The sequence below is a fragment of the Lepeophtheirus salmonis genome, chromosome 7, assembly GCF_016086655.4.
Source record: "Lepeophtheirus salmonis chromosome 7, UVic_Lsal_1.4, whole genome shotgun sequence".
Classification (NCBI taxonomy): Eukaryota; Metazoa; Arthropoda; class Copepoda; order Siphonostomatoida; family Caligidae; genus Lepeophtheirus; species Lepeophtheirus salmonis.
The window spans coordinates 27,651,136-27,723,224 of record NC_052137.2 but is presented as its reverse complement, the minus strand read 5'-3'; the positions used below and the strand labels follow the sequence as shown (position 1 = coordinate 27,723,224).

The following is a 72,089-nucleotide window of genomic DNA, read 5'->3' as shown; positions in this document are numbered from 1 at the left end:
TTTATGAAGGAAATCTTTCTAAAATCTTGATTTGCCTATATATTATGTAGCAAAATTTGTCAACAAATTATGGTAAACATAAAAAAACCTAAATGACTTTAAATTATCTTTATAAAGTTGTATTTTACTTCAAAACAAATTGTTCAATTTTGATATTTTCAGTGCTCATTTTTGAAAAATTTGGGAATCATTTCTTGCTGATTTTGCGGAAAAAAAAAAAAAAAAAAAGATCAAAATCCTATGTCTAGTTGTAAGTCACTTCGTATGTTCAATAATAACTAAAAATTGGGCTTCTGAGCGACAATACTCCACTACATTCAACTTTCCTTCTTGCAATTTTACTTTTCAGACTATATTTACTGAAGGGCAATTTTTTCTAGTACCTCCATTGAAGTCTTTACTCCAATTGAAATAAGGGATGTATGATTTGAAAGCTGAATGCCTGCGACTTTTTTTTATAAAATAGATTGAGAAAAAACTAATTTCATATTTTCCGCCCTTTCTTTAAACCTAGGTATACCTTGTTAACTATTGGTCAAATTGGATAATAAAATAAAGCATTATAAAGGTGTCAGTTAATACTGAAAACTCCTTTCGACCAGGTTTAGTCGTGAATTATCGTGCGTCGAGTATGTAAGTCTTAAATGAAGAAAATTGCAATATCTTACATTTTTACTACATGAATGGAACAAAACAAATTGAAAGTGATCAAAAAACTTTGCAATGTATACGGCGCCGATAATCTTTCAATTTGTGTTACACAACAGTGGTTGGATCATTTTTTTCTGCTCAAATATTCGCATTACTGTGAACAACTCAAACGTTTGAGAAGCTTGCAATCAAATAGAAGCTGCTCAAAATGGTGAATAACAGATAACAAGACATCATAACTGCAAGGCTGCGTAGATATTTGATGACGCAGCAAAAGCTCCGGAAGCTCAGATGGGAAGTTATTGCATATCCAATCTATAGTCCCAGCCTGGCACCAAGTGACAACCATCAAACAGATGGTTGTCACTTGATGGCCAACAAGCTTGTGGGTACAAATTTGGTTTCAATAGAGGACTGTGCAAATTTGTTCCTCGAGTTTTTTGCTAGTAGGGACAGGGGCTTCTACGAAAAGGGTGTTATGAAGTTAGATTCTTGTTGACAATAAGTTATCGATCAGAACAGGGCACACTTGGCCTAAATCGAATTATTCTAACACTTCCCATAAAGCATTGAAATTAAGCGAAAAATAGGAAATAACTGTTCCGAAACTTATTATGTTATTTTAAGGTAATACTTGTTATTACCATTTACATTAAAGTTATCTTTAAATATGTGTATACATAAAGTAGGAATAAGTTTGTTTAAAGGTGCACAATATACAAAGATAATACACTGTATGCGTTAGGAGCTTCAGAAAAGATCCCTCAACTTTGACCTTTGATATATCATAAAAGTTTGATTTGTATTATATATTTATATATATGCCTAGCTCTGTGATATCTATGATGCTTCCATAAAATTAATTTTAAATTATAAATAGAGACACCTATTTATCTAAGTAGGCTATAAAATCTGGTAGTGACATTTCGAGAAGGTTCACAATCAAAAGAATCGTCCAAAGGTTAACTCTACCCATCATATGTAACTGTAGTATAATGGCAACATTATCCTTAATTAGTAGATGGCCATACTCAAAGATGTTGCATCACAGAAAACCGAGTTTGAAAATAAATAGTTTTGTATCAGTCCTGATTTGGTACTGAAGACGCCATTCCCATCCAGTTCAGTCCTACATATCAGTCCTAAAACTTAAAAAGCTCAGTCCTTCACTGAACCTTAGTTATTCTATTTTATAAACAGTTCTAGTACTGACAGTACGGGGAGTCTTAAGTACTGATCCCATGGACTGATAGGACCGGTCCTGTGACTGGACTGGACCTAATAAATAAGCTGAATATAAATGGGCAACGTTTAGTAGGAACAAAATGTACATAAAAAAAAGATAAGAGGCTTTTAGATGGTGGTAACTTTGAAAAACAGTTTCCAGAGATAGTGATCCTAAAGCGTTAAAACCAATTGGTAGAACAAATTAACATATATGTATATACAGGGGTTTCTAGATAAATCCGGACAAAATTCAATTGATAATAGCACTGTATCCTTGCACTGAGTTCATATCAAAGTGACTCAATTAAAAGGTTGCAGTCTTGTGTGTAACATTCTTCCTATTTTTTTCAAAATAAACACTTAGAGTCATGGAGCAAACCAAATGATCCGCTGTCATCGAACTTACACCTACAGACCATGGATCAGTTGCTATCATCAAGCTCACGGGTTACTCCAGGAGCACTGTCTACGATATCTACACCAGGTTCAAAAGAGAGGAAAAAGAGGAAAGATCCCTGCATAGTGCCAGAAGTGATCTTAAAGTGACTCCTAGGTTTCTGACATATCTGAAAAGGATGGTGACCGCTGATCCTTCCTTGATACATACAAACTGGCCAGGAGGTAGGATGTGGCTCGCAGCACCATCCAAAAAGCATTAGGGGAACTTGGTATGACCTCCTACAAGTTGTTTGTGCGTCATTTGTTGACTGAGAAACAGAAAGAGGGCCTCGGGTTAACCCTCTGAAATACTCGGCTCTCTAGGTTCAAAACGTCAAATGTAGGTCAGACCAAAACTTTCTCAGATTAGAAAATATTCACTATTGAACGCAAAAGGAACTCTCAAAATGATGGGTGGCCCTCCATCTGTCATTCAACATGATATTTCTCAATAATTATATAGATGATGAAATCTAAATTACAAAAAACGTGATCCAACCCATTCCAATATTATTCTCATAAAAGTGTTTAACTACTAGTATTTTTTGTTTGTAATTTGGCAAGTGCTCATAGTACACGCCTTTTACAAATGGTTACTAATTAACATGGTAATATGTTTTTTTTCTTCCTCCTCTTAAAATGAGCTATAATACTTTCATAATTAATTACTATTTTGGAATGGTTTGTCTATTGGTAATCATATAGTTGTTTTTTATCAGCTTTTAATACTTATTTTTTGTATTGGTAATGTTTTTGAACAACGATATCTTAAATTTGTATCATTTAATAGATATATCGTTGTTTTAAAAAGGGTTTTGCATCCCCTTAAACACTTTTTAAGCTTACGGCATAAAAATAATTAAAATAGGTTAATACATATGTGTTTACGAGTTTTTTGTTGAATTCAACCATTTTGAGCTCAAGTTGCAAATTTTTTCCTCTTCGAGCCTGAAGTTGCAGTTTAGTGCGAAAGAGTTATCAGTACGAGTCAGTTTTAGGAAAAAATCTCCTCTATACAAAACTTACCACGAAAAAAAAAATTAGGTGAATAAAACAACTCCAATACGAAACCTCTCAATGGACTGAAAAGTAACCAATTCCACACGGGTGTTTCTTCACACTTTTCGTATAATAACTCATACTCAAACTAAATTATTCTAAGTTCTGGTAAAGTATAAACAGGAGAGGCATAATTATGAGCCTGAATTACTACTTACTGAATTTTGTATTATTAATCATAAATGAGTATGAAAGAAAAAAATCAAAATAAAATGAAACAAAAATATAAGGAATCTGATTTGATTTGGAACTTTTGATTTAATAATTATGACTTATAACTGAATTATGCAGTATAATTCAGGTATTGGAGCACCTTCCGGCTAAACCAACATTTTTATTAATTGTAGAACATGAAAATGATCATTAAAACCTTTAACCACAAAAGGTTTGGCCTTTCAAGTCTTACTTTAAAAATCACGTTTTGAAATTATAGATACAATTCAATGCTATATTTTGAAGTTAAACAACTATATAGATGAAGTAATAAATAAAATAATTGATAAAAAATATTATACCATTCAACAAATAAATTATATTTTAAATAATCTTGTATAGAGTCTCTTCAATATGTGTCTAATCAAACAAAAATAAAGTTAAATGAAATATCATTTTTGAAAGCTAATATATTTTATATATATTTTTTTTTCAATTATATACTTGTTTTAGTTTATCTTTTTATTTTATAGATTATTTAGTAACTAAGCAATAAAAAAGGTTGTTTCAAAAGTACCAAAATTTAACATAAATATAATTGATTAAATTAACTCTGTAATAAATACTAAACTGATACATTGGATATGAAACATATGTATATAAATTTGGATTAATGTCCGTGCCTTTTATAATATTAATTACTTATTAAAGTTATTTAAATATTCTACTTGACTCAATCGAGTTATATATTCGACTTGATTATACATATTTAGGGAAATATTTAGCTCAATTATAATAAATTTAGAAATACTTTTCAATTGCAACCTTACATTAATTATTCATTAAATATTATATAAGAAAATAAACTGAAAGAATCAATCAAAATTGAAATTTTGTATTGAAGGTGTAATGTAAGATTTATTTCATAGTTTTAACTAATGTATTGAGGAATTAAAGAGAATATGAACAAAATATTAGTTTCCAAATATGATTGTTCATTTTTGTATGATTAGAGATATTTTGTAGGAACTACTTTGAAGATTGCTTCATAATTAATTCATCTTCTGAATGCTGGAATTTTTTAATCTATTTTTATTATTTTAAACTTTTCTCTAATCTAGAGTATGTTTGCCAGGTGTTGCCGCCTTGGACATAAAGAAAACCTAAATAAATTCTGAACTCTTCTGTTTCAAATAAAACAAAGAATAAATAGAGTAGAATTCCAAAAATTATTCTTGCTGTATTTTGGCATGTATCTTTGCACACTTTTTTGATAGGAGAATATATGGTTGAGAAAAGAAAAAAAATATCAAGTTCAGCTCAACTTTCATACTATTTTCAAAAATCGTTTAAATTCTTATCTCTTAATTTTTTTTCCTACTCTAAAACCTATCATCTCCTTTTAAAAAAGTTGTTTAAAGATACATACAAACATGGAACGAAAATGGTTTTTAGTATTTTACGGTCTTTATTTTTGTTCTTTATGAATTTTTGTTAGTCAAAAAATTTGTTCTTGGAAAAATGCTATTTTAACCATTAAATGCCCAGTTTTTTTCTTGTAGACAATTTATTTATTTTATCACTTTTTCCGTTGTTGAAGGCCATATCAATCTTTTGTGACTCCATTTTGTATTATAAATGCAATTATACCTGAAATAATGAAATGGGACCATAAAGTCAACTCAGACTCATCGCATAAAAAACGTAATCGGACTGAATGGTAAACTTCGATATTGTATGTAACAAGATTAGACTCAATAAATCCTCTTAATGCACTATGTTATATGAACAAATGAAATCTATTGAAATTAATTTTAATATAAACTGTAAAAAACTCACATTTGACTTAATTACTCATATTCTTAATTTAAATGTGTAATTATGACCTATCACAATATATCTATGTATAATAAGAAACTATTGTTGTAATAATACTACAAAAATAACGGCATTTATTTTGTATGGAACCGAAGGAAGCAATTTCGATTTTTTTCACAGTATAAGGGAACTTTACATTTTACGCAAGACACAATAGTTTTGCCCTAACACCCAGTGTATTTGCATAAACCCCTTCTTTGAGCTATTTCTGAAAAGTGACTGATGCCATCTATCTTCACACATTGCTCTGGTGAACACTTTGTTGCAAGCCCAACGAATCCCATTTGAACGATAGAGGCTTATTTGCATCTCTCTGGACTGAATAAACATTTGACTGTTCCCAGATTTTGTTCAGAAGGTCATCAGGAAATAATCCATTGGGGACATATCATCAGTTTTTTCTTCATTCTGATCAAGAAATGGAGGGACTGATGATGGTACAACATCTCTTGAGACTACTTTTTTCTAATTGGGACGGTGAGTTATACTTTTCCTAGGTCAGAACATCCTTACACAGTTTTCAGTAGAGCCAATATCTTTTTTCTTATTTTTCTGGGGTTCAGTCTCTTCAATTTCATTGTCAGAAAATTCTTCATTAGGCAAGAGATAGCCTGGATCCCGAAAATCAAGATTGGTATAATCAAATAACCAATCCAATCCCTAGCTGGACCGTTCATTCCTACTTAGAAAACTGCAATTATTTATTTATTCATAGGAGTAAAATGTAAAAGAAAATCATCGATATACACTCCTAGTACATGTATGGATTATACATTTTTTTAAATATAATAATCTCACTCGGTTTTGATACCATAACACATTAAAAACAGATTCATAAAATATAGGTAGGAAATTCAATCACGCGCTATCAACGAAAAAGTTTAACCAACATAGAAAAGTGAAATCATAATCATAGTACATTTTTTGACATCTCAACTACAAAAGATGTGTTCAGTGAAATAACAGAATTAGATAACGGCTAGTCTTATATTAATAAACATTTTTTGAAGCAGAAACCAACGGTCCAACTCGACGTTAAAGGGTTAAAGCTGCCGAAGCCTTGAAGCCCATTTTTTACCAAAACCCATTTCCTGAGCCTTAAAAACCTATATGGAAAAGTTAAGCAAAATCAATTAGTTGGTTTGGCCCGGATACACCAAAACATATACACACATATAATATGTAGATACTCGTAGTTATTTCACTTCAAAAGATGAAATGAAGGATGTCAGTGAGTTTCAGGCTTCAATTCTTGTTCAAGGTTTAATCTTTAAACTTAGAGTATAATTCTAGTCCTGAGTAATTTTACTTCTAGTCCGAATTGAGTCTTAACTCTTTATCAAGAACTTATAAAATTCGATCAAAAAATAATTTTGATATTTTGTCTAAAATTGCCAAGGTATGAAGACTCCAAAAACAGTCATTTGTTCGAAAGAAGACCATTTGTCTTCCTTTTATATGGGAAGATCACTTCATGAATTGCCTTTTAGGGAATTTAAGGCATATACCTGAAAACTGAATTAAGGAAGCTCAAGAGGTGCCGTATTTCGTAAGAATAATCCATTTTGGAAGCTTGATTGTGGTCACTGAAGTGAATTTTATAAGTATAAATCTTTTTGAAAATATCAGGTTTGTAATTTGAGGGACTCTGGTGTCTGTAGCCTAATAATTTTCAACTGGAGGAAGATTTAGAATACCTATATGTATAAGGATGGCTATAAGGATAGAAATATTTGTTTCATTGCATGTGATTTAATCGAACGAATTTGAACAGACTCCACCACGTTTTTGATGTACTTAATTTTTATATTTGTTCAGATTTCATCCTTGATCTGCAGCTCAAATGATGGGAATAATATTAAATTCAAGGGTTCACTGACTTTCAAAAATATCTTTTGATTAGCAAAATTTGAATCATTTAGCTCGTTTTTTTATATTGTTAAGGGGTTTATGAGCATCTTGATGTTACAAAAAAAAGTCACATGACCGATATAGGGTTAAGTTACAGCTTATTCAGTTGTAAGCAGAACTCGAGTGCAAGTCTCCATCTCTATGTCTGTATGGTTGATTTTCTTATTCTAAATCTTTTCTATTGATTTCGATATTATTTTTGTTGAAAGGGTGTTACATAAATAAATAGTACGACACGCAGTGCAATGAGAAAGAAAAGTGGTTTATTATTATCTTTTTTTCGCATAGAATGAGATTATATCATGGGTAATTATCTATACATCTCATACAATGAGATTACATCATAGGTAATCATCTATATCAAATGACCCAAGGATTCAAATATGTGATCATATTCGTGATTAACCCGGTCTAGATAATGGATTTAAAAGTATTTGACTTGCATGGGAGTTACCTTTTGCATTATTGGAGTGCTTTATGACGATTTGTCTACGGGTTTTAAATGATTGACCATGGCATTTTATTAAAAAAATCAAGTTTGTGAAAGGATAACCTATTGATACCTATTCTATGAATCTGCTAATTGAAGCTCAAACAAAATGCAATTTTGAGTTATTTTTGTAAAACTGGACCTTTTTAATTTTGCAAAATGCACTCGATACTTATAAAGAATATAAGGATAAAATCTTGGGCGAAAGGGAAAATAAATTTCCCTAATACACATTTTATTGAGAAGGGTTTATAATGATACATAACTATTTTTTTGTTGAATGACTCGCCACATGCCCTTATTTCTCTCATTAATGTGCAATATTACTTGATATTTTTTTTAATATGAAACAATATCAGTTAAGTTATATTTTGTAAACACAAGACATCTTACTGAAGCTGCTTTTGCTCGAGTGAGAGCAAATGGAGCACCCAGCTTTCTCATAGACAAATTGTAAGATAATATTCAATGAACCGCACTTTTTGAAATGCCTATAATGTTTTATACGTTGCACACTTATAGTAGACGTTCCACGAGTGCTTTTTGTGGATTTTCTTTAAAATTTTCGGAGTTGTCAACTCATTTGGTCAACCACTGCGATGCTTGTCTTGGCAACTCGTAAGTCCTTGTTTAAACTCAGGTAGCCAATATTTTATTTTTGTAAACGAAAAAGAATAGAACTCTGTTCCACTTCTGTATTGATTGGGCTGAGACCTTTGGAATAAAACTAACGTATCAAAAAACAATGACCAATAATTTCACTTTTCCCAAATTCACAGACAACTTTCAATGTTGATGACTGCCACACAAATACTAAGAAATATAGCGCCTTTAAATTTAAAACTTATGCTTTATAGATTGTTTACTTTTTAATACTGGATTTTTCTAAAAATAACTTTCGCCATCTCTTAGTCAGGAAGGGTACTTTCTGTACAACCCTTGTATTTCACTCACAGGGAAAGAGAAATTGAGTAATTAGGACTCATGAGACCAGCAGGAGATATACCTACTTTCTAAAATTAAATAAGAAAGATATACTGTTAGAAAAAGTTGAAACTCTATAATTGGTTCAAATGCAATTTAAATATTTTCATCATTTAATCGAACAAAATTTGTTTTTGTTAACTAATTATTCTGAGTTATGATACCTATTTTCTCTGATTAGATATTTCGAATCAAAATAAACAAACTAATAAAATATAGAATCAACAGATTTGCATAATAAGGCTAATAAATAATAGGATGTACTTCTAAGTATGTATTATTGAAACAAAACAGTATTGAAATTACTGCATAAATATATATCTTTTAATGTGCACAAACAACTAATCTAGAATAATTCAATGATTAAAATTTCTTCAGATTTGAACTTGTCACATCAATCACATATATACATTCCCTCAATCGGAATACTCGTAAATTACATACATCAAGAAATCAAACACTGGAGAATATACAAAAAAAAAGAAGATATTTTCTCTAATTTTTAATAGGGGTTTCCTATCTTTATAAAGATTTCATTCTTGAAATTTTCTAAAAAAAAAAAACAGTATAAAAACACTATCAGTTTTTGGTTTCCGAAAAATGAAAAAGTACGACATAATGTGGCTTTTTGAAACGATCCTTCATTATTAATTAGAAAGTAATTAATAAACGAAGAGGTATATTTGGAATCCAGGAAAGCAAATAAAATATCATGGGCTCATAATGCCTTCCCAACCAAGTGATTACCTTCCAATAGAATGATACGCCTACTTATACCTTTTTAAGGTTCAATCTTGGTGCAGGAACAACATTAAACCCATATTAGACAGAGGATTAGTCCACTCAAAAAATTCTGAGCACACCCCACTTCCACTCATTTACTAATTTTGCGAGTGCCCTCCCGCTCGTTTTTAAAGTATTTAGGGTACTCCTTCATATTTGAATAATGAATGGTGCACATATTTTAGCTCGTATAGGTGTATTTGAATTGGACAACTCTATGATCAATGATTACAATTAAATTCAATATATTGCAAGTTCATATGTGTTGTACGATTTGTTTCATATGATACGCCTACTTATACCTTATACACAGAAAAAGATCAGTCCGCGGTTTGGACAACAAAAATCGGTATAAAATATCACTTAAGACCGAACCGAAAAAACAATATTCGGTGCTTCACCGAGTCTCAACACCAATTTAAAATTATATACCACTCGTATGTACTGCATTGATGTAAGTATATTTCGAAATATACTTTTTGTCAAAAGAAGGAGCACAGACAAATTAAATTTATTCTAATCACACGCACAAATATGCTATGAATTGTATTCATTTATATCTATGATCAAAAGTAACGCCATAACTGATAATGTTTTTTTAAATTTTATAATAAAAAATTATACACGTCACTTTATTTGCACATTCTTCCTTATAAAATTATTTACGGCAGTCCTAATGAGCTCTTAATTATTTTGCTATTATAATATTTTTTTCTTTTTTATCAAAATAATTACAACATACTATGTAGAAATATTATTGTTGCTCATCCTTTTTAAAAGAGAATAACAATATGTAGTGTGCCATCATAAAAACAATCTTGAACAATAATCTAGAAAAGAGAAAAATCCCGATCTTTTTTAATTGATATACAGGGTGGGATTTTAAATCCCGAGAGTTTATGGAGGATGTATATTTAAATTTGTTTCCCTAAATTAGTTTTACAGCTGACAATTTTTTTGATTTTACATGTAGGGGCCCATTGTGGTGCTTCCAACTGGCCCTGAACTTGGCTCAAGTCATGATGAGGAACCCCTTGTCCATGTAGCCACTGCTTTGAGAACGGAAAAACACAAGTAGTGAATAGTGTTGTGTGCATTTTTATTAGACTCACTCTATAAAAACCTTCAAACATAGTTGTCCTAGGAGTTCCAATCCAGTGAGCTAAGAGGCCACATTTGATATCCCTTTATCTTCAGGAGTCTGCAGTGTGTTTTTTGCTCTCATAACGATGATGAGTCTTCCTTGTAGGTTTTATCGACCAACCAGACTTCTAAAAAGTCTTGGCAACATCGGAAATAGTTATTTTGGCCGACTTTATACACTCAATAATTTCCTTAGGCATGCAGCCGGCAGGGTGTCACACAAGCCTACACGACGTTCGTATTTGGAAGACATTTCAAAGATTTTGTCATTTTTCTTATCAAATTTCGTCAGCTGAATTTGATGAGAACACTTTCATAAACATATATCTGAGGGTTGCCAAGATATTAAGGTCAATTATAGGCATTGTATTCTTATTTGTGGCATTAGTTAAGATACCCGATTATTTTAGTTATTGTTTAAACCTATCTTTGATTTTTAACCTTTATTGGCCCGATATCACCCCTTTCAAATTAAATACGTTAATTTATCATTGTTTTGATTTCATGATCAATTTTGTTTTTTTCAGTGCTATTTACAATGCCTTTAGAATAACTTGTTGATATAAATTGAAGATAATTTGTCAAAGAATACAAACCTAATCCACACTAAATTTGCCCCAAACCAGTGTCTGCCAACTTGATCGAAAGCAAAAAAAAAAAAAAAAGATCTAACCATTTATAGAGATTCAGATTTTTCCAAAAATATTGACATTCATCAATATTTTTCTATATTTCTGAAGCCGAAAATAGGCCAATGACAATGTGTTATAGATTTATTCATAGAAAAATCATGCCAAGGGTCTTTAACATAAAACGAGTGGAAACTTGTCATTGCCAAAAGCTACAAAATTACAAAGTCTGCTGTGTTTGTGAGTTGAGATGATACTACATGCAAACTCTAATTTCCATGTTTATAAAGTGAGGAAAATTGTGGATATTTTAATCGACTGTTAGCTGCAATCGTGAACAATCCTTATTATTAATTTTTAACCAGTGTAATTATAACAATATTTTATTTCAATACCTACATGTACTAGTATAAAACAACGTTTTTAGTAAACTGTATTATCTCTTAATTAAGAAAATAGTGATATATCCTTGAGATGTAAACTTCATTATACAATTTAAACAAGATAGAAGATTTAAGTAGTCAATTTAAGATATTTTGCCTTCAAAAATGTACAATCTGATGTATGTATTTGACAAATTTGGTATTTATAACATGTATAAGTAATTACAAAATTTAAATCTAGTGAAGAGGTGATTTTAATGATAATAGGACAATTTAAATCGCCTAGCTTAAATATTGACAAAGATGTGGTCTCTTAAATATTAAAAGCTAAATACAGCATGCGGTGGTTATTTAACAGCAAACTTTGAGCACCTGCAACAGCTACGCATACACAGGAAAATCTTTATTTTTTGTAAGGTGTTTTGCGTCAGTTAAAAAAACTGGCAGTGATCAATTGAGTATTTATTCAACAATCATCGAAAATGCAGAGTGTCCTCTCTGAGATCCACAACAGACGAGACAGTGTTGCAAACTTTCCAAACCTGAATATGTCCTTTGTCTGGAGAGTTAGGGAAATAGCTGGAAGTGTCTGTAGGTGATTATGTCTCTGTTCCATGTCACACTGCGAAGAAAACACTGTTGGACCTGAGTTTGGTCTCCAACCTCACCGGACACATACCACATTGACTTCTTTGCGTGAAAAGCAGTTGAACCAACACATCCTTCTGCAACACAAAATCTGAGATGATGTCCCAGAATCTAGGAAAAATTCCTGAATCTGCTATAGGAAACTCAAGATCTGCTTCCGTTTTGAGGCCATTATAGACTCCAAAAGCCATTATGTTAAATAATCATAACAATATTACACTTCAATAGCTAGCAATACAAGTAAACAACAACATTTTTAGTAAACGGTATCATATTATAGTAGAATACAATAATTATATATGCTGAATATGTAAACTTTATTTTACAATTTAAACTGGATAGCAGAGACTAGCACGGAATTTAAGATATTTCCCTGTCAATAATGTAGTCTCTGATAAATGTATTTGAAAAAATTGGCATTTATAACAGTCATGAATCATAAAAAAAACTTAATATCTAGTAACATAATTCTGCTAATGATGATTAAAAAAATTGAATTTCCTAAGTTAAATATTGCTAGTATATAAATTCATTTTTTGCTGGAGTAACTGGCAAGTATAACTATGCCTCGTTTCCCTATGGACCCTTCCCAATTTCCCGTATCGTTTGTCGTTGAGTCTTTTGGTCAATTTTTGGTGGAGTATTGGGCAAATAGTCAAATCATAATCCATAAAATCCATGAACAACAATACAGACAAGAGGGAAGGGCCCATAGGCCAATGAGGCATAGTTCTACTTTACCCGTTGTTTCACCAAAAATCGACCTATTGTCACCCAAATATTAAAAATTAAATATCAAGTTTTTTTTTATATATAGTATGATTCCGAACGATATGTCATTATCAAAATTATATTCTTACAATAATTTGTCCTTAACTCATCATTTGTCATGAATCATTATATACCTATGACTGTACTGATGAAAACGTGAGTGGGCTTTTTACATATTAATTATATACGCAGTACATACATACTAAAAACCTTTGATTGAGTCTTCTTAAAATCAATTGAGTTACGTAGGTTTTTACCGCCCTTTTCCGTGTTTTTCATTTAACCTTCCATTAGTCAACATCCTTTTTATGATGCAGTTAATGAACTGGTTAAAAATAAAACGTATTTAAACCATCATAAATATTACACCATTTAAATTTTTGTATCAATTTCCAAACTATTCCACCCCTTTTGCACTCTTTCCAGGGTGGTCTGAAATGTGTACGACTTCAACGTGAGGATGGTAGAACTTGCAAATAAAAGCTTGTCACATCTATCTAACATCTGTTAACAGTTACTCACCAAAGTTTCAGCCATTTTAGATGCACAGTTGCTATATAAATGTCATTTGAGTGGGTTGATGTGAGTGTTTTTGTGAAAATGGGCAAAATCGGGTATCGAGCTCTAATTAAATTTTCGTTTTTGAAAGTTTACCTTTCAATTAATTCAAACAATCGCAGACATATACAGGCTTGTTTTGTTAAAGTTTGACGTGTTTAAGTCAATCCAACATTGAGTAATAGATTCAAAAAGTGTCTCGTGAACAATTATTTGGCAAAAAAAAAAACGTCGAGTACTATTTGGACGGGCTACAGAGATGGGAGTATCCCTGGGAGAAGTGGGTAGATTTGCAAGGAGACTATGTTAAGAAATAAAAATAAAATTCCGAAAAACATCTTGTATCTTTGTTCGGTCAGAAAATTTTCCTTCCACTCACGTAAATATTCAATTAAAATGCTTAAAAATACTACTATTTAGAAGACACCGAGAAAAAATACATTCTTATACAAAAATAATTTTACTATCATGAAGCTTTGGATTTCAACAAGATATAATTTGCTATTCTTATGTCAAAAACATTAAATTTTTGATCAACATTTCTATGATATACTCATTATTTTATGCAAATTTACCGAATCAAATTGGTACTCATCATTTTTGATGAGGTTGCGTATGTTAAACACACTTTTGTAACCACTCTTCAACTCCTCAGTTGTCATGTTGAAAAAAAAAAAAAATAATAATACAAGAAATCAAGAGGAAAACAAAATTTTAATGAAAACATTTAATTAAATTCACTAAACGTCAATTAAAAATTTCGAAATATACAAATAAATAATGGATTTCATACGTTTGTGTGGTACTTCTGATTTTCTTGGGTGATACTCTACCACAAGGAATACGATTTAGTTATATTTGAGTAATGTACTATGTAAGGTGGATGTCATAAGGGAGATATTCAATGGTTATATCCCCTCTTGCACTTTGAAAAACGCTTTTCAAAGTAAATTTAGATCTTAGTGTTACAAATTATATAATTGCCAAAGAAATGCACGCTATACATAAACATCTTATTTGTCCTTTTTTACGAAAAATAATTATTTTAAAAGACATACAAAAATTGTGAAATATTTTATAATTGTTATTATTTACAAATTCCTGTATTTTGACATAAATGAACTATTTTCATGTAGAGGTGCAACTTTTTCCTCTTAATTTTGAAATTTGAAAGACTGTGTGTAACCTCTAATCACTGATCAATATGGTTCATACTTTATGTTTTTACCCAAGGGAATATTGTTCATCCGACAGCAGTTTGTGAAAAAAACAAAATTCTCAGAGGCAGTCTAATGTATATAGTTTCACCTAAAGAGGAGAAAAGATGGTTTAAATAAAAAGTAAACAAAAACTATGTATGTGAATTATGTTCAGGATTCACGTAACCTCTTCAAAAAATATCGAACATTAACACCCTGCGTTGATGATTAGGATTATTGTTTTTTGTTTTAAAATAACTACTATAATTTGGGTAGATCATACTTATGATTAAAATACAAGGAACTATGGTTTAAATTAATAGTTTATATTTCTGGAATATTCTATAAAAAAACATGACCAAATCCTAAACGTCGACTAGTATTAAATTACATTAGAAGAATCTTAGTCAAAAGACGTGGTAACAATGAACTGCGCAATATATGAATATTGCACATATACAGAATTTTAAAGGAATCAGAATTAGAGATAAGAAAAAACATTCTTCATTGATATTCGTGACACCTTTTTCCTTTATAGTATCTTTAGTTTAATTCTGTTATTCTGTTAATAATAAAAATATTTATCGTCATTAAGAACTAAACTCCTGTTTGAGTCTATTTATTGCTCACTGCACTAAAAAAAGGCCTCGAGCCATATGAAATAATGATCATCTTCCTTTTGATAAACAAAGTTAAGTAAATTCACATAAGTAACAAAAGTAAATGAATAGAGGAGCGTGAATGATGATTTAAGAGGATTTAGACGTCTTTTGAAGTGAGGAAGTATACAGGTATGTCCTGTGTTGTTTTAAAATGGGTTGTAAAAGGACTTAGTGAATGGTCATTACGTTCTATTGCACGTGAATTCTTAGTTCTTACACCAACAACTGTCAGCTCTAGGAAGTGATTAAGAGTTTCTATAAATTGATCAATGTCTATTTTTCATTTCATGGATTATGAAGATGCACTTTGATCTGATGAGGGATTATCTAAGAATATAAAGGTTACACACTTTTTGAAGGCTTGGCATGATAGACATTGCTATGCATAGTCTTCTATTGATTTGATTATAAATTTGCACAGTCTCTGCAAACTAGGAATATAGAATATAACTAGGGTTGTAAATCGTAAGGATTTTCGTTATGCAAATAAAAAAAAGACTGCAAATGAAACTGGTAACCCAGAAAATTTCAAGAATGTTTAGACGAGAACAGGCTGTCCTTCATGACGTTTCATTGAATTAGCTGCGAGGAACAATGAGATGAAGGAAATAAATACAAACTCATAGATAATATATAGAGAAACGAGGATTTTATAGTTGAGGTTGCACTCGATTCGAGATGACATCGGCGGTTTTTAGGGTATTTATACTCTAACAATTCAATTATAAATGTTTTTTCTCTTTCTTTCTTCTTGATTTTTAAAGAATATATAAGTTGACATTCTTACTCGAGACTAGCACCCCCAAACAATATATACTTATTTATGCACAAATGCCACTCCGTATCAATGAAGGACATAGGCAAGATGATTAATAATCGATCCTCAATTTTACACTGAGTCCATTGGAAATACACAAGTAATTACCCCAATAAATCCTCTGTGTTGCTCTCCGTCATTCATGAGTACACACTCCTGGTTACCCTTTACACATATATGTTCTCTCCTCTAGATGTAAATTATAATTTTAAATAGAGTTGTAAATGTTTAGCATTTTGGGCATGTAAAAAGAAATGAAACCGAAAAATAACATTGTAACCTGTACAATTTGAAGAAGGTTTTGGAGGACAACAGTTTTGTTATCTTTACCTCCCATTATATTAGGGCTACAAACAGTCATGCTAAGTAGATAATAAACACAAGTTCTACTCAGTATCATGAAAGGACAAAGGCAGAAATTACACCGTTGTCGATACGTGATTCTACTATGACTCCAACAAGGACTTTCTCGTATAACTCCCGTACAAAGCCTCAGCTTTTACTTTCCCTCATAAGTAAACACCCTAGTGATTACACAATATAATTATACGTCACTTAATTATGAAAGAGCAACAATAACAGCTGTTTAGATGATAAAAACAATTCGGTTGCCAACAACAACAACAACAGAAAACTCACAAACTAACAAATACTTTGGATTCAGATCCCTAAATTTAAGTATTATACATTTTTGAAAGTATTTCGAACGACTTGATCCATACACATTGATATTTACAATTATATTACAGTCTTATTTTTTTAAAGATATTTGTAATCTTTGACTTTTCTGACTATGACAAAATTTCGAATAAGTATGTATTATTTACTTAAACAATGAATAAATATTCATTGTATTTCAAGGAGCCGCAGTTTGATGGCATTTAAATACAGGGTCATACCCACCTTTTCAGAGAATTTTCGATTTGGAGCTAACAAATTTACAGACTATGTATTAATATCAACAAAATAAAATGATTGGTTCAATTTTTGATACCTAATAAAAATTATTCAATTTTTTATATGAAGACGTATGTAATTTGACCGAAAATTATGACTTGTACATTATAAAGCTCATTTTATGTTTGTTTATTACCTGTTATATTTCCATCTAATCTCTTTGAGTTTAAAAAGGTAACAAGAAGTGGGCCGACTATTATTATTTACTCATTTATATTATGCAAATTACAGAGATTAAGAGAAATTTATTACAGTTTTCCTATGAGCAATATTGTAGAACACATTATTAGCTGTTTATTGCTAAGAAAAACATTGTCCTAGTCGCCACTCAGTACGAGAAGAGGATTGAGATAGTAGTGCTCCTCTGCACGGGATTGTGGGAAAGTAGACTGGAGCCTTGAAAAAGACTTTACGGATAATTCCTATGGTACCCCCAAGTTCTTACCCATAAAAAACCGTTGTAACACCATCGGCTTTCCCACAATTGTTTATATATATTCGATAAAATACGTAACTGAGTATATTTGTAAGTTATAAAATAATCTACACAACTGTCTTGAACAACATGTCATATCTATGTACAATTAAAAATAGAAAAGTGTTCCAGAACAAATCCCTCTTCGAGTTTCGAGGCACCAGGATATGTATACATAAAAATGTAACCAAAAAGAAACAAGATTAATTCTCAATCATGAAGTGACACGTCTATATTTGTAAATCTACATATAATGAATAGATTGATTGTACCGACGAGATATCTGGCAAACGCCGTTATATTTGATTACCCTTATACAAACAACTTCAACAAATGCTTTTATACCATCAAATACGTCACGACGTTATTCCATTAACATACAAAATTACTAAATATGTTGCCCTTCAACATGAAAGCAAGCTTATATGATTTTTCTGAAGATTGTGGATCCCCTTTGTATTCTTTGACGAATTATAGATAATTTTAATTAACAAACTATTTTTAATAACCCCTGAGAGGACCCAAAAATTACATTTACACTAACCAAAACTGATCATAAAAATGATTCTGCAAAAATTCTAAAAACGATAAGACTTTCCATGTAATAAGTATTACTCTAATATATTGGAATTGACAAATAATCAAATTAGCCTTAATCTCTTTGCCTCTAAAATCTTAATTACTTATTACTTATTCGACATAAATATATTTTATTTCGAAATATTTTTATGATACAATCTTACATTGCTTTTATATTAAATGGTTTATAAAAAAATAAACTGAAAAAATCAATCAAAATAGACCTTTTTGGACAGCAAATCTTTTGAAATAGTATATAAAGTATGTTTTTTAGTTCATAATATAAAGTAATGGAAAAAAAAATATGCCAAACACATTAGCTTCTATATATAATCTTTCATTATACTGGACCTTAGTATGATTCGACATATTTTGTAGGAACTGTATTAAGGACAAACTAATAAATAATGTATTTTTTAATTGATGAAATGTTTTTTATCGCTTTTTATTTCCTTTAACTTTCATTGATCAAGGTTGTGTCCGGTGGTTCAGATTCAGTGGTTCTATTGGTCCCGGTTCTTTCATTTCAAGGGTTTCATTCTAGGTCTCGGTTCAGTTTTATGGGTCTCGTTTCCGGTATTCTGTCTCAGTTCTGGTCTTTGGTCTCGGCTCGTTTTTATACACCCTCAATTTGGGAATAGGCACTTAAAATAAGAGGCATCGCTAAAAAGTTTGGTCTCAGGAAATTATATTAGATACAGACGGGGCCGCAGCTACCTTATACTTAGAGTGCGTCGTCCCCCAAGTTCAAGATGGGGCTCCAAAAACTAATTTTGCCGTAGACAAGAGTTTTCAAAGTAGGTGCCGTGAGGGGAGGCTAGGGGGGGAGCAGGAAGATGGAGAATTGAGGATTGTTTCAGTTTAGATAGTACACATGTTTTGTATAAAAGAAGCCTCAGCCAAAAATGTATTAGTATAAAAGGTTCTTGTCAAAGTTAAGTTTGGAAAACCCTGTCTTAAGAAATATTATGGTTATCATATTATGTGGGGCTGTCAAGCTGAGTAGCAGACCTGGATCCATAATTCACACCACCCCTTGTCTCTTTTATCTACACCGTCTGGTACCTGATACACTTTTTACAGATCCATAAGAAGCCCTAAGCTATTTGGACCTCAGATATAACTGTATCACACTGGCGGCTTAAAAAAAATCATTGGAAAACGTTGTAATTGAACAAAAAAAAAAAAAAAAAAAAAATTAACTTATTGATTTAAGTTAGTTTATTTTCTATAATAGCTATATATTGCATTTTCTTTATATATTTTATGTAGGAACAAAAGCACTAGAACCGAGACCGATAAGCAATATATTGCAGTCTGGGTTCCGGTCTTGGTTGAACTTTGTCAGTTCAGGTTCAAGAAGCAGAACTGCTTGAACCACTAGAAGCGCTACACCGATATAACCTTGTCAATTATCTATGTAGTTATTTGACGTAAAATATGACATTGAATCGTTACTATACTATAAAAACGAGACTTTTAAAATGAGGGTTTACAGGCCCAGCCTATTGTGGTTAAAGGTTTTTATGATCATTTTAGTGATCCATGGCTTAAATAACAAAAATAAATGTGAGTTGTAGCCGGATTGGCGGAAATGTTATTCCATACAGTAATTATTGGTATTGAAAGTCCTGTGTATTTTTTAGATCTCCCATTTTTTGGAGTTGGTTATAGGAAGAAGGATTTTTTTTTCCTAAGTTGTTATCATTATTATTTGACTTCTAAGTAGTGAACTTCCTTTTCTACTACATATAATTATATACAAATCCAGGTTGGACATTAACCTATAATTGTAAGTCTTTGTTGGACTCAGAGTATAATTGAGGATGGACGTCCGAGTAATTCTTGCTAATTTTCTTATTTATTTATTTCTCCTCCTCATACCTCGTCACAGATGATTGTAGCTGATCCAATTAAACATCATAAAAGCTAAGCAACTCTTTTCCAAAACATTAATCAAAATGGCTAATTTTTGGTTTTATTTTTTTAACATGCCCAAAATACACACAATTTACATTATTATTAATTATATAAAACAAACAATAAACGTTCAGAACACTCGACAACTTACTATTTTAGTGAAGTAACGCACTGACAAATTCCTTTTCATATTTTTAAAAGGAAAATAATTACAATAGACATATAACGCAATAAACGTCTATTCTTTCGGTAAAACTTTTTAATTGTCTTCCATCTTCTCAATGCATCCTGTAATTCGCAAGAACAACCCAATATGCATCATGACAAATTATTTTAAGCTAATTATCCTCAAAAAAAAATATTCGGTATAATTGGAGAACATAGCGTAACATTTTTCAGTATATTGTCCTACTTATCACATTCTTAATACGTTTAATTATCCATGAAACTGCTGGAATAATAGTTATTATATTAATAACAGTATATATCCACTTTAATTAGTCCACTTCATTGTCCAAAAAAGTAATTAAGTCATAATTTTTGTATGAATTGATTCAAATTTTGCAGAGGAAACTAGGCTTAAAACAAAGGTAGCAACTTATCTTTTTATAATGACATTTGAAAACGTTGTATAAGTGAAGAATCATTGCTAATATGCTCCTTCGTTGGCCCCATTACCTAGTCTCGATATAAGGTACCATGGATGATATAAGGCATATATATTATGCGTGCTATACAAAGTGGTGACCCAAAACTAAATTACGAAAAACATGATTTTTATTGAATAAGGAAAGGATAACTCAAACCCAATTTGTGATATGTTTAGATACTATATTTTGCTATAATTTTATTAAATACGTCCTCCATCACAATGTCGCCACAGCCTCGACTTGGGGCGATCAGATTGGAAGCTCTTAACCCATTACGCCCTGAATTAAGTTTATATGGAATTTTAAAAAATAATTTAAAAAAAATGAATATTAGGGCTTAGATATTTCATATTTGTATTTAAAAAAAATTAAAATTTTTGTCCAAAAATTAATTTCTTTTGTGAATAGTTGTGGATTTTTGAAGTTTTTATATATAAATTATATATCTGAAATTAAATTTTTGGAATTTTTGTTTCGATAAAATTTAATTTTCTTTGAATAGATATTGACTTTTAATTTTTTTTTTCCCCAAAAATTATCATATGACGAATTAGTCACATATGGGTGTAAAGGGTTATTGATGAAGGTTGTTTCCATGACGTACCACGCTACCATGATGGAAGCTTGGAGTGACTTCAAAATACAATCACCTTTCTTTTCCAAGGCGACCCAAACTACAAAGTCTAGGGAATTGAGTTCAGAGTTGGAGGAAGGTCAGAAGTCGGCAATATTGTTGCTACAAAAGTTTTGGTTGTTCTTAGGCGTATGAGAGGGAGCACCATGTTGCCATCATTAATGCACTTATGGATGTTGTAGACAGTCCAAATGGAGATGCTAACGGGCTCTACAGCCTTTTCAGAGCAGAGCAAATCGCACAGGCGTTACTTTTTTTGTTGTTGCTCCTACATTTTTAAACTTAGAGACATGGGACTTAAACAAAACTTGTTTTTACTTGTTTAAGCTGTCGTTTGGTTGCATAATAAAACCTTTGAATTAAAAAATAATGGAAATAAAATTGTATTTAACTGCTATCGCATGTTTTGAGTCCCTACTCTGTGGATAATAATATTACAATTATAATCTTTTTCTTCTTCTATTATCTATGTTTTTTCGTCCCTAATCAATCCCAAAGAAAAATTAATAATACAAATTTGTGCATTTACAGGGATTTTAAGTACATATTATTATTTCATTAATTATATTCATTATATATTGCTGTTTATTATTGGGATCAAATAGTATTATTAAAAACAAACGTTCAGTCTATTTTAATTCTTTAGCAATTTGATGGAATTTCCTACAGATTATTTGGAAATGTGTACATTTTATAGAGTAAAAACATCAACTATGACCTATAAAAATAACGTTGCCTTCAATTATGATGTAATTTATGGCCTCACTGAAAAGCTTTATTCAATGTATGTCGAAAGAGACAGATAGTAATTGACTGAATAATACATTCACTTAACAAAAAAATAAACAAAATATTATTTTGTCACTCTTACACTTTTATTTATTTCAAAAATTATAGATATAGTCTCAAAATAGATTATAATTACTTATAAATGACATTGTTAACATGAGTGAAAAATAACAATATATAAATGGATGATGAAATTGTACGCATTTAATGCCACACATTAACTACACATTCTTGTGCATAAATTCTTATTTGACAATTGTCCTTTATTATTCAAAATCTTTTTTTCTTTTCTTTAAAATGATAAATTAAACAAAAGTTGTCAGAATATATTTTGTTTATGAGACTAGGTATGTTTTTGATATGAGCTTCATTAGTGAATATTATTGTAGTAGATGGCGTTGTTTTGATTGATGTAGGTATTCGGAACTCTTATTGAAGGAGAGAAGAGTCTAGACACTTTGTAACACATTTATCCCCAAAATGACCATTAGAATTAGCGTTCTTTATTCACTCAATTCTTTTGTAGTTACCTCTATAATTAAATATAATTTAATTATTCTCATCTTGTGCCAGGGGCGGAATTTACATACATATATTCTTTGACCTTTATCTTTTCTACATAAAATAAGACTACATCTCTGTAGCTATAATTTATTTTGAATTATAAAACCTGTGTATATTAATTAACAATTTTCTATAGAAGGAATTAGCTCTTTGACCAAAAAAGTTGTAGCATGAATACTCCCCCCCTCCCCCCAACATTATTTGAAACAAATCGTCAATTTCTCAAAATAATTGGAGTTGTAGATCATAAGCATTTTTCGTATATAAAAAAAAAGAAACCGAAAATTAACATATTACGGAATGTTTGAGAGAGGAGCAGTTTATGTGTCATGACATATTATTAAATTTGCTGCTAACAGCTGTGAAATAAAGAAAATAAACACAAGTTCTACTCCGTCTTAAGCAAGGATAAGGGTAGGGATTACTCTGTTTTTGATCCTGAATTTTACTCTGAGTTTATCAAAGACATATTATTATTTATAAATACATTATAAAATTTTTTAATGTGAATATAGTTTAAAATATGTAGAGGTTTCAAATATGATACTAATTTCAATACATGGTATCTTTCTTCAATTCGTCACTTTGTTTCAAGGTTTTTTTAAGGCCCAAAGTGTCCTGATTTTAGGAGAAAAACTTGAATTACACATTAAAAATTGAATATGGATTATCCCTTATTCTCAAATCACATATGACGTATTACTAAAAACAAGTAAGCAAACAAATTCTTCATTTCCATTTTGAACTTTTTTTTTTGACCCGATAGTCTACAAAGTGGATCCATTAGACTCACACTGCATTTTTAATTAGGTATTCTAGCTGTCGAATTATGTCAAATATTAAATTTTTTGACAAATCCTTTTCCAAATTTCTAAATATTGTATGTAGAGAAGCCATATTTAACAGGGGGCACAAAATTATACCCCATATATATATTTTTGTTTTTTTATACCCAAGACATATAATAAAACACCAATAAAATTCTTTTTTTGTGGTGTACGACCACCCCAAGTTCCTACGGTCCTAATCGTAAAAAAATATTTCTTTCATTTAATACCCTACGGTTTTAATGCACTCATTTTATAAATAACTATTCCCACCTCAGGCGTGGACATAAAGTCTTTGTTTTCTATAGAATAAAATTACAAATTTGCATAATTTACCAAAAACCAAAAAAAAACGAAAACAAAAAATAATGTCACTATGAGCAAATCAAAAAGAAATAAATGTACGCAATTTGTTGAATTGTCATACACATATTCGTCAAGATCATTTAAAAGTAATGAAGTGGTATAATTTTTTTCAAAAATAATAATTGAATGTGTATTAACATCCTAATCATAAAAATAATTATATTTTTTGTAACATAGCTTCGGAAGGAGTTAAATATATACAACAATTGTTTAAACAAGTCAACAACAAAAAAAAGTTTTAATAGAACATGACGTGTTGATTACAAATCTGTAATTAGTTTTTTGATATCAAATCTGATTTTGGAGTTGAACTTTTAGAGTATTTTTAACTTTTTTAATCTCTTGAGTAATACAAAAATCATTACTGCACAAGAAAATAAGCCTATTTCCTGTAAAATTTTATGTTCATTTCAAATATGGAGCTCAATCTTAAGCATATGAAAAGGGCCATAATATTGAAAAAAAGTATGAAAGACCAGATTGAATACGAAAAAAATAATTAAAGGCTCGTAATTAATATGATATGTCTTCCTTCCCAGTAGTTATTACGTATTTGGCAAGACAAGACCGAGAATATGACAAGTCATAGCTCAAACGTAGCAGTTTTCGTAGAATAAAATTTAAGTTATGCTTATATATATATATATTTCATTGTATCTCTCGTTCATTTCTTGCAGATTTGTATATAATCAAACATGTATTAAGCGGCCAGACAAGGGAAGCTAAAAAATTGACCACTTATTACTCGCAACACATTAAATGAGGTTTCCTATTTTGTGTTTATTTTGAAAGCTGACTCCTTAGTACGGTGACAAGCTAGGTAGTAGTTAGACAAGTTATATATGTATATATTTCCTTTGGAGATGGTTAAAATGTTCGTTTAGCACCTTATATTTCTGATCACTTCATTGCAAATTTATATTAAATTAAATCTGTTTTAAGCGATCAAGTAAGGAAAACTGAAAAAGTGACCTCTTATAACTTTTAACTTATTTAACCAGGTTTCCTATTTTAACAATTTGAAATTTGGTGACTTATTACGGTGACACACTTATTTGAACAAATTTATTTATATTTCTGTTGGGGATGGGGCAAATGATTTGTATAACATCTGGTAGCTCTGGTTAATTCATTGCTGATTCATACATATGCTACATATATACTTATTCAACATTTCATCATGCCTGTGTGTGTTCTTGACCTCGAAGTTACGTATTCCTCTTTCTTCTTTTATTTCAAACATATGTATGATGATACTCTCTTGATTCATCCTCTTTTCATTAGGGATTCAAAATACAGTAAATTCTTTAATTAAAAAGTTAAACACAGCCATTAAATATTACGATTATTATGATTTGGTACGACTATTAAAAAGTAAAGAACACGGAAGTATTTTATTATTTCTCCTCGACAAAAAAAAAACAAAGTAAAATAAAAGTTGTACATAATATTCGTAGGTAATAACAATAATATGAGATATTCTCTTTCTTAAATAAAATAAAATCTTCTTCAAAAAAAGAAGAGTCTGTCTGTGTGCGTGTGGGGGTTACGCATTACACATCTTGAGAGATAGAATACTGATAACCTTAAGGGTAAGAAGAAAAGGAAAAAATAGGCGCGTACTCATCTTCTTCCTCAATCCCCCCTCTTACAATCCACTGCTGCACAGTGCTCATCCACAAACAACAACAAAAATAGAAGGAAGAAGATCCCCATACATTCAAATCCTGACCTTTTTATTCCTCCATCGAGAGTGTTGTACACAGTTGTTCTTCTTCTTATGCTTTAAATACCATGTCGCGCGAAGGTTAAAACCTTTTGGGGGTCATACACACACACAGAAGGGGGTGATTCGTAGAAGCTCTTCACCATATAAATAATCTTATTATAAGGTTATTTTATGACATAATAACAAAATGTACTATTCCCAAAAATGGTGAAATGTGTACTTATCACGGCGTTATCGCCCTAAATAAATAAAAAATACAGTTTATTTTGTTATCAGCTGTCGATGTTTTTCATACTTATACCCTAATCTGTGTTCTGACATTGTGGTACGTGGTGGTACCTTGTTGTAGTCAGGATCAAAGTCCTGCTTCTTTTTCACTAATCTGTCTTCTAAACGTTGATGGATTAAATTAGAATTATTTTTTGTTCAGCTATAAACAAAAGTCAACAATTCCAGAATAATGGCTGCTGCATTTTTAGAAAGATTTGCCCATTAATTTTTAGCCTTTCTTCCCCATTTTTATTTGATATAAGGGTTGTCTCTTATCATAAATGTAATATGCCGAACGTCGTTGATTGATTGAGTTAGAATTATTTTTTGTTAAGACGATCTGAACAGCTAGTTTGAAAAATGAATTGGCTAAGCCTTATTGACGGCTTTTGAGCCTCCCCCGGTTTCTTTCCAGAGAAATGGTTGCGTTATACAATAAAGGTGACGACCTGTTATACTTCGAAATATTGAAATGAAATGAGGCTTTGTGCCCCCTTTTAAATAATCCTGTTTTAACATATATATAACATATATATTTCAAAATAAATATTACAAAAAAAAAAAAAAATCTCGTAAGAGGAATAAATAAGTTTAAATTGAAAATATCACAGCTCTGAAAAAATGGATGGTAAATAGTTCAACAACGTACGTTATTTTTCTTTCTTTCTTATTTTTAAGCAGAGCAAATAGCAATTGGCATTTTTGTATTGTTGTTGACTAGGATGGAGAGATAATTATGAGGATGGATATTTCTTTTGGAATGGTTATTTCATTATTTTTTCTCGGGGATCTTTCCAAATTCAACGGCTCCGTAGAGAGAAGGGGATTCAGAACAGGGAATAGCATATTCGGGGAAGTTGCAAGTGAGAGTCTAAAAAAAGAAAGAAATAATGATTAAGAGGTTTCGTTTGGGGTTTGTGTAGTATTACGTTTTGATCGAAAACAGTGGCGTTTCCACAGATAAAGGAGTATTGAGCCGTCTCGATGATTTGCCCAACATCGTCTTCGATAGGAAGGCAGATGTGAAAGACCTAGAAAAAATATATTTATATATATATATAAATGTCCCAAAAGCTGCTGAAAAAATTAGTTTACTTGGCAGTTGTTGTCCACATCAGCATAGTATCCGTAGGGCTGTCCATCACATGTAAATGTGGTTTGGATTGGAGCATCCAAGTACAACTCCGCATCAGCAGCGAATTGATAAGCTGTCTGAGACTGTGAGAGAACCACTTGGTAAGCCAGGAACAAAACGGCGATAGAAGTAACAATCTTGTGCATCATTTTGAAATGAGTATATACGGAGGATTTGAGAGGGGAAAAAATCCGTGACAGGACTTATGTATTTGGAATAAGAACTAATGTTGAGTTTTTAAGATGAAGATTATTTATATACCCGGCAACTGGGCGTTTTTCTTCTCCATGAAATACATTGAAAAATAAAGCAAAAGAAGAAAAAACGCAACATGGTTGTACGCATGGTTGTATGTAGGTATACACATTATTTCAAAGCCTTGAAAATGACGCACGCACGTGCGTAAAATGATCTTCTTCCTTTTTATCTTCTTTTTCTAACGCTTCTTCAAACATACCAAAGTGTGTTTTTAGTTTTCCCTTGCATTCCAAGGAGGGAGGAGTGTGGGATCGTCACTTTTTTTTCCTTTAGTTTGAAGACACCTACCGTTTAGCAATACAAGTGAAATGTGATTAAGATATCTTCATCAATATCCATGTTGCGAATAAAGAAACTTTTGTTCATTATATAATTTTTCTTTGATTTTTTTTCTTCATTTACTTTGTTCTTGAGTCCATTTGTGAGTAGTTCCTTTTCATCTCCAATGCTTTAATCCCACATTTTTTTGTTCATGACTAAATACATTTAATCAGGTGTTGTATTTGATTTTTAATTTTTTTGAACTTCTAATTTCACTTGGATTTATTCAAGATTTTAGTTACAAAACTACCAAGTCGGGGACAGCGTAGAAGGGATTTACTGCTCTTAAAGTTACTATCAGTTTAATTATTTTATATTTGCTGTTGAAGTGGTTATATGGAATGAAATATCTTATTAGACTGCAGGACAGCAGTTTTAACATAATACTTGAGGACTTTATGTTAGTAAAATTCCTAATTAAAAATAAAATTCACAGACAAATTTCTGTGTTCAATAAATTAAATAATAATGTCATTCACGTACCTCATATTTCTAGGAAGAATACATATTTGAAAGGTTTCGTTGAGTTGACCTTTAATGTTAAATTACATTTTTTAGTGGTTGAAATATATAACGTTTAAAAAAAATAATTATATAGAGTGTTTTATTGTCAAATAGTCGATAGGTATAGTGGCAAAAAATATCACCTTAGAAAAGCATTATATTTTTTGTAGTTGTTACTTGAACGGAGTTTTTCTATTTTATAAATATCCTATCATTATTCTATAATTCCTGAGGAGCAAACATCTTATTGCGTGAGTCCATAGATATCGTAGATAGATTCATAATGGGATTTGTGTTTATTTCATCCTTTTCATAGCTAATAGTAGTTAATCTAATAAAACGCCTCGAGAGAAAAACCGTTCTTCTGCCAAACATTCTTCAAATTGTGCGGGTGAAAACGTTAATTTTCGGTTTGTTTATTTAAAACACAGGCAATTCATATTTTTACAACTATGCTGATAGGGGGTATAGTTAAGCCGTATTGAGATCCATTATTTGAGGATTAACAATCAAAAGACGATAATGACTTTGTCATAATTGAATATTTTTCTTACAATATTTATACATAATTGTCCATTACATATGAAATGTAGTGTAGTTATCATGTTTTTTTTTTAAATTGGTGTAGGGGCATTTTTAAAAGGGGCTTTCCCCAAGTTCCGTTGCTGGCCTTCTGCTACATATATATATTTTTAAATGTATTAATAAATGGGTATAAGAATTTTGCCTTAAAATATTTATAAATAATTGACCTTCTCTAAGACAAAATCGTTTAAAAAATATACAATAAATATTTTTTCTCAAACAGAAGACATCATTCCAGTTAATTTTAATACGATTTATGGAAAAAGCTCATTCAACAAAATCATATAATATCAAAAGGTTATTTGAAATAAAATGACAAAGAAACACTACACATTTATCCTTGCCTAATTCTCCGCTTACGCTAAAACCAACCCCTGATTTAAGTCCCTGTAAATGAAATTAATAGGGCCAATAAATACTACAACTGAAGAAATGGTAATTTTTATATGACCCTTTAATGTTACTGTACAAAGGATTCATTTTCTCATGCATTATAAACAATTATTTAATAAAGATTCCTGAAAACAAATTATCATATTTTAAAATGTCCAAAAAGTAATTTACTGAAGGAATTACCACGACAAAAAAACTAAGGAAATGAATGAGTTGGATGTGACTTTATTGTTAGGTGTCTAATCGTTTAAAAAGTTTAACATCAAACATTGCTTTGATAATATACATAGAAACATAGATATATATATATTAATTCAATATAATTAGGTTTTTTTACAGAGTAAAAAAAATATAAGTATATGTCATAGCATTTTCAATATTAAATAAACACATAGTGTCCTTAGGTTTGATTGTTCTTTACATAAATAGATTTGATATTTCAAAAAATTGCCTTATTGTTCTGACATAATGATATATTTTATTATCAAAGGAACAGAAACAACAACGATATTTAACGCACGAATATAACTGGATGTAGATGGGTTGATAAATCTTAAAGGACTCTTTATTTGTTAACGGGGATTTTGCCAAATTCAACGGCACCATAGAGAGATGGAGATTCAGAGCATGGCAAAGAGTCTTCAGCATAGTTGCAGGTCAATGTCTGGATATTTAAAAACAAAAGAAATATCATGACGATTCGAATGGAGTGTTTATAGTTAAGTACTTACATTTTGATCAAAAACGGTGGTGTTTCCACAGATGAAAGACCATTGAGCAGTTTGAATGACTTGTCCCAAATCATCTTCGATGGGAAGACAGATGTGGAAGACCTAAAAAAAGTTGTTAGAAAGATGTCATTCCCATTTCCTATGCAATGGTTGCTCTACAAAAGAAACTCACTTTGCAGTTGTTGTCGACATCAGCATAGTATCCGTAGGGTTGTCCATCACAGGTGAAAGTAGTGGACAAGGGAGCGTCTAAGTAAGCCTCGGCATCAGCAGGGAACTGATAGGCGGACTCGGATTGTGATACAGCTTGATGGGCTACGAAGACACAGGCAATGGCAACGGATAACAGGGGCTTATACATGTTTGTTTTTGATGTTTTTTTGTTGCTTGCACAAATGTAAAAGGAATGTTCAACTGATGGTCTTTGAATAGTAGATGAAAGGTTTATATACCCATTCCCTTTTTCTTTTTTTTTTAAATAAAATTATGCCGATATCGCAGAATAACCTTTATGTACCTTCTTCATGTTTACTTGACCCGTACATATTTAGTATGCATGTACCTTTAGTAAGAAAGGGGAAGCCGGGCGCGTTGTGGAAGGGGGGTTGCGAAGGATCGCCGTTAATATGCATTGTTTGACGCTCACACACACACACGAAAGTTGAATATTCTACCTTTTTTAAGTTGTGAGTAAGTGGAGAACAAAGCTACTACTTATAGTCACAAGACAAGTAGAAAATCCAAATGTATTTATTAAATTTATAGATACATACTACAACACAACATTAAATAGACATTTTTGAGTCTATTATTATAAGCATACTATTCCAATTTGTAGGATGAGTTAAGATAACCCTGAATTATAAGTATAGTTCATGAACTTTATTCGATTTAAAAATCTTATATGGGCCCTGATATGTACCCTTTTCATGTATTATCTATCATTGTCTCCATTTATTTTTATTTTAATGATCCATTTTGACTATTTTTAGTTCAATTTGTGAAACACTCAAAGGGTTAAGATTAATTATTTGATGATAATAAATTGACGATAAATTGTGGAGGAATACGAATGTGCTTCCAGCCTCCATTTTAAGAAAAATCCTTCTAGCTTGCTTTTGTGTGGACAGCACACATATAATCTGTAAGTAGTATCCAAGTCCCTTAGAGACATTTCAATGAGTTTACAAAGGCTTTTTCTTTTTTAATGAAGCAATATCCTTGAAGATTTTTCAACTCACTCTGATACTTTTGCAAGTTCTCTTATCAACAACGGCACTGTACCCATTATTTAAAAAAAATATCTAATTAGAAAATTAAGCGTTTGCAAACGAATTTTGCCAAATTATCATACACTTATAGGTCTCCCTTAATTTTATATATGTATTTTCGAACTTATCACTAAGGACAGTATCTTAAAATAAATGTTGTTCAGGGAAGAGGTATAATTTGATTCATTTGAGGTGTGCCATAAGAAAACAAGGTTGAAAGTTCTGTGTTGACCTCAGACATGAATATCACAATGACATTGACTTTGTTCCTGCATACATACATGTAAAAAAATATTTAAAGTCAATTGAATTTTAGAGTGTACTCACGTGGCATCATTATTCTGAAAGACCGGACATCTAGAGGAAGCATAAACTAGATTATTAGGATGATAAAAGGAACTTTTTCATCCTTATAGCCAACAAAAAAAATTTAAATATTCATTTTAGAATATCGTTAACGTTGTTAAATACATAATTTTATTAACAGCTATGTTTCAATTTTCGTATAGCATTTTTTTTGAAGGAATTTGTGACGTCAATGTAACACGCTTTAATTACAGCATTCAGTTTGAAAGTTTATCACTACAAAAATTAAATAAATTTGCAGTCCCTTTTTTGGCAAAAATATATAACGAATTAGTTACATTAGCTACTCTATTCGAAATTTGTTTAAAATGAATTGCCTTTTTTAAAGTTCTAGCTGAGAAACTGGGAATTTAGTTTTTAAGAAACTGGCAATCTAGTTTTTTAAGCCTCCCTCTCGGCTCCTCAATGTCATGGTGATTCGACCAATTTATGGAAGTTTTTCGTATAGACTCATCAACGTCTTTGTTATGTCTTGATCTCATCTCTTTAAAGCCATGGTTCCCCCCCTTGTTCTCAATATCTCATGTTCTTGATCTTAATTTGGTAAGAGGTCTTGATTTTGGGTTAGAAAAAGCTATTCACAAAAATTAAATTTTTTGAAAAAAAATTTCAAAAATCAATTTTTAGAAATAATTAATAGAAAAATTAAATTTTTTTGAGGAATAATTTAAAAATTAAATTTTAATAAAATGTTATTACATATATTACATTTTTTACTCTGCAGCATAATTTGCTCAAATCACTTTTTTTAACGAAATTTCTAGTAAAAAGCAAAAATTCCATAATTTGAGGGAGGCTGCAGCCCCTCCAGTCTACCCCCAGCGAGCACCCCTGCTACATACTCTGTCATTGATGAGATTGTCGACTAAAATATATATAAGAGTAAATAACCATTTTCTAAATAATAATTTACTATTTGTTACAAAAAAGAAATACAAAAGGCTACCATATGCTTTTTTTAAAAATTCTTTCCTTTTCACAGTTGATGTAGAGAATGGATAACAAAGCTACCGATCAATCCCTATTATCCACAAATCTCGCGTAAGAAGATCTTGAATACAAAAATACGAAAGACACCTCAACAATAGTTTAAAAGGACTGTTTTTAAAGTCTTAGATGTATATGCTTGATTCACTGTAAAAGATTTCCGGCTTGAATAAGGGAAATGGTCAAGAATGAATGTAGGATATGTATCAAATAGTCATAATTAGAAGCCTGGTATAAAAGGTAAATCACATAAAAATAACATTATTCTATATTGTTGATTGTGAGAAAAAATATGTTATACTATTTCTTAATCAAATATTGCACAGAGTATGTTTGTAAGTCGTTCCTATTCAGTCAAGAACAATAGAGTATATTTTAATACTGATGATACATTCATTAGTTGAAGTGTATTTTAAATTTTATCAGTACTAATTATGTATAAATATATCCATTTACACTTTGTCAAATAGGTTTCATTACAATGGAGCAAGACTAAGTCTATTCTCAGTCAAGTTATTTGGATCAACATCCTTGAGCCGGGCTAAGTAGCAGAAAATATTATAAAAAGAATTAAGTTTTTAAAATCAGGAAAAAAATATTAAATGAGTCCATGTTTTTTTAAGTATATTTATACGAGAGTAAGTCCGGAGCAAACATTTTATAAACAAATAGGGGAAACGTGATCCATTTTTATACAAATTTAGTTATCTACTATAATACTTTTTTTTATACGGTAGGGGTGCCGAGGTTACTTATCATATTATTCCTTAATTATTAAGTATACAGCCTCCATGAATTCACTCTTCAAATTGTATGAACAAGGTAAATTTCTTCGAAGGGAAGAAGTAATTGTGCACACCAAGTGGAAATATGATAAAAAGGTGACTCCCAGAACTCTGAGAGGCTCACAACATTATGGGAAACTGTTTATTCTAAAAAAATAAAACACCTAAATATTTGGGTTAAATTAGTTACTCCACCCCTGACCCCTAAATGCCTAGGGACTCTGCAGTTATGTAAATATTGGGAAACAGTGTAATAGAGTAACATCATCTGTGACATCTCGGAATTGGCGTCTTTAAGATAAAAAGTTTTGGCGTAACCAGTGGGAATTAATTTCCTTTAGATAATATGGGCCAAGGACATCCGCAGAGGGAGTGGAGTGAGCTGGAGGGGCTTTAACCCACCAAAAAGGAGAAATTATTATCTTTTTGTCTCAAAAATTTAAAATGCAACATTTTTTGTTATCTTTTTACCTCCTACCCCTCAAAACTCCTCCGGACGCCCTTGAATAACATTTTTGACTTTGGCTTATAGCTTTGGTTTGGATTAATTACATTGCATCTAACATTGCAGACAGTTGATAGGATCAAATAATTTTTTTTGAAGTCTACTAACAAAAATTAATGTGTCATATCGATCCCTTAATTTCATACTTGAATATTACATGACCTGAAACAAAAGTATGGTGATTTACTTATGCCTTTGAATCACCTTTTGTTTCCATAACATATAATATGGGATCGAATCCTATCGTATGAATATATTTTGTAGGTTTCTTACTAAAAGGAAATCGGTTTTAGAGTCGATTCCTGCATTTAAAATGATAAACTGGCGTTATCTCACTATCAAACAAAGTAATTGGGAACATCTGTATTTTTGTAAGCTTTTAATATTTTTTTTTTGTCATATCAGTGTTCTGACCATTGATTGATTGAATTATAGTTAGCTTATGTGAGCAAATTATCCACAATTATAATAATTTACCATAGTTGGGGAAAGTTAGCTAAGTGCTTCAACATATTTTGGGCCTTTTTAGAGGAATGGTTGTGCGATGCAATAAAGGTAACGACGTGTTAGGAAAAAAAATAACTGTGTGTGTATTTGTTATAAGTTTTCGATTTATTTATTTATTTTTCCCTTAGTAGTGTTAATAGTGCCCTAATAAAATGCAGAATTAGTAAAATGCTCCAAACTGTTTTAACTTAGTCCCCCTGTTTTTTTTAAAAGAAGAATGGTTGTGAAATACCTACAATTAAGATATTTACGTGATAAAAGTTGTTCTATGTAATTTTGCCATGAATTATTTTCAACGCCAGTAATTTTGCCATATAAATTTGAACCTCTTTTAAACTTTGTCACAATATATTTGCACTGCCTTTTTATGTTTATTTACTAGAGATTCCATTCAACGACTGGTCCATTAAAATCTGAACACTTTGAATTTTAAACATCAACAAAATATAATTTATTTATTAAGATTAAAATTTCAACAAAATTAATACAATAAACAGATGTACATATGTCTGAGCTCTATTAGTCATTAATGTAGACGCCCTTGGCGGCAATAATGGTATTCGGGCGGCGTCAGATGTTCAGGCACCTGCTGCAGATGTAGTCATCTGTCATCGCGTACCAATGTAGGCTGACAGTGTATTTGAGGGCCTTGGTTTTTGGATGAAGGACATGTACTCAAAAGGTGTAGTCCAGGAGATTTGCGTCAGGTATATAGGGCAGGAAAGAGTTTAAAAGAACTCAATAGACTTATTCAAAACTCTTTCCACCCACTGGTTTGATAGCTCTCTAGAAAGTCTGGTCTGAAATCCCGAGATCTCTTGCATGGTCCCTCATGGACTTGAGGAGATTGGCCTGAGCTGTTTTCTTTAACTCCTCTCTAGATCCAGAGCTAAAATTTGTTTTCTTTTGTACCTATTTGATTATACTTTATTATATCAAAACATGAATTAATTTAAACCACTCAACCTTTAGTAATTATTGAATCAGTAAGTGTGCATATTTCAATGGACCACCTAGTATATCAAGTTAGTATATAATATTGAAAAAATTTCAATAGAGTTTCTTATATTTCCTCAAACTATAACTATGAATAATGTACTACTAGTCAATGAGTTTTTTCGAAACAGACTTAGAATCAGAGATTCATGACTCCTTACAGCTTCGTTCTTTTAAAAACTAGTCTCCCCATCCCCTCCAAAAAAAATAATATATATATATAATCCTGCGGACGCATCTGGATTTATAGTACTAGGTATAAGTGTAGTAAGTCTTTGATTAACTTTGAGTAGAAGTGAAGATGAATAACGAAGTAATTCCCGTATATTTCTTTGCTAGATAGTTTGTGGGATTTGCATTTATTTATTTCCTCACATAGCTGCTGGCAGTTAATCTAATAAAACCCCATGACAGCTAAGCTGTCTCCTCTCAAACATTCTTGAAATCGTCATTATTCGGTTTCTTTTTATTTTTACTTATCCGGTGGTCATATTTTATGCAGCTCTACATATAATGATATTTTATTATCCCATACAAATGATAAGTGGACCTAAAAAAGAGGAGTGCCATCGACCATCGTCATCTCTGTTGACTGGCTCTACATATATACATATGTATATCTAACTATGGTATGTAAGTTTAATGCAATATAAAAAAAAAGCCATGGCTTCTAATGGAACATAAAAAGCAAAGAAACATTACTATCCTTTTGTTGTCTTTCAAATATGTGTAATGCACTTTTGTAGACAAACAGGGTCTTGCAGATACATTTTTACCAAGTTTAAAGCCTCCAAGATGCATAATGAATGGTTCTTGAGAATACTCTATGCAACAAAAAATGAGCATAACACAATTTTGAATATTTTTTCTTATATATGTCATCATCCTACTTGAAAGGCAGCCTCCACACGAGAACTGACAGCGTTGACGGACTTTTGAGACTTCCGCAGTATCTATGGAGCTAGCCACAGATTTGATGAACTACTTCAGGGACTCCACAGAGTTATGGTAAGTTGCACAGGGCCCTCTCCAAATTTCCGTCAAGTTAATAAGCACAAGGATTAAAAACAGGAGAGTTTGAGGTCTTGATGTACCAAAAATGGGGCACATTGTCCTTCAGCCATTACTGCACAATCATGGCCTAATGTTCGGGGCAGAGTCTTGCTGGAAGGTGTAACTTCTGCCTCCAGCCACTTTGTCCATCCAGAGCTTGACCACGTCCTTGAACGTGTCCAAATGAACCTCTTCGTTCACCTTTTGCTTATGTTTGAAGAAGAAGGGTTGCATGACGTGACCCTTACTGCTGATGGGGCCCAGGACCATCAGAGCGGATGGGTTCTTTGTCATGAAAACCATGGTGACTTCAGAAGGTTGTTTACATAGTTATTTGTCATTCTGCCCGTTTCTCTTCTTGGCAACAATGAATATTTTCTCATCTGAGAGTAATTACAAATGCACTTCAGTTTTCTTCAAGGAAGACATGCTCTTCCTACAACTAGCCTCTCATATGAGCTTCATTGAATTTGTTAACAGATATCTCACCTTTAAGACGTAGGTCTAGTATCCTAAGTTCTTATTGATGACCCTGGAGATGGTACTGAAGTGCTCGGAGCTGTTTTTTTTTTTTTTTTTTTTTTTTTTTGGCAAGGATGGACATGAATTTGTCAGCTTTGATGGACCTCTTGAGCCCAGCCACGAGCCTGGGGATCCTTTTTCTTTTACTCTTGGGACTTTACTTGGACCTGGTGAAATACTCTTGTTTTTATACCTCTTGATGAGGGCGTAGACGGGGATTTTGGGGTACATCAGGAGTCTGCTGATGTATGGGTCTTGCGCCATGGAGTTCGATCTCAGCGATTTGATTTTTTTTTTCGTGCTCCATTATCATGAAGTGAAATTTCGTGCATTTTTTTCTTTCGGACATTTATAAATACACCCTGAAGAACCTCTCCAGATAAAAAAGCTACTTTTAGATAAAGCGTTTGTCTCTCTTGATGCCCATAAGCTTGGTCCAAATTTATCAGCAGGGTTCTGTATATGCAAGTGATTTTGGGGATAGTAATTGCATAAGATGTTACTTAATAAGTAGTATATTGATATATTTCCAAAAGAACTTCATGATAAATATTATTATGATTACTTCTTGACATCATTAGTTATGAGGATTGACCTTCATGATTATTTTACTGACATCTTAATTTTTTATGTTAGTGTGATTTTAAAGGTTAACGCATCTCTTTACAATTGGTAGATTCTATAGATTTTATGAATTCCACCCACAGGATTTTAAGCCCTCTTTTTATCAGGCTCATATAATCAACATACATCAAAAGAAGAAACGTTAATAAGACTACTTAAACGTTAGCTCAAGGACTTGAGAGCTTTTCTTTTAAAAGAATGGCTATACAGCTTTTGTAGGTTCATGTTCATTAAAAAAACAATATCTACTTAGGCTGTGAAGTTCAAATATTAACCTTGGTGAAAGCCATATCAGTAAATTGGAATCATATAAGGTTTTTTTTTTTTAAATGTCAATTCCTAATAGACTATTTATGATAAAGTCTTTTTTTAATGAACTCATTTGTTTCCATAAATTATTGTGGATTAAATAAAAACAACAAGGATTATTATATCGGTAGGTATGATATTTTTAAGACGAATGCATAAATTTGCAACAACAAAACAACGACAGGTAATATATATATATATATATATACATATATGGTAATATATTAAAATTATATTTGATAATAAGATTAATTGTTCAGATGTTTAAGCGTAGAAACCTTTTGAAACTGGATCATTCCATATTTTTAGAAAACGTGTAATAGAGCCTATTTTATTTATTTGTTATCGGGGATTTTCCCAAATTCAACGGCACCATAGAGAGATGGAGATTCAGAGCATGGCAAAGAGTCTTCAGCATAGTTGCAGGTCAAGGTCTGGATATTTAAAAACAAAAGAAATATCGTGACGATTCGAATGGAGTGTTTATAGTTAAGTACTTACATTTTGATCAAAAACGGTGGTGTTTCCACAGATGAAAGACCATTGAGCAGTTTGAATGACTTGTCCTAAATCATCTTCGATGGGAAGACAGATGTGGAAGACCTAAAAAAAGTTGTTAAAAGACGTCATTCTCAATTCTAACAATGGTTGTTCTACAAAAGAAACTCACTTTGCAGTTGTTGTCAACATCAGCATAGTATCCGTAGGGTTGTCCATCACAGGTGAAAGTAGTGGATAAGGGAGCGTCTAAGTAAGCCTCGGCATCAGCAGGGAACTGATAGGCGGACTCGGATTGTGATGTGGCTTGATGTGCTACAAAGACACTAGCAATAGCAATGGATATAAGGATTTTGTACATGTTCGTTGTGTTGATCTTTAGGGATTCAAAACTGAATGTTTGTTGTGTTTGCACTGTGAAGTGAAGATGAACTGATGAGAGTTTGATGCGTTTATGGAACTTTTATACGGAAAGATCGTACGCACAAAAAATGAATACTCAAATAAAACGCGTGTGAAACGTTCGGTCATCAAAATGGTGGTTCTTCTTCTTTTCTTGTGGGGGGGAGGGAGGACCCGTTTCGTTTTAAGGTACCCTCATTTTTAATACAATATGTAGCTAAGATTTTTAAATGCTTTTCGGTGAACGTATGGATTCTAAAAGGACTTCATACTAGCATATATATATACTCTTTGGACGACAAAGTGATTCCAAAATTATCATTAACAAATGAACAAATTGTATAAAAATTTATTGTCGTTAACAACAAAAAATTTCTTAATATATACATATATTTAAGGATGTAAATCGTATACATTCTTGGAATTTATTTAAAAAAAAGTTACATGGTAACTCTGACTACTGTTGTTTGAGTCCTTATTTATTCGGTCTAGTCTTACAACCGGTCCTATCAGTCTTTGGGTCTGGTCCTTAACAGTATTGGTCCTTAGGACTATTAGTATTGTAACTAATTAAGCAAAGTAGGAGTATAGTGAAGTGCCATCAAGGACACAACTTTTTACGTTTTAAGGACTGATAGGCAGCACTAAATTGAACCGGAGCTACACTGAACTGGACCATATAAGTGATTACCGAGAAAACATTACTCAGCGTTACCAAGTTCATTTTAGGTTTCTATTTTTTTTTAAATGGAAGAAGGTTTACGATTTACAATTCAAAGTCCATATCCTTAATGAGGACGTACACAACGATAACCCTGATAATTTGAAGAATATTTGAGAGGTGAGCAGCTGAGCTGTCAAGACGTTTCATTAAATTAGTTGTACGATGAAGGAAATAAGCATAAGGCCCACTCCATGCCAAGCACATGCCAAAGGCAGTAATTACTCTGTTTTTTAGCCTCATTTATACTCTGAGTCCAGCAAAACCCTGTTAAGACTACCAACAATAAAAAAAACTCATTTCAGAAGCAACAACATGCCTACTGCAATTTTCTATGAATTCATTTATTATGAAACCAGGCTATGTGGCTATAACAATCGTATCTAAAATGCAGTTTTCCATTTTTCAGATATATTGTGATTACTTTACTCAAACTATTATCTCCAGTTCTGTAAAATCCATATTATTAGCGTTTAAGAAATTTAAATATAACAGCATTTTACTTCAATAGCCATATGTACTTGTATACAAAAATATTCTTAGTTAAGAGTATCATTCCTTAATAAATTAAAACCCCAAAAAATACCAGGAAAACAAGATTCCGGGAGAGGAACATTCATCTTCATGTTACTATTATTATACCCTAGAGCCTAATTATAGTTTAATTCAATTTCTAGAGCCTTAATTTTGTCTTTCCCCCTCATATCATCCTACATCCTTTGATAATTAATGAGGAAATTAAAATTGATATATGCCAAAAAAATTAATAAATATATTTTTATATAATTGAACCTTTGTTCATTAAAAAACACATATTTTTTTTAAATTAGGTATTTCATACTTAACTAGTAACAGAGGCGTCACTTGCCCCCTTATGTGCTACAAAATTTGTATCGTGTATATAATAGATGTAGTGAAAAGAGATTACTTTTCCAATTGGTTACTTTAGTAATGTGTATCTTGCATGTATAAGTGAGATCGACGTTAGAATAATAAGATTTCGTACGAAAAAAACATGTAAAAACATTTTTTGATTGTTTGACTTAGTATTGCTTTTGTGTAGACGTCAAAAAGGACACCAACAAAGAGAAAAATCACCATATTTCATATTTTTTCTTCGAACAAGGCGAAAACGCAAGAGAGGCAGCTGAAAATATAAAAATTGATCGTAGTATTGATATTGTAACAGCCAATCACTCGCAATTTTTGTTTCGTGGAATCCCTTCCGGTTTTTATGCTCTGGAATAACAATCCTGAAAAATGTGTATAAAATCATGGAAAGCGTCGAGTCGAACCGTCATTTAAGCACTGTTTTGATAGGCAAGGATAAAAAAATTAATTGAAAAAAAAGTTTAAAAAATCATTCATAAAAAATAATCAATTTGTTTTTATCACACCTTATACATGTATAATAAACCAATTTATAAAATTAATACTATTATGGTGCTCATAATTTTTGGGGCTAACCCCAAATCATGAAAGCTAGTAACACTCTTATTTAGTTTCCAAATAAATTTTAACTCTTTAATTAAATTGAAATTAGTGGAAGTATCTCAATCTAAAACATTCTTCCCCTTTTGAAGCACATAAATTATGTCAATCCACTTAAAATAAAATCCACGGGTGCACTTTTAACGATGGCTTTTATCAACTATATTTGTGTTTGGTTTGTGTGTGTTCTAATGTACAAATTTTTAATGAAACATGATTGTCAATATAGATATAACTGACAATGTTTGGCTATGGGGCCTTCATGTTATAGGTTACCTATTAAGTGTTTACAAATTTCTTCTTAATATTTCAAATTATAAATAGGTAACTCTTTAATGCACATGTTTTAAAAGCTTATAGTTTAACGATATATAGGGCCAGTCTATTGTTTTATTTTTTTTTACTATTTACTGTTCTAATATATGTATTAAAAACAAATTTTGAAGACTCATCATTAGGAAATATAAAATATTTTTCTATGATTGTCTTGAATGCAAGGATAATGGTTCCTTAAGAAGAAATATAAAATATATATGACCTTTTGTTCAGCTTTAGTATTAGTATTGATGAAGACTTATTATGAAACATTAAGACAGCTTTTTATTTATCTATTTGCCTTTCTTTTGGAACTGTTTTGAGTGTGTTATCATGATAAAAGCGTGTGCAAAGGATTGTCAGCAGGAAAATTGCACCCAAGTTTACTACATTATATTTATAGTTATTCATTTACCGTACAGTCCTATGGAAAGATCGGTTAATTTTTCCCCATCTGCAGATAGATGGCAAGAAAATAGCACACTTAACTTCCCAAGTTGCACCCAAGGGCCTCAGTATTTGTATGAGGTAATCCTGGGCCAGAGAGACAGGGTTAGAACCACCATTGTTACTTCAAAGATCCACCATATACCATCATATCAACACTAATTAATTCAGACTGTTGTTTTCAGATAACATTATCATTCTGGATGTCGGTCATCTTAGGGAGTTATCAATTAATAAATTTTGGAAGACAGAAAACCCTTTTTCCTGTGTAACTTTTTTTAATGAAAAAAAGTTATATTCATTTTTTTATTGTCCATTTAGTTGTTTAACAACTATGTCAAAAACTTTGCCTCCATTATGACATTGCTAAAAGTTTACTATGCAATTTGTGACCTCTCTCTAATTTTATATTTGTTTATACTGAAACATAATTCTCTTTACGTTTTATTTTAAATACAAGAACCATCAGATCAGATAAGCCAGGAATGTTCTCGATGAAATAAAAAAGGTTGACAAAGGATCAACCATAATCTATTCTTTTTGGATGTTATTAAAAATATATATATAAGACTATATAAAACCATTGACTGATAAAAAACTTTATCTTGGGTCATAAAATTTTTTTGAATAAAATATATTGATATAAAATCAGAAATTATTATCCAAACGAAGTTGTTTAAGGATGGGTCAAATCGAGTTTACTCAAGATTTGGTCAAAATAAGAAACGGTACTTTTGAAGAATAAATATCTCCTTTTTAGGTAATTTAGTAGGGGTGAATAGGTAGGGCATAATCTGGTTTTTTAGATTAGGAAATGGAGTAAGAGTTTAGGACAGAGAGGGCCATCAATTCAAGGATGGGGTCAACTCATTTGAACGGACTTATGTCAAGTGTAAGTACTTAATTAAAATTTATACCTGAAATGTATTCAAGTACAAGTGCATCAAATAATAAATAATATATTTACTTATTGTCTTGTCTCAATCGCTTTTCATAACTTAATTTTTTCATCTTAAGTTGATAATTTTATCTTATTAATTTGTTAAATTCAAGCCACTTTTCATCTTTCAACAAATCAATAGCAATGGTAGATTGCTTAACCCACGCAACTGGATTATACATTCAGAGTCGTAGACTCACTATTTCTAGTTTTATGTCATTCCTTATTTATTTGCTATAGTACAGTCTTAGGACCGGTACTTAAGACTGTCGTCCTTCCGACTGTCAGTACTAAAACTGATTAAAATAAGAAAAAAAATTAAGTTGAGTGACGTCATCAAGGACCAAAATTTATAAGTTTTAGAAGTGACACGCAGGACTTAACTGCACCAAACCGAGAGTGATCTTGACAGAACTGCCTTTCTCAGTTCTAAACAAGGACTGTAATAACATTTTTGCCTCAAATAGAAAGCTTCAGTCCTAAAGCTTATAAAGATTCGTCCTTGATGTCGTTACTCAACTCTATTTCTTCTTATTATAATCAGTTCTAGTACTGACAGTCTGAAGGACTGATGGTCTAAAGGATCAGCCCCAAGGTGTAATAGTACCTTTTCTAAGAATATAATTATTTGCCTGCAAATTGTTACACCATTAGCTAGTTTTGAATCGATCAGTGCTTTGGCACTTCACAGAGCAAAATGTAGTACTCAACTTTCATGTGATTATTTTCTCGAAAAAGCATCAAACAAATGGTTGCTTTAATTTCCCTATTGTTTTACTCTTTTATAGTCATGCTCAATAACATGAACTCTTACCACACAAAAAGGCAGTCAACGAATGAATGTTAGTTATTATTAAAGCACTTTCTTGCAGTCTCCTCCAGTTCAGTCCTACAATTTATAAAGTTCGGCCCTTCACTGGACTTTATTTCTTATTTTTTATTCAGTTTTATTAATGACAGCCCGAAGAAATGTTATGTTCTTAAGAAACGGTCCCAAGTCCTGATTTGACATTTCCTAAGAATGGAATTAACTGGACTGTATAAATAAGGACTTACACAACATTATATATAGCAATGGATGAAAACATTTTATATTGTTGTATATTTATAAACGAAAAAAGTGACATCTTGTTAATAATTTTAATTTAATTTTTGATTCATAATGAATTATAAGTACTCAATTATATTACTTATGTACATATAGAAACGTACTTGCATCCATACCCACATAGAGTCAACTCAGGAAAGATTTGTAATTTGTAATTATAATTAGCAGAACGGAAATTACACATTAAAACCTAAATAATGTACACTACCGTATATATACCTATATATATATGTTTGTAGAAACATCCGAGTTCTTTATGATAGGAAGTATGTATAATCCTTGTCCAAAAAGCAAGAATAAATAAATTCAATACACATTATTAGTTTTGATTATGGATAGGAAATTATAATGATTAGGTACATATTAGGACCTTCTTAAAAGTTATTCCAATATAAGGTGTGTGTGTTCATGCTTCCTTTTCCTAAAATGATAATTAAAATCCTTGGAACATCCTCAAGGAGATGTTGCGTTTTGTATCTTTTCATACTATGGATACACAATTATTTTTTGCACTCATATCTATCTAAGTATTACTAATTAGGGAAATTTGATTAATATTACAAATAATTAAATATATTGAATGGAATTTTGATTTGTTTATTTTATAGTACTCATGAAAGAGGTGATTATCAGTTTAATTTTTTTTTATAAAAATTATGATTCTCATCACATAGTGACATTGTAAAAAAATATGTATAAATATTTTCTTGGATTGACTAGATGTTGTTATGGCTCAGGCGTTTATTTGCTCTCAGGGATTCTTCCAAATTCAACGGCACCGTAGAGAGAAGGAGCTTCATTGCAGGGGAAAGCATCTTCGGGGTAGTTGCAGGTCAAAGTCTAAGGGATAAAATAGATTGAAGTTATGCATATGTAAGTAATGATGGTAACTTACTTGTTGATCAAACATGGTAGTGTTTCCACAGACGAAGGAGTATTGAGCAGTCTCAATGATTTGTCCTGCATCATCCTCAATGGGCAAGCAAATGTGGAAGATCTGTAATAATAAAATTATGTAAGAAGTTACAAGATTGTAATGGTTGATGTGAGTGGATTTACTTGGCAATTGTTGTCAACATCAGCGTAGTACCCGTAAGATTGTCCGTCACAAGAGAAAGAGGTAGATACTGGGCTATTCAAAATTAATTCAGCATCAGCAGGGAGCTGATAAGCTGAGGGAGATTGAGAAGAGACTTGAGTGGCAACGAAGAGAGCAGCAAAAGCAAGGGTAGAAACGACGGCCTTAAACATTTTGGATAGCAGTTGGTTTTGTTTGATGAACTGAAAACTCACAAATCAAATGATGAACTGATGGTTCTAAGACTTTGCATGAATCTTTTTATACTGCTTATTTTATTTATTTTTTTGTTTTTAAAGAAGAAGAAGAGAGTAAGGAAAACGTTGCTTTGAACGGCAGACAACAAACAGCTTGCTCGTTTGACCCGTTCTTCCATATGGTTTTTTCCTTTTCCTTCTGTTCTTCTTTAAAAATATGTATATAAATATATAAATTGTAACGCGTAACCATTCATAGAGCGTTATGAATTATTTTACCTTCAGATTCTTGATGTATTTTGCTTTATAACTTTTTATTTATTGCATGTAAGCTTTTAAAAAATACCATGGAAGTTGATCATTATTCATTTAATTTTTCGTCAATTATTTCAACTCAAAAATCTTGAATGAAAGATTTAATTCTGATGAGCAAATAAAACTTTTAGGCATTCTAAAGATATCACCAACAAATACGATCTACATAAGAAAGTAACGTAGGATGTTAAATACTCGATAAATTCATAATCTTCCATTAAATCTTCTCACTTATTAAATGTTGCAACCTTGAAATTCTGCATTAAATATTGTATTTTGATCTTACAGTATATTTTAAAAAAAAGTAGCCTGTCTCTGACTGAAATATTGAAAAGGGATGTCAAGGATCAATATCTTTTTTGAATGATAATATTGCATTCTTCCTTCCTTTAAGACACAAAGGACTTTGTAGAATCTTAATTTATGATTAAAAGTAGACTTTAATTTATTATATAGTTTTTTTAACTTTTGCTTTAATTTCTCAACTTCTGTAGGTACATAAGTTTCTTTCTATGAATCCTGCTTTCATGGTATTTAAAAGATTTTTTTATAGTGTTGATACATGTACCCATTAAAATATACAAAATTAGGTAATGCAGGAAGAATTGCGGTACTGCAATCATAAACTAACAATAAAGTTTAAATTAGATCACCTTAACAGGATCTAAAAGCAACAAAAATAATTAACTAATTAAAATACAACAAATAAATAATGTAAAACTGGTGAAAAACTCTGCAATTTATGAGTTTTATCTCGTATAAAAATACAAATTTCCTATTGTCAGGCAACCTAATATTTTTTATTGCCTATTGCAAATAATAGAGTTCAAAGTCGATCCAATCCTCAAAAACTCGAGCTTGTCTAAATATGTATTTTTAATTTTTATCTTTTATGTACAATAGTAATACCTTGAAATATGAGTTGACTTCCTTCCTGGACGTAGCATTTAAGTCGAAGCAATTTATCACATAATAAATAAATTTTAACAATCGTGTTTTAAGCAGCTCTCGCGTACCATCGCTATCCCTCCACCAACTCATATTTAAAAATACCCCAACTCGTATGTCAATGTTAATTTTTGTTCATAATGCAGTTCGATTCTCAAAGTGTTTTTGTCTTAAAAAAGTACGTTTAGAGAATAACATCGAAATCCGTGGATATGAATTAATCTATTTTAATTAGCATGAAATGGTCATTTTTTCAAGTTTATTTAAGAAACTAAAAATGAGTAGCAGATATAATCATTGTGTACATATAAGTTAATGTAACCTCTGTCGACCTCAATAACAGCCTCTTTTCTGGTTCTGAACTGTGCAAAGCCCTTGAAACTATAGTCCGATCTAAATTCTTGCATTCTATGACAATAGAGTTGATCTCTTGGTGGTGTGATGACCTCTGTTCATCTTTAACTCACGGTAGCTCCAAACAAAATAATCCAACATATTCAGGTCTTAGGAGCTAGGAGGACAAATATCCTTGGACACCCAGTCGTAGCACTGTTCTTGAAACCAATCTTAAGTTGCATTAAAGATGTAGCAGGGGGCAGAAAGTACTTCGTCTGTGATACCTCAGACTTTGCTAATATCCAGTTCGTTCTTTACTAAAATTATCCCAACTGTGCACCTGCATTCTGTTTCTGAAAATGTAATAAACTTGAATTATTTTGTTTTTCAACCCAGGGCGCTGTTTTGTCTACTAAGTGAAACGTTTATATGTATATTGTTATAGTTGTGAATCATTAGTTTATCAGGTAATTATTGGAAACTTAGTAAAGGTCTAAAAAAATGTTGATTATTGCAAAATAAATCTGGTTTTTATTAGCCGATTTAAACAAAGCATCCTTATCCGTGAATTTATTGGCGTTCAAAGAATTTTTCAATTAGGAAAATGAATTGATGGAATTTTTTTTGTATATGATAAATTATTCGACACAAGTAAAGTATATAGGACTAATGGTTTATACTTAATTTAATTATCCCTTTTTCTAGGGAAAAATTGCATGATACAATGAATATGTACTAAAAACTATACTATTACGTAGTTATAGATCTGCATTGTATCTCTTGACATTAGCTTCAAAAAGAAAAATAAATAATTATTACTTTTCTGCAATTCCCCGTTATTAGTTAATTTATAAAACGTGAATTTGATCTTATTAATTATAGAAAAATGCTATAGTTGAGATTATGGTGTATTTACACCAAACCAAGTATTTAATATTGTTGATTTGATTTTAATATTTTCATATCAATATGTTAGTTAAACTCAAAATAAGAGAGCTATTGTTTTGATTGCTTGTAAATGCTCTTTCATGGCTGTAATTGTCTGGGAAAGTTATTCTTATGAATCTATTAATATATTTGGTGTATCGACATTTAAACAATCTTGAAAGCAAATTAAGAATAGAAGAAAATCCAATTCCTATTTTTGCTTCAAATATACATCAGCCCAATATTTCAAAGACATGTTTGAGGCAATTATGGGTAATGTATCTTTTCATAATATCGACAAACCCTTTTTTTTGCACTCATATCTATGTAAGTAATTGTAATAATTCGAATTGGATGAATATAAGAATCTATTAATAATAATTAAATGTAGCTTTTGATTAATTTATTTCATAGTTCTCATAAAAGAAGTGATTATCAATTTAATTTTCTTCCATAAAAACCATGATTCTCATCACATAGTGACTCTGTTACAAAAATATGTAAATATTTTCTTAAATTATCTTGAACTGACTAGATGTTGTAATAGCTCATGTGTTTATTCTCTCTCAGGGATCCTTCCAAATTCAACGGCACCGTAAAGAGAAGGAGCTTCATTGCATGGGAAAGCATCTTCGGGGTAGTTGCAGGTCAAAGTCTAGGGAGGAAAAGATAAAATTAATTGAAATATATATCATGTGTAGGTATCTATTGATTTTGCATACTTGTTGATCGAAGATGGTTGTATTTCCACAGACAAAGGAGTATTGAGTAGTTTGAATGATTTGTCCAGCATCATCCTCAATGGGCAAGCAAATGTGGAAGATCTGTAATGATAAATTCATGGAATTTATGTTATAAGAGGTCACAACTTTGTTATAGGGGATGTGTGTGTATTTACTTGGCAATTGTTGTCAACATCCGCATAGTATCCGTAAGCTTGTCCGTCACAGGAGAAGGAGGTGGATACTGGGCTATCCAAAGTAAATTCAGCATCAGCTGGGAGCTGATAAGCTGAGGGAGATTGAGAAGAGACTTGAGTGGCAACGAATAGAGCAGCAAAAGCAAGGGTAGAAGCGACGGCCTTAAACATTTTGGATATTGATGGTTTTGTTGGATGAACTGAAAACTCACAAATCAAATGATGAACTGATGGTTCTAAGACTCTGTATAAATCATTTTATACTGCTTATTTTCTTATAAAAGAAGAAGAGAATAAGAAATACGATGCTAGGAACGGCGAACAACAAACAGTTTGCTCGTTTGACCCGCTCTTTCATATGGGGTTTCCTTTTCTTTCTTGTCTTGTTCTTTTAAATAAAAGTATAAATCGTAACGCGTAACTATTTGCTGCATAACCTTTTATGTATCACATGGAAACTATTAAAAAAAATATCATGGAATTTTATTAATATATATCTCACAAACATTGAATCAAAGATATAATTGTTATTAAATGATGAATATGTAAGGCTCTTACACTTTTTTTAAAATATGACCAATAAAAAAGATCTAGATATGTAAAATACTCATTCAACTCAGTATCTTCCATTGAATATTTTCATATATTAAATATTGTGACCTTTAAATTTTGCATTGGAGATTGTAATATAATCTAAACTAGCTTTTTTTAGACAAAAAAAGTTGACTGTCTGTTGCTGCAATATTGAAATGGGTTGTCAAGAGTATATTTTTCGAATGCTATTATTACACCTATTTGCCCTTCCTATACATCCAAAAGGAGCTTTTAGTCTATTCCTTTTTAATGAAAATGAAATTTTAAACTATTACATGGATATTTTACTTTAATTTAGTCTTTTAACTTTGGTAGTACAAGGGGTTGTCTCTATGCATACCGTGTTTGAATATTTTTTGTGTTTTAGTCCTACAAAAATGAAGAATTTAATTGTTTAATAATACAAGGTACAAAAGGCAATAAAACAAGTTTTATAAATCAGCAAAGTTACATTTTTTATGTGATACACTTCTAAAGTTTTGTTTTTCAGAGTATGACAAGTCATATTTAATAATTCTCGTTCTTCATTATCCATAGACTCAATAGTCCGTTTCTCTTTCAATGACATCTTATTTAGAGGTTTTATAGAAATATATATTTTATACAAATGCTGTACAATCAAATAAATAATTTTGCAAAGGTCTTAAAAATGTTAGGTTTCGTCTCAGATCAATCCCCTTTTAATTACCCGTTTTAAACAAAGCATCATGATCCGTAGGGTTACTCACGTCAAATAATTTTGCAAATTTCAAAATATGAAAATGAATTGAAAAAAATATTTTGGTTTGATTGATTTTAAAATTTAATAATATCTTGTCAAAATATTAAAAAATACTTAAATTTCATCGTAATTATTATTTATTGATGGGATTTATACATTTTCCAGTTTCCCGCTCAAAGACAATATCCCAGGAAATGAGAAATCATCATAATTTTATCCAAGTACTAGGAAGAGTAAACATCTATTTTTGGTCAGCTGTTTATATTTATTGTAATATTTCTTACGCTTGGGACTTTTGAGACTAATAAGTTTGTTGAATATTGTGCTTGTAAACTTAAGTATAGACTTTTTAAAATTTAGAAATATATATATTTTTTTAAAATGAGATTTTGTTTAAGGATAATGCAGTACAGGGGTAGAGTTTAAAATTAATTATACAAGAAGGAATCAAGAGTTTGAAATTTTTACTACTCCATCTAAGCATGGCTCGGTCCTAAATCTTAAGGAAGTATCCCAAATGTATAGAAACACTCTCTCTTAAAATAGGCATTGGGGCAGAACAACTTCATCATATGTATACTCCAGTAACGTCATTATCACTAAAATTAATGGCAAACTATTCTCGTTGACGAAAGATAGTTTTACAAAACTAATTGCATTGTAAAACTTGAATACTTTATCATAATATTAGTGAAAATGATGTCTTGCAGGGAATTCTTTAAGTTTCACATTGAGGAAAGATACAACTTTGATGTAAATTTGGATTGAATAACACTGTAAGTGTACCGAGATAACATATTAAATACTTGATAATAGCTTGTACGTATTTGGTCAACTAATTTAGTTCAATTTATCATATTTCTTTTTTAGGTAAAGGTTGGGTGATAAAATGAATATTTACTAAGTAATAATTGTTATTTTTTAAATATTGATATTCAATTTATCTTTCAACCTTAGCATCAAAAATAAAAGTAAACCAGCTATTGATTTTTCTACATTTCCCTCCTTATAGTTGATTTATTAGATTAGAATTTAATCTAAATCAGAAAAAATGCAAAGTTGAGAGAATGATGTGTTTGGCCAATAACCATTTATTTTCGGGATTTTTCCTTTCTATTTATAGTGGAATAATTGTAAAAATACATTTTAGATCACATCATCAGAAATAGTTAATAGTTAACCTTTATTTTAAAAATAAAGATTTTTGCTAAACAATATTCCTAGGGCCTACAAGATAAACTAAAGCTACAAAAATTTCATTAATATATATTTTATATTTAAAAAAATATCATTATGTATGAAAATATTGCAAATGTAATTTTATTTTAATTATGAATACTAAAAGAAGCCTAATGTCAAACTCAATATTTAATGCTCCTGAATTGATTTTTATATTTTCATGTACAAAATTTGACGACAAATATTTTTTTGCCTAATATACAACTGTAAATGTTTTTTTATGACAGGAGGCTTCTTGAATAAGTTTTTTGGGTATCTATGAATACATTTGGTCTGTCAACATAAAAACAAACTTAAAGAAAAACTAAGAAAAGGAGAAAATTAGAACACATTTTTTATCTTCATTTATATATTTAGATTCATACAATTCAATAATTCAAAGAAATATTTGACACAATTATAGGTTTTGTATCTTTCCATACTATAAATAAACCTTTTCTATACTATTATATATGTAAGCATTAGAAATAATAGAAATTTGATAAATTTCTCTAATCAAATAATAATGATTAAACGTAGTTTTTGATTCATTCATTTTATTTGTACTTCATAAAAGAAGTGATTATCAATTTAATTTTCTTCAATAAAAACCATGATTCTCATCACATAGTGACTCTGTTACAAAAATATGTAAATATTTTCTTAAATTATCTTGAACTGACTAGATGTTGTAATAGCTCATGCGTTTATTCTCTCTCAGGGATCCTTCCAAATTCAACGGCACCGTAAAGAGAAGGAGCTTCATTGCATGGGAAAGCATCTTCGGGGTAGTTGCAGGTCAAAGTCTAGGGAGGAAAAGATAAAATTAATTGAAATATATATCATGTGTAGGTATCTATTGATTTTGCATACTTGTTGATCGAAGATGGTTGTATTTCCACAGACAAAGGAGTATTGAGTAGTTTCAATGATTTGTCCAGCATCATCCTCAATGGGCAAGCAAATGTGGAAGATCTGTAATGATAAATTCATGGAATTTATGTTATAAGAGGTCACAACTTTGTTATAGGGGATGTGTGTGTATTTACTTGGCAATTGTTGTCAACATCCGCATAGTATCCGTAAGCTTGTCCGTCACAGGAGAAGGAGGTGGATACTGGGCTATCCAAAGTTAATTCAGCATCAGCTGGGAGCTGATAAGCTGAGGGAGATTGAGAAGAGACTTGAGTGGCAACGAATAGAGCAGCAAAAGCAAGGGTAGAAGCGACGGCCTTAAACATTTTGGATATTGATGGTTTTGTTGGATGAACTGAAAACTCACAAATCAAATGATGAACTGATGGTTGCAAGACTCTGCATGAATCTTTTTATACTGTTTATTTTTTTTTATAAAAGAAGAATAATGAAGAAGAGAGTAAGGAAAACGTTGCTTTGAACGCCGGACAACAAACAGTTTGCCCGTTTGACCCGTTCTTCTATATATTTGTCCTATTCATTCTCGTCTGCTTATTTAAAAAAAAGTATGAATTCTAGCGCGTAATTATTCATTGATCTTCCTGCATTAACATACTTGTGGATTCTTTATACTGCTTTAAAATCTTTTATTTATGCCGTGAAAACTTTTAAAATAAATATAAAGGAATTTGATTTGTATCGATCTAAATACTTGTCACTCCCTTGATATCAGTATTTTTGAATCTAAGACATAATTGTGATATAATGATGATCAAATTAGAATCTTGCACATTTTTGAAATATGACTAACAAATAAGATTCACATAAATATGTAAGTAAGATTTTCAAAAATCCTCATTCAACTTAGAATCTTCCATTCAATAATTTTTTTATAAAATGTTGTGACTATGAAATTTTGCATTGGAGATTGTAAAATAATCTAAACAATCTTTTCTTAGAGAAAAAATTAGACTGTCTGTCGCTCAAATATTAAAAATATGCTGAAAAGAGTATCCTTTTTTGAATAATAAGAGTCTTTAGGAGAAGAAACTTTAAATTACTACCTATATGGAAATTTTAACTTTCTTTAGTCTCTCAACTTTGGTAGGTACAAGGGACTATCATTATGGATACCGTTTACACGGTATTTTTTGTGTTTTACCCCTAAGGAAAATTAAGAATTTTATGTTTTAATAATTCAAGATGTTTCATCATGAATTCCTTTTTCCAAAAATCAATAAAGCAAGTTTTAAACAGCAGAAGAGTTGTATTTTTTTATTAGGTTTAGTACACTTTAAGAAATGGTGGATCAAAGGTGACGAATACTATGAGATAGGTGACGTCCTTCATTGTCTTTACACTAAATAGTCCGTTTCTCTATAAATAACTTCTAATTTATTGTTTAGAGCATTAATTATTTATATACAAAAGATGGACAAAACCATCGAATAGATTAAACGTCAAATAGATAAAACCTTGACCGACGTAACTTCGACCATGGAACATAAAATAAGGGGCTCTTGTAAATGGTGAAACATACCCCCACCACCTCTACTCCTATATAAACTACCAATAAGGGGCCCTCATAACCCCCTTATAAAACCCAAATATTCGGGCTGTTTTTGGGTACCGCCGTATCCAACAATGGGATGAACCCCACATCCAATATTTAAGCAACCAATAAGAGGCCCTCACAACCCCTATTTATCCCCAAAATGTTGGTCCTGTTTTGGGTACACCCTGGCCCCATAATGTGGTTAAACCCAATACCACTATTTAAGCAATCACTTAAAGCCCCTCACAACCCTCATTTACACACCCAATGTTGGGAGCTGTTTTGGGGTGCCGCCGGTCCCAAAAATGAAGTGAAACACACCGCCACTACTTACATTCACCCCCTGCCCCATTTACATCCAAAAGGGCTATCTAAAAGGTTCATCTAGTTTTTGGGAACTGGTGTTACGCAAAAGCACCCCTAACTTGTTAAATATAAGTTGAGATGTTGGGAGTGGCCTTTGAGGGTAATGCATCAAACACCTGAGAAAAGAATATCATAATATAAATGGAGCCATGCAAAAAGTATGGAAATGTTAATAAAAAAATATCAAATGTCAACAAATAAATATGAATATATGGACTTAATAAAATGTTTTGTAGGCTGTATTAGCGTTATAACTATTAATTTTCGTGGAATAAATTGGTTTCTTGAGAGGGGCCCTTAAAAGTAATTTAATTAACAGCGGTGGGTTAATCTCTTCTTTTAGCATGGCAGTATCCGAAATAGCCCCAATCTTTGACGTAAGGGCTTGTGAGGGTTCCTAATGTTAGTTTATCTAGGGGTGGTGGGGTAAATATCTCGGGTTGGAAATGTCTTGTTTGAAATGTCGTAGAAACTGTTCTTCGTATTTTTAAATATAATATTTCGTTTGGTACAGTCGACATTTTGTCCATGCAACATGTTGTCTTTTGACATTCACTTAACCGATGTTGTGTCAGTCAAAATTAAGACCTACTACCTTTAAAAAAAGCATCCGTGGGATTATTTGTGTCTAATAATTTTGCAAATTTCAAAATATAAAAGTTAATGTAAGAAATCTTATTTTGCTTAATAGAAATTGAAGTGATTAACTGATTTTAATATGTTACATCAATAAAAACTAAGTAGTTAAATTGCAATTGCTTTAATTTTATAAAATATAATATTACACCAAATTGGGCAATATTTATTTTCGACGTCAAACGTACTCACTACTCTAACATATGATAGCAATTGACTCCATTAAAAAAAAACAATTTAGAATCTTGGATTTAGAATGACACCACGCTCGCTTCACAACGGTTATCCCATTTTGAAATATTTACATTATCTACTCGTCGTGAATGGATCACTTTATTGTTTCGATCCTGGTATCTCATTCCCAAAGGAGGAATCCACTCTAATCCTTTAGGACTTGGGTAGTTTTTCTCTGATGAATTCTCCTCCCGTCTTCGCTCGTGGAATTTGGAATACAAACATCTCTTGATATGGATGATCATGTTAGAAGTATCTTTCGTCGATTGTCTTGATGTTCCTATACGGGGCATGACTTCATGACATCGACATTGAAATCGGAAAGAATAGGATGATGATCTTTACTATTTGCTAGTACACACCCCATAAAAATTGGGATCACTGAAATAATATAAATTTGAAGAACAATTTATTGAGTTGCATATTCTTTAAATATATCTTTTTTTAAATTATACATTGAATATTTTTTCTATCTTCTAGGATATTACTCAACATTATGTATTATGTATTAGTAATAAGGTTTTTTTTAATAAGGTGTTGAAGTTAATTGAAAAATTACTAAAAGAGTTGATTTTTTCATTATGTGAATAAACAATCAATAATAGAGGTTGAAAAACTAACATCAATCATAAATATGTAGATCATTATAGATTGTATTAAGAGTCAAATCAGACAGTTTTTGTAGTCCAAAATTATTATTTATTGGTAAAAAAGGTGTTTTATTTGGAATAAATGAACAATGAAAATATATTTAATAAAAAATATTATTAATTACGCATCAAAAAAACAAGATTTGAGTTGCAAAAATGAATAAAACATCTAAATAAATGTGCTTAATACGTGGTACAAAAAGATAATATATATTTAAATAAAGCATGTCTCGAATTAAAATATTCATATCATGAGGCAAGTTAGAGAAAAATTGTAAAAATATTGCAGAAAAATATATGTTTTATCGTTAATTTATAAGAAAAAACATCGAAATTTCATTTTTTTTTAAGATTTTCAAATCAAAACACGCTCTTGAAGCAATATATATATATATTCCTTTTTATGGTTATTTTCTTTTTTCAATGAAAAATAAAAAAATATCTGATGATAGCAAATTCCCAACAGTTATCATTTAGCTACTGTCTTTTATCTATCTAAGTATTAATAATAAGATAAATTTGAACAATATAATAATCAAATAATAATAATTAAATATAGTTTTTGATTCATTTATTTTATAGTACTTATAAAAGAAGTGATTATCAATTTAATTTTATTCAATAAAAACCATGATTCTCATCACATAGTGACTCTGTATAAAAAAATATGTAAATATTTTCTTAAAGGATCTTGAACTGACTAGATATATTGTAATAGCTCATGTGTTTATTCTCTCTCAGGGATCCTTCCAAATTCAACGGCACCGTAAAGAGAAGGAGCTTCATTGCAGGGGAAAGCATCTTCGGGGTAGTTGCAGGTCAAAGTCTAGGGAGGAAAAGATAAAATTAATTGAAATACATATCATGTGTAGGTATCTATTGATTTTGCATACTTGTTGATCGAAGATGGTTGTGTTTCCACAGACAAAGGAGTATTGAGTAGTTTCAATGATTTGTCCAGCGTCATCCTCAATGGGCAAGCAAATGTGGAAGATCTGTAATGATAAATTCATTAGAAGTCACATCTTTATGATAGTGGATGTGTGTATTTACTTGGCAATTGTTGTCAACATCAGCATAGTATCCGTAAGCTTGTCCGTCACAGGAGAAGGAGGTGGATACTGGGCTATCCAAAGTAAATTCAGCATCAGCTGGGAGCTGATAAGCTGAGGGAGATTGAGAAGAGACTTGAGTGGCAACGAATAGAGCAGCAAAAGCAAGGGTAGAAGCGACGGCCTTAAACATTTTGGATATTGATGGGTTTGTTGGATGAACTGAAAACTCACAAATCAAATGATGAACTGATGGTTACAAGACTCTGCATGAATCTTTTTATACTGTCTATTTTCTTACAAAAGAAGAAGAATGAAGAAGAGAGTAAGAAATACCTTGCTCTGAACGGCGGATAACAAACAGCTTGCCCGTTTGACCCGTTCTTCTATATGGTTTTTCCTTTTCTTCCTCGTCTTCTTATCTAAAAATGATATAAATTGTAATGCGTAACTATTCATAGAACTTCGTTAATTAACATACTTGCGTATATTCTATGTACTGTGATTTATAACCTTTAATTTATCGAATGTAAATTTTAAAAAAATATCATGGAATTTGATTAGTATCGATCTAAATATTGGTCATTTAGTTCATCTTACGAATCTGACATTAAAGATGTAATTTTAAATAAATTATGAGTAAATAAGACCCTCAGACATTTAAAACGTATGACCGACAAATATGTATGTATGTAAAGCAAGAAACTAAACTCATAATCTCCCATTGAATATTTTAATTTAATGAAAATGTTTCTCTAGATTTGAATGAATGCAATATTGAAAATGGGTTCTGAATGTTTTATTTTTTTAAATAATATTTTCCCTTCAAATATGTCCTTATATTTTTTTTTTAAAGTTAACTTGCAACAAAAAGGTGAATCTATTTTATGATATAATGTTTTTTAACTTATTTGTTAGTCTTTCATCTTATATAGGTACCAGGTTTATCTTTGAGAATCTTGTGTTCCCGATATTTCATGGGCATAAAACATGCTGGAAGTCAAGAAATTATTTATTTTATAATATAAGTTTCATTTTCTTATATACATCTAGTCTTTTGAACGGAGCTCAAAATTGATCGGCGTTCCATGGGACCTGCATGCAATGAACAGAACGGATTTTTTTTAAAACGCTGAACGCTAAAAATTAGATTTTAATGTTCCGTAGCGTTCTATAGAACCAAATCTTTCATATATATATTAAAATAAATTATAGTCTCTAAATTCCAATTTAATGGATAAGTTAAGATACCAAGTAATTTTAATTATAGTTTAGAGCCTTTGTTTGATCTAAGAGACTTTTATAGGCTTTGATATGGCCTGTTTAATCAAATATTTCAATTTTTATTGTAATTTAAACACTCCATTTAAACACTTTGAGTGCAATTTGTAGACCCTACAAAGGGTTGATAAGGATAATTTGTTGATAGAAGTGGACGATAATTTGTCGAAGATTATGATTGTAGTCCTAAGTCAATTTTAAAAAATTTATTCTTGTTTGCATTGGTGTTGACTGCCCACATATACCACAAGTGTATTTATTGTATACGTATTTATATTTTACCTATATATATATAACAACAAATAATAGACTTCGTCCATGGATAATTAACCTTGATCCCTATGATTAATATTATTTAAATTCATAAATCTAGATACAAGACATCCATTGTAATATTTGCAAATTATTTAACCAAAATGATTGTTATTCAGAAATACATAATACTTCCGATAGAAGAAGAACCTTTGTGCATATAAACCCATCTACCATTAATAAGATGATCGAACATTCTTGTGACAACCTAACAGACCTAAAATAAAATGAACCATAACATAATTTACAAAAAATGTTATTAAAAGACAAAAATTATTTAAGAGTTTGAAAAACTATCAATAAATTTTACAATCTTTTTAAGAATTTGTATGCTTGCTGGATTTTTTGATGAACCTAGCAATGGTTCACAAACTCTGATACGCAAAACTTCTTTTAGAAGTACGTGGAGGCATGAATAGGGAGAAGAATACATACCCTTGATTAAAATTTCGTTTTCCCAAATTTAGTAATAGTTTTTTTTTTAATTTGTCAAAATATCATAAAAATATTTTTTATAAAGAAAGGCAAAGTAAATTTATTTCTATTAATTTATAGTATATAACGATGGCACATGGCAAAGGTATGACTTGACATGAACTTGAGTTCATATTTGAAGACTTCCGGCGCAACACAGTCACACAATTAAAGACTTGACATGGACTTAGAAACTAAAGCTCACGAATCGGGTAGGCCTCGAAATTCATTCGAATTTGTTACTGGATTTATTATACTTCTTAAAGTAACTTTTATTTTCTGAAGACTTAAGTTGGACTCGATGAAAAACTTCAATGATTTGGTATTATGACGAAAACTTGAGACACGACCCGGACTTGCAGTGAAATGATTTTTATCACCTCTATTACATGGAAATCTGTATATTTTCTCTTGTAGTACACAATGTAAAAAGTTTGAGAAGACTGTCGTACAACAGTGTAAAATACACATAATAAAACTGGGATCTTGAACAGGGCTGCACCGATAACTTTGGTGGGGCAGGTGCTCTTGTTAGAAAAAGTACATATTTCATTTTTATTTATTTATTAACCGAAATAAGCCAAAAACCATATGGACATAATGAAGTGCTTCGTTTTTTTGATAAATTTCGAAGTTGTAAGTTGTCCTCCGGGCCTGAATTTGATCAAATTATTTTTATTTTAGAAAATAAATCCTTTCAAAATTTATTTTAATCTATTTCCTGATTAAATATTTTTTTTTACATGGTGATAGTTTTTCTTGGATCAAGAAAAAAATTTCTCGATTAAGGGGGAGGGGCTATATTTTTATATGCTTCCGGTATTTAAATATAAGATAAAATGAAACTTAACGTTGTAATAAGTTTGACACATTAACAAAAAAATGTATTTTTTCAATGTAATTCCTTTCGTTTATATTTACATAAATGAATTATCTGACTGGCAAGGTTGAAGATTGCATCAACTAAATTCTTTATTATTACATTTAGAATTTCATATGAAATTTCTTACCTCTATGAGACTATTTAATTTTTGTCGTGTATTGATTAGATTAAGAAGCTATGAAAATACTTCTGAGATTAAGTACATTTAATTATGTTAATTAAACGTTAAAAGAGTTCAACATGATCATAAAACAGACAAATCTCATGAAATAGTTAATTGAGATATTATATATGTCACCCGTCAACACTAAAGCAAGCTAGAATATTTTTATTTTTTAATTTCGGTCCAGGCTTCATTTGTACTCTTTGACAAATTATTATCCACTTTTATCGACAAATTATTCTTAATAACCCAATGAGTTACCTCAAATTGCACTTAAAGTAGCCAAAACGGATCGTTCCAATTAAAGAATAAAATTTGGTGGATTTTATTTAAAAGGCCCATATCTGGGCCAAAAAATTAATTTTTAATTATTTAATGATGTAATATTAGGTCAAGCTAGACGTCTTTAGTGAGCTATATCTCACAATTAATTAATAGATTGGATAAAAAAGAAGTCTAAAGTACGCTTAAAGGTTAAGGGTACACTTTTAAAAAACAAGTTACAATTTAGTGTTTGGTGAAGCTAGTTGTGTGTTATAGCGTTCCAAAATGGAAGTTAAGAAGATAAAGTTTGATACATTCTTCATTATCACTACAACCAAGGTGAAAAAGCTGTCAGGTAGCCAAAAAAAAGTGTTGTTTATGGAACCATTGCAGTATTGAATGTTTCCAACGATTCTGTTTTGGTCAAATGGACGTCGAAGATAAGGCACCATCTGGTTGGCAAAAATGTTTATAGAATAATGAAATCATCGAGTTGGACATTCATATTAATTTTATTATTTATTGTCAAAATAAAGCGAAAAACGCTTAGAACTTCTTACTTTACCTATTATAATTAAACAAGTTGGCAAATTGGTTCTATACATGAATATATCGACATTTCTATTGTCGGATGTAGATAGTTATTCAGTAGCAATATGTAAAGATCTTATTGTACAATGCTAGTGAAGAATTTTAAATTCTTAGAAGATGTTCTTAAGTATCTTTGCAAATGGCTCCTAGAAACTTTACATTAAAAACAAAAAGAATTATAACGTATGTATTAATAGGTTGATAAAACTAATTTATTATTATGAGAATTATATTAAGAACTTCTTTCTTAATCTCATTCCACAAATTTAAATACAAATGCTATAATTAACTCAAATACCTATGTCTATGAAATATTGGGATGTGTTAACTGTACCGAAATGACAAAAGTTGGAAATTTGGTATGCCCTCATATTTTTTATTTTGCATTTTTTCTAAACAAGAAAGTTAAACATCAACGTCCGCAAAAATGGTCATTAAAAATATTTTTTTAATATTCCTTTAAGAGAGTATTAGTGAACATTATAGAATTGAAATTAATCAAATTAATCTAGAAATCTTGTGGGAAGTCCATATACATAAAGTATATTTCTTTCTCTAGAGATCACCTGGGTGCAAATCTACGCACAATGATCTTAAGAGATTAATCTCTCCCGAGAGCGTTGTCTATAAGCTACGGCGATAACAGCATAAATTTTGATTTTCTCCTACTCTTGATTCTAGTTCAAAATTGTTTTCATATTGACACACCATGTACTAGATATATATTGTGTACCAAAAAGTACGAATATCGTCCCCATCATCACTAATTTTTACAATCCTCATATACTACATATATTTAAGAAGTTAGGTGGGGCCTTCTCTAAGTCTACGTTTCAATCAATTATTGAATGTTAATTCAATTTGAAATCACATGTTTACATATGCAGATATCAATTTACAGATTAGGTTATGAGTACCTATAAAGTATAATGTACTCCCATACATGGCTGCGGATAATCGATACATCTCTAGTACTTATAGGTTCAATTTAAAACATTTTACAAAATACACGGAGCAGGGATCAGATTGTCGCCTAATTTAAACCTTGATAACTTGAAAACGACATTATCAAATAAGAAACCGGTTACCAAATAGGAAAGCTATTGTCGTCAGCTGACGATACGTTGTTCAGTTAGTATCATGCCGTCATCATATGAGGAGATAAAGAGCTATAAGTGGAACGAGGAGCTTTCGAGGTCCGCCGTAGTCATGGCATTGGTTAATAATGGAGGTGAAATCTCCAATACAACGATTGCTTCAACCTTAGGAGTGAATTTACGGACTGTTCAGCGTATCTGTAAGAAGCTAGAGGATACCTGGGATGTTGATGCCACCATAAAGAGGGCCCCAAGGAGGAGGGAACCGACAGGAAGGTCAGGGACACCGACTTTGTCGACAAGGTGAAGAAGATGGTTGAGGATGACTCTACCAGGTCCATGAAGGCCATGGCGAGGAATCTGGGCCGGAGACAGGCCCTGGGGGTGGCAACAGGACTCAGCACCCTGCCATGTGTCCAAAATCTCCATGCAGTGGTTAACCGAGAACTGTTATGACGTCGTAGCCAAGGATTTGTGGCCTCCTAACTCTCCCAACCTTAATCTTTTGGACTATTTTGTCTGGGGCTATGTCGAGAGACATACCAACAGACATCCCCATAGCACCAAGGGCAGCCCGATGGACTCCATCAAGGAGGTATTCGGCAATATGGACAATGATATGGTCAGAAGAGCCTCCGGCCGGTTCCGAGGCCGTATTGAGACCGTTATTGATGCCAATGGTGATTATATCAAATGAATAGCTACCCTATACCTATATGCTCGTCATAGTTTTGATTTTTAATAAAAAAAGTTAAAAAATGTATATTTTGTGTTGTTTTTTGTAGAAAAATATTTTGGCGACAATTTGATCCCCGCTCCCTGTAAGTACATTTGCCATGAAAACTCAATGTCTTTTTAATAAATTTTTTTCTCTTTACTGTAATTAAATCTTTTCATTCACTGCATTATAAATAGAGATTATTACATTTGTGGAAGTGCGAGAAGAAGGTGGTAGCGAAACTTTTGTAATAACTGAATTAAGACTCTTATTATTATGAGATGCCTATTATGTGACTATAGGGGTAGAAAATGAATTACTCTTATTAAAAGGAACACCTTCTACATTTAAACTAGCATTAGTACATGGAAAATATTAAAATTATATTCAAATTAATATATTTTTATTTTATTATGTAGTTTTAAATCAATTTAGACCAAGATAGGTGATAATTCTTCTTTTAGAGAGAGGTATAAAGACCCGCATGACTGATTAAATAATGAGAAGAAAAGGATGAAGCATCAGCCGTTTTTCCTGTTCTAATCTCTATAGTATTTTTTTTTCTTTACACAGACCACAAAGATAACAAATGATCGTTCATAACTCACTACATAAACTACACCGATATAGGATATGAAATGACAATGGTTAAATTACAATTAAAAACAAGTGTTAAAGTATTTGACACTTTTGTATGTAGTTAAAAATATTTAATTGTTTTAAATATGATTTCATTACCTATGTATAATATCTTGATAGACTGTTTCATCAATAAAATAAAGAAATATTCCTCAATATCTTTATATGATCTTTTAGTACCCTTTTAAATTATTTCGATTGTTTTTTTCTATGTCATAAATTGTATATATTTCATATAAATTTCAATAAACACGAAAATATATTTGATGAAATCAAAGCTCTGAAATAATAAGTTGGATTTTGAAGAAATTAAACTTTAAAAAAGTTTAGTTGCATCAGGTCTCATGTCTTTTTGATTTGTGGTGGAATCGAAGGGGTAGGAGGAAGAAGATTTACTTATTCTCAGGGATCCTTCCGAATTCAACGGCACCGTAGAGAGAAGGAGCTTCATTGCAGGGGAAAGCATCTTCGGGGTGGTTGCAGGTCAAAGTCTAGGGGAGGAAAAATAAAATGCATTTAAGATATATTATATTTAAGTATGTTTTGATGGTAGCTTACTTGTTGATCAAACATGGTGGTGTTTCCACAGACGAAGGAGTATTGAGCAGTCTCAATGATTTGTCCAGCATCATCCTCAATGGGTAAGCAAATGTGGAAGATCTGTAAGTGTAAAGTTATGTATGAGGTCACAAAAACATTTTAATAATTGATGTGTATCTATTTACTTGGCAATTGTTGTCAACATCAGCGTAGTATCCATAAGATTGTCCGTCACAGGAGAATGTGGTGGAAATTGGGCTATCCAAAAGAAATTCAGCATCAGCTGGGAGCTGATAAGCTGAGGGAGATTGAGAAGATACTTGAGTGGCAACGAAGAGAGCAGCAAAAGCAAGGGTAGAAGCGACGGCCTTAAACATTTTTGGATAGATGTTGGTTTTGTTGGATGAACTGGAAACTCACAAATCAAATGATGAACTGATGGTTGTAAGACTCTGAATGAATCTTTTTATACTGTTTATTAAAAAAAAAAGGCAAGAAGAAGAAGAAGAAGAATGAAGAAGAGAGGTGGTTTGATTTAATTTGAAGGACTGCCGTATTTGTAGCTGTTGGTTCTCTTCGTTGTTAATATATGTTGTATATGTACATAATCATAAAATTGTAACCGGTTTGATGAAGAGCTGTCAATTATGCTGTTGGGTGCTGTTTTTTTTGCAAACTTTCATTGACCCCTTATATGTAGTACATAGTGTTCATGGAATAGTTGTAAGCGTTTACTCAACTCCTTTGTGATTCATCGTCTGCTTATTTAATATTACTATATATTTTTGTAAAGGTCAAATCTATTGGTTTATTTATAGCTCTATTTTACACAGGTGGATTTTTATTTACATATGATTAAAATTGTGAGAGTTTTTGTTGGGGAGTATTAGGCCAATAAGTATAAATAGTCCTAATGGGCTTTGCTTAAGGGATGTGAAATTTCCGAAAAGAAATCCCTTATGTCCATTAACGAAGAGGGTTTGATTAATTATGCAACTTCTTGATAATTGCTTTAACAAAATAATAAATATGCACGTGAATATATACAAACCTTTTTTTTTAAATATCCCATGAGATTTTCCAGATAGTTGGCTATAAATTTATTGGGTCCCTATACATTTAAAAAAATAAAAAAAGACCATTTATCCCTTTTGTCATCACAGAATCTTCCCATAAGCTAAAAGATAATCATTTTGATCTTTTAACCATTAATTAATCATTCACATATTATACGAATATAAACTGATGTGGGAATATGATTCGAAGTCGTAGGTTTGATCTCTCTCTCTAAATAAATAACAATTATTAACTATATAGTACGATATTTATATAAATGATCATTTGCTATCAATCCATATTAAGGTTGTTAACTCTTTTGGAATCATGCATTTCCGACAGATACATTCCATTCTTGGAACCCCTTGTTATAACATTCAATGCGTAAGAATTGAAAGTGAATTTCTGTTGTTCCTCATTACTCAATTATATAATTTTCTTGGATTCGGAGCATATATATATTTACAACGTGCAAGGTAAAATCGGAGATTTGAAAAGTACAACATTGAGGCTATATCACAGACTTCTTTATTGATATATCTTTCTATTTTCAAAGTGGTTCTCTTTGGCTACTACCATGGCCTCAAACCTGTGCTGAAATGCACCGGAGCTTTTTTTTGATTAGTGCCTCACATATGATCACTCACTGCTGCTCGACAGAGGTCATATGGCCATCCAAATTTCGGTGAAAGCTTACGTACAAAATGGAATAGTTGAAGGAGGAACATTCTGTGAATAGATGCAAACTGTCGACACATTATGCTTTAACCAAGTCAACAATTTCTGGCTTCTCTTGCCCTGGTTGGTCTTGTCTGCTATTGAAAGCAGTTACCAAGGTCGTCATACATAAGATTCCTTCTCCAAATACTTCAGATACTGCCTTACAGTCCAATCAATAACATTGAGAGCCTAGGCATGCTGCTTCATCCTTCAGCCTTCTGGTGATGGCAGTGTCCATGTATTCTATGATCCAGATTTTCCAGTGTCTACGCTACCAAGTGACCGCTTAATACTCTAACCTAAGGACACCATACCTTTAATGTGGTTAACAAGACTCCGGGAGCACCCTACGATCTTCAAGATCTCCTCGACCCAATGGTGCGTGGACCAAATCAAACATCCTTTGCCTTTTCGCCTCGATGGGGAAAACATTTTTTATAATGTCAATTCTCTGCGCTCGGTATATGCAGGGTATTACAACAACTCTAGCACTTTTTAACCTATCTACTTTAAATTAACATAAAATGTTCAATTTTAAAAATTATTCCAAAACAAACACTGAGCAGTAGATATAATTATTGATAATATATTTCACTCAATGTTGCCTCTGTGCTCCTCACTTACGGCCTCCGTTCGGGTATTTAACTACGCACATGAACTAGAAACTAGAACCCAGTCTAAATTCTTGCATGTCAGGTCTTTGAGGACTTATTTTCAGTGTCAGAACCTCTGTTTACCTTTGACTCAAAGTAGCTCTGGATAAATTATAGGATTCAGGTTGGGGAAACTAGGAGGCCAAATATAGTTTGACATCCAGTCGTAGTAGCACTCCTGGAACTAATTGGTGTCCACTAATCCCTTCCTTAACTTTGCAACACTTCTTCTGTCGATCCTTGTAATTTCAAACACCTTAGTATTGCTAAAATCCATATCATTAGTCACCAAAGTCATCACAACAGCACACCTACCTTCTGCCTATGAAAGTTTAATTACCTGTATTTGATTCCATGACTGTGTTTAAAGTGAACATTTAGTGAAACATTTATATGTATATTTCATCACAAAAAAAAACAATCAATATTTTGTCATCATATATGATGGAAAAAACCCGGAAAGCTGAAGTACCGGAATTCGTCGTTATACCCTGTAAACACGGATTTCATTTTATGAATTAATGAAAATTGATAGAAAGAAATCTTGGTCCTTATAATATACATATGAAGATCATTTCTCAAGATATTATCATATTCTAAATCGAGGAACATATTACACAAAAAATAATTAAAAAAAAGAATATATCAAACTATACGTATATAAAAATCTTTCTAAAATAGTTGGTTATTTCAATTATCAACGGTCCTAAGAAATCCGGTCTATTTTATAGTATACCCACAAATTAAAGAGCTATATGATTTTATGCTCCTCAAGTAATTAATACTTAGCCTTTTATTTAGATATGTGATGTGTCAACATAATTATTTTTTTTACAAAAATCAAGAAAATGAGAATATTGCAATGTATTTTTTTTACTTCATATAATGTACATACATGCCAATACTTCATAGTCTTAAAGAGTCTACTTTATGCCCTTTATTCAAATTTATGGGATGAGTTATAACTTTTACTACAGTTTAAAACCTTTATTTTATTTAACAGACAAATATTTACCCCGATATGGTCTTTCAAATGAAATCTATCAATCCATTATTCTTTTATTGTGAGGATCGATTTTGGCCACTTTAACTGCAATTCTAATGTGATACAAAGGGTTAATAGGAATAATTTGGTGATAGAAACGGAAGAGGGATCATACTTTCATCTGGGATTCAAATTACAACTGATAATCATCAAAATACGATTTCAGATTCAGCTTGAAAGTCTCAGGCTTGAATAAGACCCAAGACTTACAAATTTCCTTAATTAAATATATTTTTCATCTAAAACTACTTAACATTAAATGATTAATCGAATAGTTTTGATATCTTTGATTCTTATAATAATTTATTTCAACCTCGACATAAGAAGGAAGCATAAATCTACTTTGTAATGAATTAACTAGTATTAGCTAAATATTTTCAGAGTGGGGACCCAAAAATTGCAGTAGCTTTAATATCGTTATTTATAATAATGTTGTTTTATTAAGCAATTAAATGACAGCTGAAATAAAAAAGTTTTGTATTTATGCCATGTCTCTATGTTTCAAATGTCAGAGCAACAACAAAAAGTTAATGCCTGTGTAATCTCTTCCGCGCTGGTGTTTGTTCCGAGAAGGTATCATTGATCGTTGGCATCTCCATACGGACTCCATACAGCATCAAGAACTCCATTAAAGCCCCATACAAGCAAGAAAAATCAAAGCTTCTGTATCTACACTACAATGTGGCCCTCCTCCATTCCTGACTTAAATTCTCAAAGGGGGATGTATGGAATAAAAAGTATAGATCAACATAGTATTTAAATATATTACAAATTGGTTTTGAACTTTGTCTTTTCTTGATTCCATAAAAATGACGTTTTTTCTAATTAATTCATGCTATTGCAAGTTGTTGATCCCCACTCAGTACATCAATTCCTTATATTTTATTCAAAATCTTGAATTCGAAGCAATTTTATTCCTTAGCAACGTACAATATCATATTTCATGAATTTAGCTATTGTAATGGAATAATCGGTGTCCTTGAATCTTATATCGCTAGTATTACATATTAATAATGGTTACTTTTTTCATTCATTTGTCTAATAATTTGCACAAATTATATTTATTGAATCAGAGTAAATCAAAATTATTTATTTAAATAGATTAGATAAAGTATTCTGATCAATTGTTTAAATAAAACTATACAAATTGATGATTCGTCTGTATGTAAATATATGGAGCGAATTCACAGAGGATTATCCAACAATATATATTTAGATATAATATTTGTCAAAATATAGCAACTTGTAAATTGTAAGTACATTTTTTGGATCTGTAGGGTTTATTTACTAAACATTTATCCCGTCATCACATTTGTAGTATCTCGGAACTTTACCTATAAAAAGAGTCAGAAAGGGGCAAATCAGTTGATAGTCAAGTAATAGGAGATGAGCAAACGAAAAATATATATTCTTTGCAAGTTGGAGTGGCAGTCTATAGCAAGGGTGCCCAACATAAATAAATTAAAAAGGGTATTCCTTCTGTATTTTCAATCAAATAAAAATTCAGACGATCCTCAATGTGTGTCCCTATCTCGCGGCGTTACCTCGCTAAAACAAAAATATTCATTGTATTTTGTTGTCAGCTGTCGATTCCCTCATCTCCCTTGATACGTAATGGCTATTTTATAATTGATTCTTTCTGATAAATACAAGAAGTAATAAGTTATTCGCTACTTTTGCTCCGTTTCCAAAAAGACAGGAATACAATTTCCTGTTGATCCCTCGTCATATATTAGCCATCCTACAACTTATATGGAAGATATTATGGTTATCATCTCTCTGGACATTCTGGTGTAATTCTCTTGCATAGGCCCTTATCAATTGTTCTATTGTTAACATTAATTTTTTTATGGTAATGGCTGTATAATTATATTTTCGAGGTAAATATTTGGTTCTAAGAATGAGATCGGTTTTGCAGCTAACTTTTCTTCTCATTTCAGTTTCAGCAATGTCAAAGATTCTTTATGTATTCACAAAATGTATACTGTAATTTTTTTTTAAATGTAATTTTTTACAAGACTCCTTTGGAACCTATTTGCTATCCTTTTCGTGAGATTTAATAATTTTTTTCACTGTTTTAACAACAATATGAGACATTAAATTATACACAGACCTAAAATGCAGTAAAGTAAGACCTTTTAAAAGATTGGACTTTAAAATCTTTTTGAAATTACATTCCATTAATATCCATTTTGGAACTTTGAACTGATGACTGCGAGGAATACAATAAAAAATTATTTCAATATTTTTGTGATCAGTCGACGGATCTGGTCTATATCAAGAATTTTTAACCTGCTTAACCAAAATATACGAGGGTAAGGCTAAATCAATTCTAAAAGATCTATCACCGCAATACCAGGGAAAATTATCCTCTGTACTGAACTTTTTCGACAAATCCACTAAATTAAACTTTTTTATAAGTTCCCTGAATATTGCACCATTTGGATGGGATCTTGCTGGTGTATCCAGATCTAAATTGAAATCTTCCATCAAAAGCTTTGGAGGATTTTTAGTAGTTTGGGAATCAATAACCGACTGAAAAAAAGTCGACAACTGGAAATTTTACCCATATGCATTGATAATTTAAAAAGTAACGCCAGACACGGTAACAATAATTTTATGTACATGACTGTCAATAGTATATTCTTTTACAAATAACGGCTTTGGAACTCTTTTGGAAACAAAAGTCAACACGCATCTTTTTCCTGAATCAGAATTTTTTTTTGAAATGAAGATGGCAGACACAAGTGACCACTTTCCCAGCGGGATGAGGATACATGGGTCTTAAAATCTGGCAGACAAATGATGTCCAGTTTTAAATTTAACAAATATTTCATAAGACCATGTTTAACTCGTCTCTCTCCTTCTATCCCTAAATTCAACGACAAAATAGTAGAGAGTCTCATTTTAGCCTTTAGATCAATAGAGATGTTCAGAGGAAAAATTGTCGGTTATTTTGTGCTGGAATTTATTGTGCAGATACATTATTGATATTCTTCATCTCGTTCCACGTTTGGCTATTCGAGTGTAAATAAGTGTTGTTGCGTTTTTAAGTGATTGGTACCTAGAACGACTGAGTGGGACAACTTTGTCGCTCAGAAAAGGTTTATTAGTCTTATCATTACCAAGAGTGTTAGATGATGAATTTGGTTCCCCCAGACATGCTTCCAAAAGGTGCAGTCAAGGGGATTGGCATCAATGATGTAGGAGGACAAAAGAGAGTTCCAAAATGGTGCATTCTAAGAAGAATATTAAGAACACTTATTATTTGAGTAACATACCCCTATTTTTTATATTAAATAATATTATCATTCAGGGAGTTGTATTATTTTGCCGGCGTAACTTTATATCATTTTGTTTGTAAATTAATAAAAATAAACAATGCTTATGCCTAAATATATTTTACGATATGTATCTAACATAAAATTTTTGGGCCTCTTTATTTTCGTCACATACACATCTCTCTTGCCTTTTGTTTATTTATACAGTGGGTAGTCTATTGAACTCTAAACACTTACTAATTCAATAGTTAATGAAGGTTGAGTGATTTAAATTAATTTATAATTCGATATATTAAAGCACAAGCTTAAGTACAATTCGAGAAAATGACACTGGATCGCAATTGAGGAATTTCCATGCGTGCACTCAAAGTAGTTGAGTGTCTCCAAATCAGAAGTGTTTGAAAAGAAGAAGGCCTATTTTAAAAAGGCTTAATTGGATCTGGAGGAGTTAGATAAACAGCCCAGGCCACTCCCTCCGAGTCTATGAAGGCCTATTTAAGAGATCTCGTGGTTTAACGCCAGACTGTCCAGAGAGCTATCCAAAAAGTGGGTAGAAAGATCCTTGTGAGTGTAGAGAAGCCACTTTTGACACCAGCAACTAAAAAACCAATCTCATCCATTGCAAAACTCTTTTGAGCTTTTTTCAACCCTTTTTCAACACTTTTGGCTCCCCTTCATGCCTGATGCCAATCTTCTAAACTAGACCTAATCTGTGCATGTCGAAGAGAAGATTTGCAGTGTCCATCATCCAAACAACGAGGCTCTCAAAACCATTGTCAGCCAGAACTGGGACACCATGGCAGAAGACTACAACCACAGTGGGTTCCAGTCCTTCCCCCGCCACCTGGAAGCCATCATTGCCGCTAAGATATATCAGATAAACATCTATTTATAGTATTAATTTTGTTGAAATTTTATGGTAAATTAATAAATTATATCTTGTTGAAGTTTAAAATTCAAAGTTTTAATGTACGACTAGGTATTATAAAAAATTACGGATCTATTTTTTCTACTCTTTTTATATATTTAAAATCAAATATATACACAACTGATTAATAATCCTGTATTGAGAAGATGTCTATTGGACTCCTTTTTGAATCAATTATATACATATACCTATATTTATAATAAATTAAGTATGTCTGCCTAAGATTCTATATATGAAGTACCTACACATAAAGTTCAAGGGCTGAGCCTTTGCCATTCTAAATCATTGGAAAATAATAAAAAACATCAATCTATGTATGTATATGTTTTGTCATTAAGTATTTTTTATTCTTTGATTACAAAATTATATTCGTTGGCAGATTTTTTTAATTTTTTAAATCAGTCTTCACAAATGACTATATTATATAGGTCTAGTAACTATCTATCAAGATTTTTCTTTGACCTTCAAATTACTGTATAAAGTTGATTGCTCATAGGAACCTGTGTGATAATTTATTATTATTACTAGTTCAGCATTGAAGTTGAAAGTTCATTGCAGAATATTTATAGCAACGGAAGGGACGTCGTCAACTACAACGTTTGTAATCTGCTTGTTACCTATAAAAATATTTATAGTAGATCTATAAAGGGCATTTTTTTGTTTTTAAAAATAAGAAAAAAATGATATAGCAAAAAGGATAAGGTCATTAACCAAATTAATAACTTTAGATCATAAAATGATCTTTATTAAAATATTACTAATAAAATATTGTTAAATTGCAAAGACATAACTAATGAAATAAAAATTATAAATGCATATTCATGGTACTAGCAAGTAACTATTTAAATAACTCTCAATAAATGAT

The 72,089-nt window shown here is 31.2% G+C and overlaps 7 protein-coding genes across 7 annotated transcripts; all 7 read right to left on the bottom strand.

Moving 5' to 3' along the window:
* Positions 1 to 26,654: 26,654 nt before the first annotated feature.
* On the bottom strand, positions 26,655 to 27,506 carry LOC121121947 (uncharacterized). The gene is made up of 3 exons (XM_040716936.2): positions 27,240 to 27,506; positions 27,074 to 27,175; positions 26,655 to 27,015 (listed from the first exon to the last, which is right to left on the bottom strand). Exons 1-3 carry the CDS (start codon positions 27,426 to 27,428, stop codon positions 26,917 to 26,919), a joined length of 390 nt encoding a protein of 129 aa, XP_040572870.1. The 5' UTR covers positions 27,429 to 27,506; the 3' UTR covers positions 26,655 to 26,916.
* A 2,043-nt stretch (positions 27,507 to 29,549) lies between these two features.
* Positions 29,550 to 38,945, bottom strand: LOC121121532 (U-scoloptoxin(01)-Cw1a). The gene is made up of 3 exons (XM_071889967.1): positions 38,667 to 38,945; positions 30,072 to 30,173; positions 29,550 to 30,004 (listed from the first exon to the last, which is right to left on the bottom strand). The coding sequence occupies exons 1-3, from the start codon at positions 38,853 to 38,855 to the stop codon at positions 29,906 to 29,908; spliced, it is 390 nt and encodes a 129-aa protein (XP_071746068.1). The 5' UTR covers positions 38,856 to 38,945; the 3' UTR covers positions 29,550 to 29,905.
* A 5,554-nt stretch (positions 38,946 to 44,499) lies between these two features.
* On the bottom strand, positions 44,500 to 47,595 carry LOC121121317 (uncharacterized). Its single transcript, XM_040716205.2, has 3 exons — positions 44,978 to 47,595; positions 44,814 to 44,915; positions 44,500 to 44,758 (listed from the first exon to the last, which is right to left on the bottom strand). The coding sequence occupies exons 1-3, from the start codon at positions 45,167 to 45,169 to the stop codon at positions 44,660 to 44,662; spliced, it is 393 nt and encodes a 130-aa protein (XP_040572139.1). The 5' UTR covers positions 45,170 to 47,595; the 3' UTR covers positions 44,500 to 44,659.
* Positions 47,596 to 48,107: 512 nt separating this feature from the next.
* On the bottom strand, positions 48,108 to 48,884 carry LOC121121318 (uncharacterized). The gene is made up of 3 exons (XM_040716206.2): positions 48,618 to 48,884; positions 48,442 to 48,543; positions 48,108 to 48,374 (listed from the first exon to the last, which is right to left on the bottom strand). The coding sequence occupies exons 1-3, from the start codon at positions 48,807 to 48,809 to the stop codon at positions 48,276 to 48,278; spliced, it is 393 nt and encodes a 130-aa protein (XP_040572140.1). The 5' UTR covers positions 48,810 to 48,884; the 3' UTR covers positions 48,108 to 48,275.
* A 2,827-nt stretch (positions 48,885 to 51,711) lies between these two features.
* LOC121121319 (uncharacterized) lies at positions 51,712 to 52,493 on the bottom strand. The gene is made up of 3 exons (XM_040716207.2): positions 52,221 to 52,493; positions 52,045 to 52,146; positions 51,712 to 51,977 (listed from the first exon to the last, which is right to left on the bottom strand). Exons 1-3 carry the CDS (start codon positions 52,410 to 52,412, stop codon positions 51,879 to 51,881), a joined length of 393 nt encoding a protein of 130 aa, XP_040572141.1. The 5' UTR covers positions 52,413 to 52,493; the 3' UTR covers positions 51,712 to 51,878.
* A 3,563-nt stretch (positions 52,494 to 56,056) lies between these two features.
* On the bottom strand, positions 56,057 to 56,830 carry LOC121121316 (uncharacterized). The gene is made up of 3 exons (XM_040716204.2): positions 56,581 to 56,830; positions 56,421 to 56,522; positions 56,057 to 56,353 (listed from the first exon to the last, which is right to left on the bottom strand). Exons 1-3 carry the CDS (start codon positions 56,770 to 56,772, stop codon positions 56,255 to 56,257), a joined length of 393 nt encoding a protein of 130 aa, XP_040572138.1. The 5' UTR covers positions 56,773 to 56,830; the 3' UTR covers positions 56,057 to 56,254.
* A 6,369-nt stretch (positions 56,831 to 63,199) lies between these two features.
* Positions 63,200 to 63,995, bottom strand: LOC121121315 (uncharacterized). The gene is made up of 3 exons (XM_040716203.2): positions 63,727 to 63,995; positions 63,560 to 63,661; positions 63,200 to 63,492 (listed from the first exon to the last, which is right to left on the bottom strand). The coding sequence occupies exons 1-3, from the start codon at positions 63,916 to 63,918 to the stop codon at positions 63,394 to 63,396; spliced, it is 393 nt and encodes a 130-aa protein (XP_040572137.1). The 5' UTR covers positions 63,919 to 63,995; the 3' UTR covers positions 63,200 to 63,393.
* Between the last annotated feature and the right edge of the window lie 8,094 nt (positions 63,996 to 72,089).

Coding starts and splice junctions, on each gene's coding strand:
- LOC121121318 (XM_040716206.2), bottom strand. CDS start 48,809: ATGTTTAAGGCCGTCGCTTCTACCCTTGCTTTTGCTGCTCTATTCGTT. Junction 48,544..48,617: donor ATGTTGACAACAATTGCCAA/GTAAATACACAC, acceptor TTATCATTACAG/ATCTTCCACATTTGCTTGCC. Junction 48,375..48,441: donor CAACCATCTTCGATCAACAA/GTATGCAAAATC, acceptor TTTCCTCCCTAG/ACTTTGACCTGCAACTACCC.
- LOC121121319 (XM_040716207.2), bottom strand. CDS start 52,412: ATGTTTAAGGCCGTCGCTTCTACCCTTGCTTTTGCTGCTCTATTCGTT. Junction 52,147..52,220: donor ATGTTGACAACAATTGCCAA/GTAAATACACAC, acceptor TTATCATTACAG/ATCTTCCACATTTGCTTGCC. Junction 51,978..52,044: donor CAACCATCTTCGATCAACAA/GTATGCAAAATC, acceptor TTTCCTCCCTAG/ACTTTGACCTGCAACTACCC.
- LOC121121315 (XM_040716203.2), bottom strand. CDS start 63,918: ATGTTTAAGGCCGTCGCTTCTACCCTTGCTTTTGCTGCTCTCTTCGTT. Junction 63,662..63,726: donor ATGTTGACAACAATTGCCAA/GTAAATAGATAC, acceptor TTACACTTACAG/ATCTTCCACATTTGCTTACC. Junction 63,493..63,559: donor CCACCATGTTTGATCAACAA/GTAAGCTACCAT, acceptor TTCCTCCCCTAG/ACTTTGACCTGCAACCACCC.
- LOC121121532 (XM_071889967.1), bottom strand. CDS start 38,855: ATGTACAAAATCCTTATATCCATTGCTATTGCTAGTGTCTTTGTAGCA. Junction 30,174..38,666: donor ATGTTGACAACAACTGCAAA/GTGAGTTTCTTT, acceptor AACTTTTTTTAG/GTCTTCCACATCTGTCTTCC. Junction 30,005..30,071: donor CCACCGTTTTTGATCAAAAT/GTAAGTACTTAA, acceptor TTAAATATCCAG/ACATTGACCTGCAACTATGC.
- LOC121121947 (XM_040716936.2), bottom strand. CDS start 27,428: ATGATGCACAAGATTGTTACTTCTATCGCCGTTTTGTTCCTGGCTTAC. Junction 27,176..27,239: donor ATGTGGACAACAACTGCCAA/GTAAACTAATTT, acceptor TATTTTTTCTAG/GTCTTTCACATCTGCCTTCC. Junction 27,016..27,073: donor CCACTGTTTTCGATCAAAAC/GTAATACTACAC, acceptor TTCTTTTTTTAG/ACTCTCACTTGCAACTTCCC.
- LOC121121317 (XM_040716205.2), bottom strand. CDS start 45,169: ATGTTTAAGGCCGTCGTTTCTACCCTTGCTTTTGCTGCTCTCTTCGTT. Junction 44,916..44,977: donor ATGTTGACAACAATTGCCAA/GTAAATCCACTC, acceptor TTATTATTACAG/ATCTTCCACATTTGCTTGCC. Junction 44,759..44,813: donor CTACCATGTTTGATCAACAA/GTAAGTTACCAT, acceptor TTTATCCCTTAG/ACTTTGACCTGCAACTACCC.
- LOC121121316 (XM_040716204.2), bottom strand. CDS start 56,772: ATGTTTAAGGCCGTCGCTTCTACCCTTGCTTTTGCTGCTCTATTCGTT. Junction 56,523..56,580: donor ATGTTGACAACAATTGCCAA/GTAAATACACAC, acceptor TTATCATTACAG/ATCTTCCACATTTGCTTGCC. Junction 56,354..56,420: donor CAACCATCTTCGATCAACAA/GTATGCAAAATC, acceptor TTTCCTCCCTAG/ACTTTGACCTGCAACTACCC.